Source organism: Oratosquilla oratoria, chromosome 6, assembly GCF_046742065.1.
Source record: "Oratosquilla oratoria isolate Oo_2021 chromosome 6, ASM4674206v1, whole genome shotgun sequence".
Lineage (NCBI taxonomy): Eukaryota > Metazoa > Arthropoda > Malacostraca > Stomatopoda > Squillidae > Oratosquilla > Oratosquilla oratoria.
The window spans coordinates 10,727,317-10,799,405 of record NC_134782.1 but is presented as its reverse complement, the minus strand read 5'-3'; the positions used below and the strand labels follow the sequence as shown (position 1 = coordinate 10,799,405).

Sequence of the window (72,089 nt, the reverse complement as noted above, 5' to 3'; positions counted from 1 at the left end):
AACACAAGAAGGAATACATGTAAAATTTTGCAAGGGCGCTACTTTGTGTCATCATTTATAGTGACCTCTGACCTCAGAGGGCAGGAGGCTTCATTTTTATAGTCCTTAGCCGTTGGCCTGCAAATCTCCTGCAACTAAATATTTCTGTAAGTTACCTATGTTATAATCATACATCTTACTACATTTAAGGTAACCCAACATTTTATTCAATTTACTTAGAAGGCGGGCACTGTGGCCCTAGCTATGATGTGGCTTGGCGCCATACCCACGTCCTTTGTATCAGTGATGCATCATGGAACATGACACTTGGTGTATGTATTATTATTACTATCAAAGGAGGGGTCACCAAATTAAATGAAGTAGCCTTTCTGTGGATGTGCTGTGTCTTGATACTTTGCTTCTGACCTAGGGCAGTGGGCAAGATGCAGGGAATGACCCATCATCCAGGAGGAGCCAAGAAAAGAGTGAGGGAGGGGTGGTGAATGGGAGTGAAGTATGTGGGGATGAAATAGGTGGGAGTGGATTTATACCTTTAGTCCTCTTGAGGTAGACTTAGGAGTTCTATTGAGTCCTGACCTTAAAACCAGGAAACGGTGCATTAGCACCAGGAATAAAGCTAACAGAGCATTAGGTTTCATTGCTAGGACGGTAACGAATAGAAGTGCAGAGGTAATTATTAAACTCTAGTGATAGACCCATCCTTGACTATGCGGTACAGTTTTGGTCTCCGTCCTACAGAATGGACATCAATTCACTAGAATCAGTACAGAGAAGAATGACCAAAATGATACATGGACTCAGAAATTTGCCTTACGAAGAAAGGTTTAGGCACCTTAACTTACACTCTCTGGAAATACGCAGAGTGCGGGGTGATCTAATAGAGGTGTTCAAGTGGATCAAAGGCTTTAACAAGGGTGATGCAAACAAGGTCATCATATTTAAACAACAGGGCAGGACTTGCAGTAATGGTTATAAACTGAACAAATTTAGATTTAAAAATGAAATAGGCAAGAATTGGTTTACTTATAGGGTGGTTGACAAATGGAATAAACTTAGTTACCATGTAGTAAGCGCTGAAACTATCAGTTGTTTTAAGAAACGATTAGACAAATTTATGGATGATGATGGATACAGAGCTGCCTAGTGCAGGCCTTATAGTCTCTTGCAGAATCCTTCATTCTTATGTTATTAGTAAATGTGCACTGTTGTGGTGGGTGATCAACTATGCACATATACAAATGTGCATATGGTGGGTTGGTATATAATTGGCAATATCGGGCATCTACCCTGATCATCTTTGTATCATGAAAGTTGCATGTGACAAATTTTTTCCCTGTGCATATGCACATAATGGTTTGACCATCTTTTGGGGGTGTATTAGGTGTGATAAGAACATAAGAATGAAGGAGACTGCAAGAGACTATAAGGCCTACACAAGGCAGCTCCATATCCATCACCATCGGTCATCCCCATCCATAAAGTTGTCTAACCATTTCTTAAAACAACTGATAGTTTCAGCACTCACTACATGGTTACTAAGTCTATTCCATTCGTTGACCACCCTATTATAGTCAGCACAACGAGAAATGACCGCTAAGGCGGGGCTACGAGATTTCCCGGTGTTGCCGCACGTGGGGATTCATGGCGAGAACGTGCGTGTGGAGTGTGGATGCAATGTTTTCTGAATGCAGGGTGAGGGGGGCGGGGCCAGAGATTAGATGTAGCGGCAACGTCACTCTCTCCTGCTCATATGCCATATCTAAAATCGAGGAAACGAAACCTTTGTATAGAAAACATTGCTTTGATTTTTACCTCAGTGGTGGTGTGTGACAAAAATTATAATATAATTATATGTGGCAACATTATGAAATTATAAAATAATTATATGTGGCACCACAGGGGGACTCCCAGTACTCCACCCTAATGGCCATTTCTCGATGCAACGAGTATAGTAAACCAATCCTTGCCTATTTCCTTCTTAAATCTAAATTTGTCCAGTTTATATCCATTACTGCAAGTCCTGCCCTGTTGTTTTAATATAATGACCTTGTTTGCATCACCCTTGTTAAAGCCTTTGATCCATTTGAACACCTCTATGAGATCACCCCACACTCTGCATCTTTTCAGAGAGTTTAAAGTGCCTAAGTCTCTCTTCGTAAGGCAAATTTCTGAGTCCATGTATCATTTTGGTCATTCTTCTCTGAACTGATTCTAGTGAATTTGTCCATTCTATAGGACGGAGACCAAAACTGTACCATATAGTCAAAGATGGGTCTAACTATCACTAGATAGAGTTTGATAATTACCTCTGCACTTCTATTCGTTACGTCCTAGCAATGAAACCTAATGCTCTGTTAGCTTTATTACTGGTGCTAATGCACTGTTTCCTGGTTTTAAGGTCAGGACTCACTAGAACTCCCAAGTCTCTCTCACACCCAGTTTTCTCTAAAAATGTATTATCTAAGCTGTATCTATTTTCGGGGTTGTGTAGCCCTATGTTTAACACGCTACACTTAGAGATATTAAAGGTCATTTGCCATTTCACCTACCATGTGAACAATTTGTTAAGATCATCCTGCAGAATCTCTGCCTTGTCTCCTGATGTAATTAGGCATCCTATTTTAGTGTCATCCACAGACTTACTAACATCACTATTTATCCCATTGTCTAAGTCGTATGTGTTCATAATGAATAACAAGGGACCCAAAACTGAGACCAGGGGAACCCCACTAATAACATTGCCCCACCTAGATTTTATTCCATTTATGGTGACCTGCTGTTTTCTGTTACTGGTCCAAGCTCTAATCCATTCTAACACTTTTCGTTCTATGCCATGAGCTTTGATTTTATTTAGTAGTCTCTGGTGTGGCACCTTGTCGAATGCTTTGCCAAAGTCAAGGTAAATCACATTTTAATTATCATTGTTGTCTGATGCCTTATATACTTTAGTGTAAAAGGATAGAAATTTAGTCACACACGACTTACCCTTGGAGAAACTATGCTGTGTATCACGAATTAAATTATATCTCTCAGTGTGTTCTCTGAGTCTATTTACTATTACTGATTCAAGAATTTAAACTATAACCAATGTCAAACTGATTGGCCTGTAGTTGCATGTAGACAATTTATCTCCTTAAAAACAGGAACAATGTTTGCCTGCCCCCAAGCACGAGGCACAAAACCAGTGTCTACCAATTTATTAAATATTTCAGTTAACATGTCACAGATTTCAAATATACACTCCTTAAGCACTCTCAGAAAATTTTTGTCTGGACCCGGGGATTTTGTCTTACAAGAGTCTCACTCAGAATGGAACTCACCCTTCCTGGTGCCTAAGAAGGATGGATCTTTTCGTCCTGTTATTGATTATAGGCAAATTAACAAGGTCACTATTCCTGACCATTACCCTTTGCCTGTACTAAGTGACCTTCTTCAGTCCATTGGCACTGGTAATACGGTGTTCACCACCTTAGACTTGAAAGCTGGTTTTTGGCAGACACCCCTGGAGGAGAAGTCTCGTAAAATCACAGCCTTCTCTACTCCCAATGGACATTATGAATGGCTTCGTTGCCCCATGGGGTTGCGGAATGCTCCTTTGACTTGCCAGCGCTTGATTAACTCCATTTTTCATGGTCTAATAGGCAACAGACTTTTTGTTTACCTGGATGATTTGATCTTAGTTTCCAAAGATGTGGAGAGCCACTTCACTAAGTTGTTCCTTTGTCTTGCAATGGTTTGCTGATGCTGGATTGAAACTCAATTTGCCCAATTGGTCTTTTCTTGAGTCTAGCATCCAATTCCTAGGTCATGTTGTTGACAAACATGGTATTCACATTACTGATGATAAGGTCAAAGCGGTTAGGGACTTCCCTATACCTAAGTCAGTTGAGAATGTACGTTCTTCCTTGGTCAGGCAGGGTACTATCATACGTTTATTAGGAATTTTGCTGCAATTGCTTCCCCACTAACTCATTTCCTCAAGAAGGATACTTCAACAACTGGCTTATCTCCCACTTTTCTCAATTTTTTTTTTAACCATATCCAACCCTTTACTTTTTCTAAGAGGAGACTGTATGAAGGAGTGATTGTACCAACAGCACTGTATGGGGCAGAAACATGGAACATAAGAGAGGAGTTTGAATGTGTTTGAGACGAGGTGTCTGAGAAGTATGATGGGGGTTACTAGGCTAGATAGAGTGAGAAATGAGGAGTTGAGGAGGAGAACAGGGGTGGAAAGGGAGTTGGGAGATAGGGTTGATGAAAGAGTATTAGGATGGTTTGGACACATGGAAAGTATGAGTTAAGAAAGACTAGTAAAAGAGGTATGGAAGGCAAATGTGGAAGGAGTGAACATGAGGGGACGTCCTAGGATGAGGTGGATGGATGGGGTGAAGGGGGCTTTGGGGAAGAGGGGAATGTCGGTTGAGGAAGGACGGGAGAGGACAGAAGACATGGGTGAATGGAGAATGGTTGTATATGGATGATGTTGTGATGCACGAGGTGGAATGTGCGGGGGGATGGGTGGTGAGGTAGTATGTGTGAGCAAAATTTGACGCAGCCCAAAGGGATTTCTCCCCGTCTTCTCCTTTTATGCAATGGGGGGACGGAGAGGTGGGGGTCACCGATTTAATGAAGCGGCCTTGCTGTGTGGATGTGCTGTGTCTTACGACACTGCTTCTGACCCAGGGCAGTGGACAAGGTGCAGGGATGACCCGTCATCCGGGAGGTGCTAAGATGGGAGGGAGGGTGGAGGGGTGTGGAGTGTATTCAGGGATGGAATGGGTGGGAATGATTTTATGCCTTTTCCTTTTTGGCTACCTCCCTTGTAAGGGGGAAAAAGCCTTGGTATATGTATGTATGTATATCCAACCCCTGACCCACTACCCTTGCATTCATCTCTTGCACCACCCCATCCATGTATAGATTGAACAGCCAGGGCAACATAACACATCCCTGATGAAGTCCCACCTTTACCTCAAACCATTCACTCTCTTCATTTCAAATCCTAACACAAGCTCTACTACTCTTGTAAAAACTCTTGACTACTCTTAACAGCTTTCCTCTTATCCCATATATCTGCAATACCTCCCACAGTTCCTTCCTGTCTACCATGTCATAAACCTTTTCCAAATCCATAAAAGCCCAAAAAACATCCTTACCTTTTCCTATAGCTGTCTCACATATCTGCCTTTCCACAAAACTCTGATCTACACAACCCCTATCTGTTCCTCACCAATTACTCCCTCTGTTCCTCTTCTAATCCTCTCAATCAAAATCCTCCCATAAGCCTTCCCAACTACACTCAACAAGCTGATCCCTCTGTAACTACTACACTCACACTTGTCCCCCTTTCCCTTGTAAAGCGGAACTATACAGGCACTCCTTCAGTCCTCCAGCACTCTACCCTCTCTTAAACAAATATTATACAACCTCACCAGCCAGTCCACCATAACTGTACCCCCTTTCTTCAGACATTCTTAAGAGAGAGAGTCAGAGTAAGGATTATTATATAGTTAAATCTAGTTTTCTACAGGCTTGTTCCTGAAGCCTACCAGCAACAATTCAGGAAATACAGGAAATCCAACCTGGATACCTATGTGGAGTACTTCCGCAAGAAACACCTATTGTTCACCCAGTGGGTGGAAAGCGAGGAGGCTCATGTTGACCTGGAAAAACTCAAAGAATTGATGTTGATGGAAGATATTAGAAATAATATCCCTCCAGATGTGCGAGCTAATTTGGATCAACGAGGTATCCGTACCTTGGCAGAGGGTGGCCCAGCGGCCGACTATTATCAATTGACTAATCCTAGAATACATTCCAGGTCTTACCGTGCCTTGTCCCAAAGCTTCCCCCATGCTAGGGACCCCAAGCCAGTCGGACTTCCACAACCCTCCTTGACCACCGGTCCACTCATCGTCTGCTTCATCTACCTCAGGTAAGCCCATTAATAATGAGACCAGAGGATCTACCCTTACTGGAGGGAAGATTATTGCAAGTATTGCAAAAAGCCAGGACATCATGTTGATGACTGTTTCAAACTACAACAGAAAAAGGCTTCTCTCCAAGGGTCCCCCCCCTCTCTCAATCAATCTGGCTGAGCAATCATAAAGTTTTTTTTAACCCTGTCTCACTGCTGTTAGCCCATCAGTTGTCCCAGATAACTCTTCCCCATCTATGTTATCCACATTTGAACTGTCCTGTTCTTCTGGTTCATTAGCCCTTGATCAAGATAGCCTGCCCACATCTATTAAGCTTCTGAGAGACACAGGCTCAGCCTTATCACTAATTACAAATGATGTGGCTGCTTTGATAGATACATATTATACTGGGAGTTGGGTCCTTGTGAACGGTTTGACAGACGGGTCACATATCCCTATATGTCAAGGAGTCAGATGTTAGGACAGGTTATGCCCAGCTAGAAGTAGTCAACAAGTTACCTATAGAAGGAGTCTCACTCCTGATAGGAAATTACCTCACTGGGGGTAAGATGTTACCTAATGCCATAGTCTCCTCGTGTCCCTCTGCCAAGAATAATGCCTCCCAATTAGAGTCAGACATTCCGGGCATATTCCCTTCTGTTAGCCGTAGTATGAGCCACAGAGAGGAGGCAGAGATTAGCGAGCATAAAGAGGATGCTCATATAGGTGTAGTTGCCCCCCCAGCCAAGTGAGAACACAGAGGATGTTCCTACTCAGCCTGACCTTGCTGATTTAAATCTAGGTGATTTTTTTTAAACGTCTCCTCCACCTGGTGACCTTCAGAATAGGTTTGTTAGCGAAAACGACTCTGAGGGAGACAATGGTACCACCCTGGATAGTTTTGGTTCCTCCCCAGTCACTAGGAGTAAGCTCATTCATCTCCAAAAAAAGAGGACACTGAACTAGCCAGTTGTTTCCATAGAGCTATTAGTGAAGAGGAAGCTAAGTCAGAATCCAACCGTTATTACCTTAGCTCAGGTATAATGATGCAGAAGTTCCGTCCTACTGATTCCCCTGCAAATCACCCTTGATCTGTTTGTCATCAAATTATGGTCCCAAGCCCATTACAGAAGGAGATCCTGGGTATTGCTCATGATGGTGTAGGAGGACATATGGGAGTTAGGAAGACTAGTGCAAAAATTCTGGCTCATTTTTATTGGCCTAAAATGAAGAGAGAGATTAGTTCCTATATTAGTATGTGTCACCATTGTCAGGTAGCAGGGAAACAGCACCCCAGTGTTGAACCGTTCCCTCTACAACCTATCTGTCATTGAAGAATCCTTTGGCATAATTGTCATTGATTGCATTGGTCCTTTGCCAAAGATCTCACGAGGTAATCAGTTTCTCTTTACCATGATAGACTGTGCCACCCATTATCCAGAAGCCATTCCCTTGCACCGCATCATGGCCAAGAATGTGGTGAGAGCCCTCATCCACTTCTTTAAATAAGTAGGCCTTCCCACAGTAGTGCAGTCAGACCAGGGGTCCAGTTTTACTTCCCGATCGTTTAATCAGGTAATGCAGAGTTTGGGTGTCCAGCAGTCTAGGTCTTCAGCCTATCATCCAAAATCCCAGGGGGGTGAAGGAGCGATTCCATCAGACATTCGCATGTTGCGCACTTATTGCTTGGAGTTTGGAAAGGATTGGGATGAGGGTGGTTGACCTGCTCCTATTCACGGTTAGGGACTCTGTTCAAGAATCCTTAGGATTCTCCCCATTTCAACTCATTTAAGGCCATGAGGTGTGAGGACCTTTCAAAATCCATAAAGAAAGTTGGCTGCTGGAAGATAATGTCACACCCTTGGTACCATATGTAGCTAAGTTTAGGGAAAACTTAAAAGCTGCTGTGAGGCTGGCTCATGCCCATTTAAAATCTACTCAGATCAAGATGAAGCAGCAGTTTGACAAAACACATCAGGTAGAGCCTAGGGAATTTAGGGTAGGTGATAAGGTGTTAGCTTTCTTGCCCCTGCAGACACACCCATTCCAGGCAAAGTATGAGGGACATTTCCAAATTGTAGACAGGGTAGGTGAGGTCAGTTATGTTATATACATTCCAGACAGGTGTAAGAAAAAATGTCTGGTTCATGTCAACCTGCTTAAACCCTACTGAGTGAGAAAAAATAAAGAAGGGGAGGCAAGTGTTGAATCTCCCTTGCCTGTTTGTGTTGTAGTGCCTGCATGTGATAATGATCAGGAACACAGCTTCTCTGAACTCCAGAGTGGCTTGTATACCAAGGTGGACAATTCCACCATACTTTCTGATCCTAATGCAAAGTTAGGCCATCTCTCTAATAACCAAGCGAGTGATATTTTTCCTCTTTTGACAGACTATAGTGATATATTTAGTGACCATCCTCACCCCTGTTCAGCTGTAGAGCATGACATCGAAACCAACGGAGCTCGGCCCATCCGTCAACGTCCTTACTGCCTGAAGGCATTCAAGAAGGAGTACGTCCGTGAGGGGGTACAACGGCTTCAGGAGGTTGGTATTGTGGAGCCCAGTAGCAGTCCTTGGGCCTCTCCTGTGGTCTTAGTGCCGAAGCCCGATAGCTCTATGTGGCTGTGTGTCGGTTGTAGAAAGGTTAACACAATCACCAAGCCAGGGCTACCCCTTGCCACGCATTGACGACGTTGGTCCAGCACAGTGGGTGACGAAACTGGACCTACTGCAGGGCTACTACCAAGTCCAACTGTCAGAGTGCTTGAGGGCCATCTTTATCTTAGCTAGAATATTATTCATATTATAATTGTACCTTGTTATGTTAATGATGTCTATATGTGTAGTATGCTATTCCACTTGCCCTTATTATACATACATATACCAAAGGCTTTTTCCCCCTTACGCGGGGTGTAGCCAAAAAGAAAAAGGCATAGAAACCACTCCCACCCATTCCATCTCCTATGTACTTCAACCCTCTTATCTTTACACCTCTTGGATGATGGCTCATTCCTGCATCTTGTCCACTACCCTGGGTCAGAAACAGTGTCGCAAGACACAGGATATCCACAGCAAGGCCGCTTCCTTAATTTGGCGATCCCCCCTCTCCATCCTCTCATGCAGAAAAGAAGATGGGGAGAAATCCCTTCAGGCTGCGTCAATTTATTTCTCATACATATTACCTCATCCCCCACCCACTCCCCCTCATGCATCACAGCATCTTCCATACACAACCATTCTCCATTCACCCCTATCTTGAATGGAGAATGAACAATAATGGACCCAAAACCAAGCCCTGGGAACTCCACTAGAAACACTCCCCTATTTGGATTTTACACCATTTGTGGTGACCCGCTGTTTTCTGTCATTGATCCAAGCTGTAATCCATTCAAATACTTTTCCTCCTATGCCATGGGCTTTGATATTATTTAGTAGTCTCTGGTGGGGCATGTTGTTAAATACTTTGCTAAAGCCAAGGCAACTAACATTGTAACTATCATTGTTATCTAATACCTTATATACTTTAGTGTAAAAAGAAGATTAGTCACAAATGACTTACCCTTGGAGAAACCATGCTGTGAGTCATGAATCAAATTATGTCTCTTGATGTGATCTCCAATTCTATTAACTATTATTGATTCAAACATTTTACCCATAACTGATGTCAAATTGATTTATCTATAGTTGCATATAGATGATTTATCTCCCTTTTAGAAAATGGGAACAACATTTGCCTGCCTCCAAGGGATAGGCATAAAACCAATGTCTACCAATATTTTAAATATTTCTGTTAAATGGTTGCAGATTTAGAATTTACATTTTAAGCACTCTCGGAATTTTTTTGTCTGGACCCAGAGATTTTGTAGCTCAAGTCTTTCAATCTGTTTGACTATTTCTGCCTCACTAATGCTGATATTAATCTACTTTCTTCATCCCCACTGAAAATTGGATCAGTCAGGTACCTTATCTAACCTCTCCTTGATAAATACCAAGAGAGAATAGTTGTTAAATGCCTCACTTATTTTTTCCTCTGATTCTATCATGACATCCTTGTCATTTTTAATTGGGCCTATCCTATCCTTATTTCTTGGGTGGGATCTAAAGTGTGTTTCCCTGTTTTTTTATTCCTGCCTAAAGTTCTCTTTTCATTCCAATCTCATATAGCCTGTCCGTTATCCATTAGGGAGTTTACTATTTTTCCATATTGACCTGAGGGAAATAAATTTATTTTGTGCATTTAGAATTAAAACTGTTAGGTTACTGTACATTTCATCCAAATCGCTGACCAGGCTGTTGACCTCATGCTTGTAAGTGACCTGACCCAAGGTACCTATATTACCCTCAGTGACCTGACACCTGACTGCACTAATGACATCTGGAATGACTGTGTATCCTACCCCATCACAGCCCCCCGGGTCAGTCTCGTGACCAAATGTCATAAATACTTTCTCATCTTATCAAAATTGGCTCCCCTGAAATTTGGTACTAGAACATTATTCATACTATTTAATTCTTCCCAAATGATATTAAATATTATTTCTTGATGATCGCTAGAGCCTAGACTATCTCCCACTTTTACATTTCTCATTATTAGTTAAAAGTAAGTCGAGTATTCTCTACCCTTGTAGGAGCAGTAATCATTTGTTTTAGGAAATTCTGCACCACATCTAAAAAAAATTGCATTTCTTGATCTCCTAAATTTTCTCAATGTCTCTATAATTAAAATCTATGATCACAACGTTTTTGTACTGGGATGCCCTGCTAATTTCACGAATCAGGGGATCAGTCTGCTCAATGCTGAGATTAGGCATATATAGGGTGCCAACAATAAGTTTCTTATTCTTGCCTATAATCTCCACCCAAATAGATTCTGTACTATCCTCTTCCTTAATCGAAATGTTGATAATACAATTTATTGTATTTTTAACAAAAAGTGCTACTCCTTCCCCACTCCTGCCAACCCTATCCTTGTGAAAAAACTTGTATCCTTCTATCTCAATTTCCAGGAGGAAATGTCTGTCAATCATATCGATCCAGGATTCAGTAATAGCTATAATATCAAACCTCTCTATGCATGCTTTATCTTGTAGCAAATAAGTTTTACTTAATACACTTCTGTTGTTTGTATAGTAAACTTTTAGTGCATCTTCCCTCCACCTGATAAGGAGATTCTTTTCATAGTCCCTCTTTGAGCAGTTTCTATTGCCTACACTATAATTCAGATACTCCCCCCCCCCCACCGCTGACTCCCATGTAATCTACCTGAAATCCTTTGGGTGACAAGTGCACCCTGTCCCTTGTATAGATGATTCTTACCGTAGGGGCAATCCCAGTTGTCGACAAATGCCCATTCATTGGCGTTTTCCCAGCTTGCATTTCATTGCAATAGCCCTGGAATGCCATATACCTCCAACTCTACACCTCAAAAGGATTCTACATACAACAGGAACCCCTCTCTTATTCCTAATCTTATCCAGTGCATCCCAGAACCATGCAAATAATTCCTCACTCCCTAACTTACCTATGTCATTCCCCTCTGTACTCAAGCAAACAATGGGTTTCTCACCTTCTCTGACTAACATCACCTATCCCTACCCCAGGGAAACACACCTGGGTTTATGCTTCCTATGTCACAGAAAGCCTAATCTAAATATCTTGCCTAGCTATCCCCTTCAACCAAAATCTTACCTGTGGGCAGTGATCCAGCAACTGCCCTGCCCCTCTTCTCTTGCATCTTCATTTCTTTTTCTTGTAGGCTCATGAGAGCTTGAAAAGAGTGTTTGCATTCAAGCGGGCCTGGCGAGGACTTTTTACTATCTTTCCGTGTTTTTTTGGTCACTGATTTCCACGTGACTTGTTGTCCATGTTTTGGGCCATGAACAATCTTCTCTAAGGCTACAATTCCACTACATAGAGATTGTACCTCTTCAGCGCTGATCACTGAGATACAACCATTCACCATCTCGCTGTTTGAAGCAGCTACCCCAATTTGACCTGACCTGAGTGATGCTTACTGTTCCTCTCCTAATCCTCACAATCAAAACCCTCCCATAAGCCTTCCCAACTACTCAACAAACTGATCCCTCTGAAACTACTATGCTCACACTTATCCCCTTTTCCCTTGTAAAGTGGAACTATATGGGCACTTAAGTGCCCTCCAGTCCTCCAGCACTCTACCCTCATTTCGACAAGCATTAAACCAACATCACCAGCCAGTTCACCATCACTGTACCTTCCTTTATTAGGCACTTCACTTGACATCTATCCAACCCAGGTGCCTTATCTGCTCTCATCATTTTAATAACAGGTTTCACCTCATCTTTCCTTAATTCTCCCATTTTCCTCATTCACTGTCATTTTCTCAGTACTTCCCACTGCAATCTTTCCCTCCATATCATCTTTCACATTTAGCAACTTCCTAAAATACTCTGCCCATCTTCCTCTTACTGTAATCTCTGCCAATATCATCTCTCCATCTGCACCTTTTACCTTTTCTTCTCTACTTTATTCGCCTGGTCTTCCTGTCAAAATACAGAGCAGTGTGACATGTCATCATTGCAGGACTTTTATTGGGTTAGTTGCAGAGACTAAATATACTGTCAGGTCACTTGACTCCTTGTATATATTGTTTTGAACAGGGGCACCATGGGCTAACAATTGGGAGCCAGAATTTATACAACTCTAAGCATTAGCATAGGTTTTCATGCTTCCGCTCCCTTTGCTCCTGTAAAGTAAGGATTTCTGGAAAACAATCATCCCCCACTTAAAGAAGCAAAAGATTTCATTCCCTCTCAGTGTGTTTGCCTACACTCAACATCCATAAGTTCTGGAGTTGATATGGTTACTCCAGTTGCAGTTACATGGCATAAGCTCTTTGTAGGTCCCATCCCAATTTTAACAATGGGAGTAATGGTAACCTGGAGTCAAGGCTAAGGGTATGTGGGAAAGGGTTATTTCTGCCCAGAGTTGTGCAGTTTTGACATCTTCCATACATCCGAGTCACCATAACTTCTTGGCACCTCAGAAGGTTTTCAGTATCCATTTACAAAATGTGGTAGTCCAATATTTCAAACTTTTATCCACCACACAAACCATTTCCCTTGCCACCCATGAAAATTTTGTGTAAAAACTACAGATGTGAATGAGAGTTAGTCTAATGTTATGAATAGTGGGAAATCTTTTATGTATGATTATAAAATAGCTCATACAATGAACTGTACCCATGAAAATATTTTATAGAATTTTTATCCTCTTCAGAAAGGTAATCACAAAAACATTCATGGACCATATATTTTATTAGAGAGAAATCTTCAGTGCATATATAATAATACTTATTGTTGATTTGCCCTTGGTATCATTCTTCTCTTTCCCTATGCCTCTTTTACCCCATCCATCCATGGTTACCCCATCATGTTCACTCCCTCCACCTCTACCTTCCACACCTCTTTCCTCTCATTCTTTTCATGTGTCCAAACCAACCCAATACACAATGTTAACAGAAACTGACCGATACCATATGGGATACCAAAGCAGAGGTATGCAGTACATAATATTTTTCTAAACCCCTTGGAGTGCAAATAGTTCCTGCACACAAAAATATCTGCATCTTGTCCAGGGCAGTGGACAAGATGCAGGGATGACCAGTCATTCAGGAGATGCCAAGATAAGAGGGTGGAGGAGTATGTAGGGGATGGTATGGGTAGGAATTTCTATGCCTTTGTTTTTTGGCTACCTCCCATGTGAGGGAGCCTTGGTATATGTATGGATAAGTATTTTATTCAGCTGCAGGGGCATCATTATATGGAGAAATTATGGGTTCCTCACCTAACACCTTCAGCAAGGTGGCATAAATTAGGGATTTTCTTCCATCACCAATTGACTTGCTTAGCAGAAAGGACATCATCACACAGAAAGGAATGTGCATCAATTTGATTATGCAACTTTCAAAATAATTCATCCTTGGTTTAAGCTTGAAAATTAAATGGGGTGAGGGTAGTATGTGTGAGCAAAATTTGACGCAGCCCAAAGGGATTTCTCCCCAGACTTTTATGCATAGGGGGACGGAGAGGGGGGGGTCACTGATTTAATGAAGCGGCCTTGCTGTGGATGTGCTGTGTCTTGAGACACTGCTTCTGACCCAGGGCAGTGGACAAGGTTCAGGGATGACCCGTCATCCAGGAGGTGCTAAGATAAGAGGGAGGGTGGAGGGGTGTGGAATGTATTCAGGGATGGAATGGGTGGGAATGATTTTATGCCTTTTCCTTTTTGGCTACCTCCCTTGTAAGGGGGAAAAGCCTTGGTATATGTATGTACATATACCAAAGGCTTCTTTCCCCCTTATTAGGGAAGTAGCCAAAAAACATACATATACCAAGGCTTTTTCCCCCTTCCAAGGGAGGTAGCCAAAAAGGGAAAGGCATAAAAACACTCCCACCCATTTCATCCCTAAATACACTCCACACCCCTCCCACCCTTCCTCTCATCTGAGCACCTCCTGGATGACGGGTCATCCCTGCACCCTGCCCACCGCCCTGGGTCAGAAGCAGTGTCGCAAGACACAGTACATCCACAGCAAGGCCGCTTCATTTAATCGGCGACCCCCCTCTCCGTCCCCCTTTGCATATAAGGAGAGGACGGGGAGAAATCCCTTCGGGCTGCGTCAAAATTTACTCACACATACTACCCCACCCCCCCGACCATTCCTCCTCATGCAGTCACAACATCATCCATATACAACCATTCTCCACTCACCTCTGTCTTCCGTCCTCTCCCTTCCTTCCTCAACAGACATTCCCCTCTTCCCCAAAGCCCCCTTCACCCCATCCATCCACCTCATCCTAGGACATCCCCTCATGTTCACTCCCTCCACATCTGCCTTCCATACCTCTTTTACTAGTCTTTCTTCACTCATTCTTTCCATGTGTCCAAACCATCCTAATATTCTTTCATCAACCCTATCTCCCAAATCCTTTTTCACCCCTGTTCTCCTCCTCATTTCTCACTCTATCTAGCCTAGTAACCCCCACCATACTTCTCAGACACCTCATCTCAAACACATTCAAACTCCTTCTCTCTTCTTCTCTTATGTTCCACGTTTCTGCCCCATACAGTGCTGTTGGCACAATCACTCCTTCATACAGTCTCCTCTTCGCATCCATTCCCAAATGTCTATTTCTCATTACACTCTTTAAACCACCAAGGCATTTACTCGCTTCTCTCAATCTACATTCTACCTCCACCTTCACTCCACCTTTTCCTGCTACACTTGCACCCAAGTATCTAAAACTATCCACTTCCTCCAGTCGCTCTCCCTTAATGTTCACTTCCAGTCTACTGCCACTTTCACCCCTTGTACATCTCATCACCTTACTTTTACCCACATTTATCTTTAGCTTTCTTCTATCACATACTCTCCCAAACTCTGCCACCAGCTTCCTCAATCCCTCCTCTGACCCTGCCACAAGCGCAGTGTCGTCTGCAAACAACAGCTGGCTCACCTCCCACTTTTCTCCATTTTCTTTAACCATCTCCAATCCCTGACTCACTACCCTAGCATTCACCTCTCGCACCACCCCATCCATGTATAAGTTGAACAGCCAGGGCGACATAACGCATCCTTGACCAAGTCCCACCTTTACTTCAAACCACTCACTCTCTCCATTTCCAATCCTAACACATGCTCTACTACTCACATAAAAACTCTTGACAGCTCCCAAAAGCTTTCCTCCTATCCCATAAATCTGCATAACCTCCCACAGTGCCTTTCTGTCTACCCTATCATAAGCCTTTTCCAGATCCATAAAAGCCCAAAAAACATCCTTCCCCTTTCCTATAGCTTTCTCACATATCTGTCTTACCACAAAGATCTGATCTACACAACCTCTACCCGTCCTAAATCCACACTGTTCCTCACCAATTACTCCTTCAGTTCCTCTCCTAATCCTCTCAATTAAGATTCTCCCATAAGCCTTCCCTACTACACTCAACAGGCTAATCCCTCTGAAATTACTACATTCACACTTGTCCCCTTTTCCCTTGTAAAGAGGAACTATACAGGCACTACTCCAGTCCTCCGGTACTCTACCCTCTCTCCAGCAAACATTAAATAATCTCACCAACCAGTCCACCATCACTGAACCTCCCTTTTTCAGACATTCTGCATGACATCCATCCAGACCAGGTGCCTTACCTGCTTTCATCATCTTTACAACTGCCTTCACCTCATCCTTCCTTATTTCTCCTCCATTCTCCTCACTCATCACTCTCATTTTCTTCGTATTTCCCACTGCAGCTATCTTTCCCTCCCTATCCTCCTTCACATTCAGCAACTCCCTAAAATATTCTGCCCATCTTCCCCTCACTGCCATCTCTTCCATTATCAACTCTCCATCTGTACCTTTTACCTTTTCTTCCCTACTTGATTCGCCTCCTCTTCCTCTCTTAATTTCTTTCCAAAACATCTTTTTATTACTTTCAAAATTTTCTGTCATACTCCTACCCCATTTCACATCTGCTCTCCTCTTTGCCTCCTTTACCTTTTGCTTTACTTCTCTTTTCTTTTCTTTGTACGTCTCATATGACTCCCCTGTCCTCTTTTGTAACCAATCTGTGAATGCTCGCTTCTTCTCTTCTACAACCTTCTTTGTTTCCTCATCCCACCATTCACTACCCTTTCTTCTATTTCCCCCTGTCCTTCTTGTTCCACACACCATCCTTGAACACTTTAAGACTCCCTCCTTGAACCATCCCCATTCCTCCTCCACACCCATCTCTGCTCTATCCTTAACTCCCTCCCACTCCTCCTTCAGCTTCTTTTCGTACTCCTTCTCCTTTTCCTTTTCATTCAAGGAGTTCACTCTAAGAACCTCCCTACCTTTTGTCCCTTTCCTCCTTCTCCATCTATCCTCCACTCTCAACTTACCTTCCACCAAAAAATGATCTGATATTCCCCCACCCTCTCCCCTTAGCACATGTACATCCTTAACTCTTCCTATCATAATCCTATTTACCACTACATAATCCATTAGCGCTCTATCTACCACCCTTCCCTCCACCACCCTCTCCCATGTGTACTTATGCTTGACTTTCTTCCGAAACACTGTATTTGCTATCATCAACTCTCTTTCTAGACACATTTCCACCATCAACTCTCCACTACGATTCTTTCCTGGAACTCCACACTTCCCAACCACTCCATCGATTGGACCATTTCCCACTCTAGCATTAAGGTCTCCCAGTACTATTACATTGACATTTCTTCCTAAACCCTCTATGCACTCATTTAAATCTATCCAACGGCATAAAAACCACTCCCACCCATTCCAACCCTATTACACTCCACTCCCCTACACCCTCTTCCCTCCCTCTTATCTTGGCACCTCCTGGATGATGGGTCATCCCTGCATCTTGTCCACTGCCCTGGGTCAGAAGCAATGTCGCAAGACACAGCACATCCACAGCAAGGCCGCTTCATTAAATCTGGAAAATTAAGTAATCCCATATATATATATATATATACCAAGGCTTTTTCCCCCTTCCAAGGGAGGTAGCCAAAAAGGGAAAGGCATAAAAACACTCCCACCCATTTCATCCCCAAATACACTCCACACCCCTCCCACCCTTCCTCTCATCTGAGCACCTCCTGGATGACGGGTCATCCCTGCACCCCTGGGTCAGAAGCAGTGTCGCAAGACACAGTACATCCACAGCAAGGCCGCTTCATTTAATCATTTAATTTAATGATTAAAGTAATCATATATATATATATATGAAAAGGTAAGGATGTTTTTTGGGCTTTTATGGATCTGGAAAAGGCTTACAACAGGGTAGAAAGGAAGGCACTGTGGGAGGTACTGCAGATATATGGGATAGGGGGGAAAGCTGTTAAGAGCAGTCAAGAGTTTTTATGAGAGTAGTAGAGCTTGTGTTCGGATTAGAAATGGAGAGTGAATGGTTTGAGGTAAAGATGGGACTTCGTCAGGGATGTGTTATGTTGCCCTGGCTGTTCAATCTTTACATGGATGGGGTGGTGCGAGAGGTGAATGCAAGGGTAGTGGGTCAGGGGTTGGAGATGTTTAAAGAAAATGGAGAAAAGTGGGAGGTGAGCCAGTTGTTTGCTGACGAGACTGCGCTCGTAGCAGGATCAGAGGAGGGACTGAGGAAGTTAGTGACAGAGTTTGAGGTGTGTGAAAGAAGGAAGCTGAAGATAAATGTGGGCAAAAGTAAGGTGATGAGATGTACAAGGGGAGAGAGTGACAGCAGTCGCCGAATTTATGAAGCAGCCTTGCTGTGGATGTGCTGTGTCTTGTGACACTGCTTCTGACCCAGGGCAGTGGACAGGATGCAGGGATGACCCATCATCCAGGAGGTGCCAAGATAGGAGGGAGGGTGGAGGGGAGGGGAGTGGAATATATGGGAAATGAAGTGGGTGGGAGTGATTTCTATGCCTTTTTCTTTTAGGCTACCCCCCGTGTAAGGGGGAAAAAGCCTTTGGAATATGTATGTATATATAAAAATCATATAAAATTATGTTTACAAACATGTCTGATCTTTTTAAGTATAGTATAAACAAAATAAAAATGTTCCAACCTACTACATGTGTATCATTCTGATGATTCTTCAACAACCCACAGTTTCCCTAAAGTTTGTTTTGTCATTTTTATTGTTTGTAAACACTCCTTTTTTATTTCCTCTTGCACAACATCCATGTTCTTGGATGCATCAATAATCTGCAAAATAAGAAAAGTATTAAAAATAATAAGTAACCATTATACAATTTTCTAACACTGATGTCAAATTTTGTATGATGGTATAGGTAGCATCATGGCAGACTTTCAAGTGGTCACTGACTGCAAGGATCCATGACTAGTAGCAGAACCTCACCTTTCCCAACTGAGATTTCACCAATAGAACAAACTGCTACACCTCCCCACTTAGTCTGAGATACTGGGTTGTTCTTGATTAAATATCTAATGATTGCAACACACTCTCATGCTAATGCCCAGTTCATATAGGCAATCTATCTTTATTAATATCTCAGGTTTATGACCTGAATGGATTTAAACAGTTCTTGACAATACTAACCTTCCATGAATCATCCTTGAGTTCCATGTAATATTCGTGCACCTTTTTCTGTATCTCCTCCTTCTCATAACGCTCTTGACCAAAGTCTCCCCTTTTCCGTGCTTCTTCAGGACTCAAATTTAGGAACAGCACCTTATCAGGCTTGGGAAGACCTACATCACTCTGCTTACACCACTCAAGAGCCATTCCCTTTAAAAACAATTACTTTAAAATTAGTTCAATGGTAAACTATAAAAATTTCCAAGAGGCCACAGATAGTTTATTTCACCAATATGAAGTTTAACATATCCTTGAAAAATAAAAAAATATATGTGTATCTTCACATTATGAAGCAAGGATAACTTCCAACAAAAAACCTTTCTCACCTGTTTGGCGGCAGAGAAGACTACACCTGAGAAGGCATATCTATCTATGATAACAGAGGTTCCTTCCTTCAGTGTTTCAAGCAATTCTGCCACTAATTCCCACCTATGGAAACAATACTCAAGGTTATTATTGTAAATTATTTCATGAAGCAGGAAATGGAGGAGTGGAAGTAGAACATAGGTTGAGAGAAGCAAGTAAGTGCCTTGGGGAATTGGAAAGTGTACATACATACATATACCAAGGCTTTTTCCCCCTTCCAAGGGAGGTAGCCAAAAAGGTAAAGGCATAAATTGGAAAGTGTAACAAGAAATAAACATTTGGGAATGAATACTATGAGGAGATTGTACGAAGGGGTGATTGTGCTGACAACACTGTATGGGGTAAAGACATGGAACTTAAGAGAGGAAGAGTTTTAAATGTGTTTGAGATGACTTGTCTGAGTAGTAGTATGGGTTACAACGTTAGATAGAGTGAGAAACAAGGAGATGAGGAGGAGGGTGGGGGTGGAATAGATGGGATAGGGTTGATGAAAGAGTACTGGGATTGTTTGAACACATGGAAAGAATGAGTGAAGAAACATTAGTAAAAGAAGTGTGGAAGGCAGAGGTGGGTGGAGTGAACGTGAGGGGGCAACTGTGGATGAAATGGATAGGGTGAAAGGGGCATTGAACAAGGTAGGAGGGGATGTCTGTTGAGAAAGGAAGGGAGAAGGCAGAATATAGGGGTGAACAGAGAATGGCTATGTATGGATGATACTTTGATGAATGAAAGGGAGTGGGTGGGGAACAGAGGGTTCAGAGAATGGTTATGTGTGAATGATTTTTTTAACGTAGCCCAAAGGGATTTCTCCCCATCTTCAATGTTTCTGCATGAGGGGATGAAGAGGTGGGTTGCCAATTAAATTAAATGGCCTTGCTGTGTCTTGCTACATTGCTTCTGACCCAGGCCAGTGGGCAAGATGCAGGGATGACCCATCATTCGGGAGGAAACAAGATGAGATGGAGGGAGGGGTGGTGGATGGAAGTGGAATGGGTGGGAGTGAATTATGCCTTTTGACTTTTACTACCACCCTGGTGAAAAGGAAGGTGCCTTTGGCATATGTATGTATTTCAGGTTTCCTACAGACTACAGAGGTTTTTCATTAACCCCATGACAACCAATCAATGTACTTATGCAAGTTGAAGTTAGTTAATGATAATACAAATGCACAAGTGTGTGCAAACACCATACAAGAATTTAAGAACAAATTAGATGTTGAGAGATACAAAGACGGGCACTACGAACATAGCTCCCTTTCCCATCTACTACAACTAGGTAAATACACACACACACACGAGCTTCTGAACTGTCAACATCTTCTCACTTGACCTCTGTTGCATTTACCTCTTGCACCACCCCATCCATGTATAAATTGAACACCCAAGGTGACATAACACATCCCTAAGTCCCACCTTTACTTCAAACCACTCTCTCTCCACAAGCTCTACTACTCTCATAAAAACTCAACTGTTCTTAAAAGATTTCCTCCTATCCCATATATCTGCAATACCTCCCACAGTGCCTTCCTGTCTACCCTGTCATAAACCTTTTCCAAATCCATAAAGGCCCAAAAAACATCCTCACCTTTCCCTAAAGCTTTCTCACATACCAGTCTTTCCACAAAAATCTGAGCCACGTAACCCCTACCTGTCCTAAACCCAAACTGTTCCTCACCAATTACTCCCTCTGTTCCTCTCCTAATCCTCTCAATCAAAACCCTCCCATAAGCCTTCTCAACTACACTTTAACAAATTGATCCCTTTGAAACTACTACACTCACACTTGTCCCCTTTTCCTTTGTTTCTGCCCTATACAGTGCTGTTGGTACAATCACTCCTTCATACAGTCTCCTCTTAGCATCCATTCCCAAATGTCTATTCCTCATTACACTCTTCAATCCACCAAGGCATTTACTCGCTTCTCTCAATCTACATTCTACCTCCACCTTCACTCCACCTTTTCCTGCCACATTTGCACCCAAGTATCTAAAAATATCCACTTCCTCACCCTTAATGATCACTACCACTCTACTGCCATTTTCACCCCTTGTACATCTCATCACCTTACTTTTACCCACATTTATCTTCAGCTTTCTTCTATCACATACCCTCCCAAACTCTGTCACCATCTTCCTCAATCCCTCCTCCTATCCTGTCACAAGCGCAGTGTAGTCTGCAAACAACAGCTGGCTCACCTTCCACTTTTCTCCATTTTCTTTAACCATCGCCAATCCCTGACCCACTACCCTTGCATTTACCCCACAATAATAAGGACTACTGAAAACAATGAGGCTGAGCAACAGTGAATACTTGGTTGAAGAAAATCATTCAACTTCAATTGAACCGGTTCTAGTACTTCTGGACCAAACACCAGTAAAAAAAAAAAAGAGTAATAAGATAATTATTTAGGTTTGATCTATAATGGAATATAATTATTCTTTATATAGCAAAATTTCAAATTCCTTCAGATTCTTAATCACTAGATATTCTTTATTTCAATGTCATTTTTATTAAATTAGTCATTTTTTGCATAGCAAAGTATGCATTTAATTGTTTAGCATTTCTAAAAATAAATGGATAACTCATAAGGAATATTTCCTCTCACTCTCTCTAGAAAGAGAGGAAACAATTACTCCTGATGAGTTATCCACTCATTTTTAGAAATGCTAAACAATTAAATCATATCCTGTATATTAATGAAAATACAGTGATACCTTGAGATACGAAATTCATTCATTCCATGACCAACATTGCATATCAAAAAAATCATCTCAAAACAATTATTCCCATTTAAATTAATGGAAATAAAATTAATCCATTCCAGCAATACGAAATTACCCCAAAACAAACTTAAATTACACATACCAAGCACAATTTATATAAAAATACAAAAATACTAAAGAAAGTAAGAACGGAGGATTGCAACTCATTATAACAAGACATGGACAAGATCTGGAAATGGACTCAAAAGTGGGACGTGAAATTCAATATCAAGAAATGTAGTATAATGGAATTTGGAAAAAGTAAAAACAGAATATCGAGAGATTATAAAATTGGTGAAGAGGTCAAAAAAGTAAACTCAAAAGACCTTGGAGTGATGATCAGCAAAGACATGACACCGGACAAGCCTATTAATAAAATAGTCGGAGAAACCTACAATTTATTGAGGTCAATAAAAGTGGCATTTGTCTATTTGGACGAGAAAATGATAGAAAAAAAATTAACTACACTAATAAGACCAAAACTCGAGTATGCAGCAACACTATGGACACCCAGTACCAAAAAGAATATAAAAAAAATTAGAAAGAATACAAAGAGCAACAACAAAACTGGCACCAACTCTTTCCAAAATGACATATGAACAAAGACTGTCCAAATTAGAATTACCAACTTTGGAACAAAGAAGGGAAAGAGGAGACCTACTATCTATATAATTATGAAAGGAATAGAAATCTTAGATAAGAATGATTTATTGAAATGGGACAATGGAAAAACAAGAAGACATGAAAAGAAACTCAAAAGATAATTACAGAAGAGATCTGGAAAAAAAAAAAAATAGCTTCCCACATAGAGTGATAGATACTTGGAACAAATTAGACAAAGAAACATTGTGGGCAAACACTATTCAAGATTTTAAGAAGAATCTTGATGCTGAAAGATACAAAGACAGGTCACCACAAGCATAGCTCCCTTCCCATATAATACTATGGTAAAGTGTCCGAATGGTTAGGCTCAATGACTAAAACACGTAGAAATGTGTTGGCTCTTTATTTGTAGCACAGAATATGATATGTGTGTCGGAGGCTGAATGGGGGAGAGAACTAATAGGCACTGTGAATATGCTATCACACTTACTCTTTCGTGTCCTGAACCAGCACTTGCTTGACCACGACCGCCTGGTAGCGTAGTCAGAGATAATCTGCGTATTGTCCGGAGCGGGCTAGTCGCCCTGCTGGTTCAGCGTAGCGAGTCCCCAATCAGATGCTAGGATCTGGGTCACGTGATGACGCGCATCTGGGTCACGTGATGACGCGCATCTGGGAACAATGGTCATGCTAGGTCGCGTCTCCCCGCCAGCTTAACGCGGGAACACGTGACCCAACGCGAGACGCTTACCATAGAAATAGTCATGCGTTCTACTCATACCACATCCCTCCCCCTGCCAACAAAAGGCAGCGACAGCCGCCGAAACACAAATACCAATTCAGCGTGAGGGAAAAACCGATGTGTACGACGTAAAGAGGTGGCCCACCAAAAATGGGTCGCCTAGTTACGTCAATTACTACGACAAAAAAAACCTCCGCGGCAAAATGCCAACGAAAAAAAAAAAAAAAAAAATAACAAACAAACAAAAATGGGAAATAAAGGTACAAGGGCTTCTGCCCCTCTGCAGGCCATGGTGTTGTCATGAGAAGGGGTTGGTGTCCTTCACTTGGCGGTGCTGAGCCCTCTCGTCATCTGAGAGGTGTTCGACTTCCCACGACCAGCAGAGACTGGTAACCTGTAAAAACAACAACAGCAGAATCTTGTCCCAGAGGGGGGGGGGGTTAGCTGTCATGCAACCGAGGCAGGGTGCGAAGGAAGTATATTGATGTTTTCACAAATGGGGAAATGTGTGCACAACTGAAAAGGGAAAAAAAGTATGGACATGACAGGTTTCAACTTGCGTGGATGTACACGGAGAGGTCACATGGCTGTATCTTCCCGTCAACCTGGTGCGTGTGCGTGAAAGATGCTGCTTCACCCTGTCGACGCGCTGTGGAGCTCCAACCGCTCCATGCCACAAGGCATTTAGCTGCCTGCTACAGACTTATGCTTTGCAGAGCTGTAAAAATGAGCAGCGGCAGAAACTTTGCACAGAAGAGGGGGGGGGGGGTTTACGAGTGGATCACACTCCTAAGAAATATGTATATACAACAACCATTATTTACATGAAATATTTCAGAACGAGGGGAAAAATATGCACCTGATCGCTGCCAAATGACGGTAGGTGTGAAGAGAAAGGCTCTACCATGATGGTAGGTTGGAATCCTTCTCACGAGTGATTACTCGGAGGGGTCAGACTCGCTACTCTGGAGTAGGTCTGTAACCTCTTGCTCATGTGTGGGGAAAGCTCTTCGTACGTTTTTATTCTCACACACAGAGAGATTGCCCTCGAGTTTGATCCGGTCCGTGTGGACACAGAACTCACGTCCCGACTTGATATGCTTGATGGCATAAATGACATCGCTCACCCTTCTGATTACTCTATAGGGGCCTTGGTATAATGGCTGCAGTTTCTTTGACACCCCCTGTCTAGGTTTTGCGGTTACGTACACTCTATCACCAAGGGCGAGCTGCTTTACTCTAGCCCTGGGCCGTTTCGTGTGCCTGTCAATAGTGGCAGCCTCTATGAACTTTTGGCACCTATCGAAGCATGCATTTGCTAACGCCATTGTTTCGGCTGCAAGGTTTTCGGCGTTGTACCAAGGGGCACTTGGCCTGGTAAACTCAGTTATAGGTAGGACGGGGTCTCTGTGAAAAAGGAGGAAATGAGGGGAATCTCTGAGGACTCTATGGTACGCGGAATTGTACGCCAACACCGCCAGAGGAAGCATCTGGTCCCAGCCGGTTTGATTATCCTGTACTAGGGACCGTAATATCTTTATAATTGTACCATTTACCCTTTCCACTATGCCATTACTCGAGGGATGCATAGGGGTGATTTTGTGGTGGCTGATGTTTGCCATCGCCATCACCTCTTTGAACGTCTCGTTCATGAATTCACCACCGCCATCTGAGATTACCTGCCTTGGAGCGCCATGTATGGCCAGGACGTGTTGTAGAAAGGCACGGGCTACTGTCCTCGCTTCCTTTGAATTAATAGGTACAGCGACCAGGAAGCGGGTTAGTACATCGACTACGGTCAGGATGTACTTCGCACCAGTTAGCGTGGTGGTTAGTGGACCAATGAGGTCAACGTGCACTCTCTCAAATGGAGCTTTCACGTCAGGAAACTGTCTAAGTGGAGCTGGGAGGTCATAGGAAGGTTTGCAAGTAATGCAGATTTTGCATTTTTTGATAAAATCCTTCACATCCTCCGACATCTTAGGCCAGAATGCAAACTTCTGTAGGCGTTCCAGAGTAACTTGGATTCCGCCATGGCCGGCCATCGGAAGGGAATGGGCGATGCGTAACGCTGCCGCCTTTGCTCCATCAGGGCATACCAGGCGAAGCTCTTCCAACTGGTATGCATTCCTACGCGCATGATATAGGAGTCCGTCGGGGAGGAGTCGGAACTCCCCGATTGGCACTCTTAGGCGCGGGATCTTTGGCACTTCTGACGTCACTCCTTTGAGGTACTGTTTTACTCGACCCCAATCAGGGTGTGTATCCTGATCCTTTCGGATCTCAACCTGGTTCCAGGTGATGGTATCCTCCTCAGTAGTTGTGCATGAGTTCCCTCGGCCACCCGTGGTTACGGCCGAAACTATGAAGTCATCTATAGGGTGGTCAGCCCCCCGTATCCGAGAGAGTGCGTCCGCAACAATGTTGAGTCTCCCAGGTATGTACTCGACCTGGACGTCGAAGTCGGCGATGGCCATCTGCCACCGGAGGATCCGAGTGTTTGTGCCCTTAACAGTGAAGAGCCAGACCAATGGCCTGTGATCACTCATCAACCGGACAGGATAGCCCATGATTAGTGGGCGGTTAACCGTGAGACCGTACACTGCCGCTAACGCTTCTCTCTCCACGGTGCTGTACCGTCTCTCATGCGTGTTCAGCGTGCGACTGAAGTACGAGAGTGGACGTCTCGCACCTCCTTCGCCCTCTTGCTGAAGCACGCCCCCGATAGCCGAGGCACTAGCATCGGTGGTGAGTAAGAACGGTTTGGAAAAGTTGGGATATGGAAGGACCACCGTTGATGACAAATGATGCTTGAGGGACTCAAACGCATGCAACTGAGGAGGTGTCCATGCACCAAGCACACGATTGTTGTGCTTCCCTGCGACGTCACCCTTTGTCATATCTATTAGGGGAAATGAAATGGCCGCGAAGTGCGGGATAAATTTGTGGTAATATCCCGCCAATCCCAAAAAGGAAAGCAACTCTTTCCGACGCGTTGGCCGGGGGAAAGCTTTGATGGCTTGGACTTTCTCTGGCTGGGGCTTTATCCCTTCCTGGGATATTACATGGCCTAGGTAAGCGACCTCCTTCTGGAAGAAATTACATTTCTCCAGCCTCAATGAGAGGTTTGCTTCTTGCAACCTCCTAAGGACATCCTCAAGATTCTTGAGGTGGTCGACCCAGGACGTACCCAGAACAATTATATCGTCCATGTACACCATCGCACTGACCCCTAACAGCCCCGTTAGTACCTGGTTCATCACCCTTTGAAAACAGGATGGAGCGTCCTTTAACCCGAAGGGCAGAGACGTGAACTCGTAATGCCCTTCGGGAGTCGAGAATGCCGTTTTCTCGCAGCTGCTCTCCATCAATGGGATCTGGAGATAACCCTGCTTTAAGTCAAGCAGAGAGAAAATGACGCTGGAGCCGAGACTGCGCAGCATCGAATCGATGTGGGGGAGAGGGAACCTATCATCAACCACGTGTCTATTTATAGCACGAAAATCAAGACAAAGACGAAGGGTTTTGTCCTTCTTCACAACCGGAACAATAGGAGCATTGTAAGGAGAACGAGATGGGCGAATGATCCCCTTACTGAGCATATCCCCAATGAGGTCTCTAATCTCACCTCTATACTTCTCAGGGAAGGGATAAGATTTGCGGTAGACTGGCGGTCCAAATGTCCGAATCTCGTGTAGGAAGTGAGGCGTCACGGTAAGTGGATCCCCCGGTAAGGCAAAAACATCAGTATATTTGACCACTAAAGAGGTCAGAGCCATACTTTCCCTGCCATGTCTATTAGGGAAAAATTTCCCTACTTCCACACGTAACTTGTGTACGCGAGAGCCATCCACTACGTTAGACGCCTGGACCATTCCCACCGAGACGTTAGTTCCACCGTCTATTAGCACAATCTCCCCTAAGAGAGAAATGTCTCCGACCACCTGGTCCTTACGAACCTCATGGGTGTCCGGGCCCAAATTCAGGAATGGAACTTTACACCATGCCTTGCCATCTTCCATCCTGATCAGCTCTACTACTCCCTGGCCGAGCAGGTTGGCGCCTTCGGCATATGGGCGTGCTGTAAACAGTGCCGAGAAAACCCGACCTGCGGGAGCGAGCTCGTTTGCCCTCTCGAGCATCAATCCTACGGTTCCCCCTGAGAACCCAGGCACCCACTGATGTTCAATTGACTTAACCGGGAAAGTGGGAGTTTCACTTTCCCGCTGGAAACTATGACGCTCCTCGCACACGGCGATGAATGGCGGTGAGTGCTGAGCCGTCCCCGCAAGGATTACGGGAATATCCTTGCCCTCAACTTGGAATGTTAAAGGACTGAACGTCAATGTCACTTTGTGAGCCGCGAGGAAATCAAACCCTAAGATAATTTTGGCCGGCAAACCGTCAGCAGGGATGATAAAGAAAGGATGGTGGAACGAAAAACCAGCTAGATCAAAAGGAACATCTACCTTGCCAAGATTTTGCATCTCCGAACCGTCGGCCACTATGATTCTAGTGGTACCGACCTGGGAGCCTTCCATGGCGGTAGGCAAAATGCTCTTATGGATAAGAGACACCGCCGCTCCCGTGTCCAAGAGGGCACAAATAGACTTACGCGCGAGTGGCTCTAACAAGGTAACTGCGACCATGGCTAAGCTTCCACTCGGCGTACGGGAGCTAGCTAAATCGACGTGAACAATTGTCACTGCCGACTGCTGTTCAACCGTCACCTTGGATTGTGGACACTCCTGCGCTGGCCGTTTTTTGACGAGCCACTTGCTGCACGACCCCTCTGAGCCTCATGACCGACACTAAACTCAGTCTCCCGAATTCGCCCTACACGCCCGCAAGACATGCAACACGTGGTAGGTCGACCGCGTGGTCTATAATAACACACATCAGTCGCGTGTCCTGCTTTCTTGCAATGGGTGCAGTATGGACGCCACCTATTGCAATTACCACGGCCCCGGGGACGCTTCCACGTGTTCCTTTGTCCCCCATGTCTGTGAGTCGAGTGCATGGCTTCCTCGTGAGGGCACGTTGCGATCTCTCGCTCATGGCGAGGGCGCACCTCCACCTCTTGCGAATAGCGAGAGGGTGTCTCTGACTCTCGCAGATTGCGAGGAGAGGAAGAGCCTGGGACTCTGTGTACAGTGGAAATGTTATGTGATTGTGAAGTTGAGTGGGAAAAGACGTCTGTGGCCGGATATTGGTGGGTCACGGCAGGGGCGGCTGGGTACAAAGCCATAGGGGAATCGGCACCGCCCGCGTACACCGTCTTAACCGAACCAGGATGCCGATGGGCATGGTCAATGGCCGCATGGAGAATGGCAACAATGGACGCTTGCTGGTCTGAGGTGAGGGTGGTGCCGAATTGAGAGGGCATAGCCCGTTTAATGCGGGTTACCGCAGTAAAATTAGCCCACTCATCACGCTCTGGGTGATACACCATGTAGTCCGAGAACATGTCTGCCAGACGAAGCGCGAATGAAGTGTGTGTTTCGGCTGGATGCATAGTTGCTTCCGCCAAACGATCAGCTAAAGCGCCAGCCGACGCGGGCGCGTAGAAAAAAGTGCGGAACGCTAGTTTGAACGCGTTCCAATCATCAGGATGCCCACTTTTGGCTAACCGAGCGGCAATCGCGGCATCACCGGCAGTTTTCTGCTGAGTGACGGCGATTTTGTCAGCCTCCGGGATCTCGGAGGACCACCTTTCATCTAACAGGGCGAGCCATGATTGCGCGTCCGTGCAAGCAGGCAGATTGGTAGTGGGATGATAATTGATCCCCGAAGATATGAATATTGGGACATCTGCAGCCGCCTGCAGTGCCCTCGCCTGGTTGCTGACGGGTACACTCGTACGCCGCGACATGGCAAAGAAATAACCGGCCTAGCTCTAGCTAGCACTCCTGTATGTGCACTGAGTATTTGGAGAGTGTGGACTTTGTAATTTGTATGTATGTTCACTGAGTAATAGGAATGGGTACGTATACACGAGTTAGTCAAACTCTAACCACCGCTTGCCACCACTATGGTAAAGTGTCCGAATGGTTAGGCTCAATGACTAAAACACGTAGAAATGTGTTGGCTCTTTATTTGTAGCACAGAATATGATATGTGTGTCGGAGGCTGAATGGGGGAGAGAACTAATAGGCACTGTGAATATGCTATCACACTTACTCTTTCGTGTCCTGAACCAGCACTTGCTTGACCACGACCGCCTGGTAGCGTAGTCAGAGATAATCTGCGTATTGTCCGGAGCGGGCTAGTCGCCCTGCTGGTTCAGCGTAGCGAGTCCCCAATCAGATGCTAGGATCTGGGTCACGTGATGACGCGCATCTGGGTCACGTGATGACGCGCATCTGGGAACAATGGTCATGCTAGGTCGCGTCTCCCCGCCAGCTTAACGCGGGAACACGTGACCCAACGCGAGACGCTTACCATAGAAATAGTCATGCGTTCTACTCATACCACAATACAACTAGGTAAATACACAATAATAAAATAATAACAATGATAAATGTTATTTATCATATACCACGGAGACAGGTGATAGCAGCGAATGGAGGCGAGTCACCAGCCAACTCCTCCTTAATCCATATTAAAAGTAGGCAGGCACTCGATCTCATTATGTAGGTCTGTTCTAAGCTTCGAAATAATGGTGATGCCTTAGGAAGGCTGCACCTTCTTTATTGCATCTTTCTGCTTAATGATCATGGATATTGTTGATGCATTGTACCCACATTCTTTGGCTAAGTCACTCACCCGCACAACACACTTATGTTTTGCAATTATTTCATATTTTACCTCCATCAATTTTTTTTCTTTTCTTTTCTTTTCATTATCCTTGTCCTTACCTTTTTGGGGCCCATGGTTGTGCACAAAAATAAAAATAATAATACACAAAATAGGCACAAACATGACAAACAAACAGCAAAGGTGTAAATGAGAAGAAAACACACGAACTGAAGCATCGGGAATCATCAGGAGCCAAGCATACAGTCTGCCACCTACTGCTGAAGTTTCCACATCGTATCTCAAAATTTTTGTCATATGTTAGGGTGTAAATTTTCAAAAATTTAACATCATATCTCAAGCTATCACTGTATATGAATTTTTTTTTTCAGAAGGGTTGTCATTGAGCCAGAAGAAGCACAAAGCTCGTGGTAAGCTATCATATGCCATAAAACACGAACGAGAGCCAAGAGGTCAACTATGGTGTTTATATTAATAGCAAGGCAGAAAGTGAGGCTTCAAAACCTGAAACATAATCTGAGAAACATCTTCAAACATTAATGAATGAATTGAAATAGTCATTCCTGGATAGCAAATGTCATAATCACAAACAACAAATATTGACACTCTCCCCATACACAACTAAAGAAACTACAATTTTTTTCAAACTATAACATATATGAAGTGGCTTTACTATGGATGTGCTGTGTCTTGCGACACTGCTCCTGACCCAGGGCAGTGGGTGAGGTGCAGAGTTGACCCATCATCCAGGAGGAGCCAAGATAAGAGGGAGGGAGGGGGGGTGGATGGGAGTGGAGTATGTGTGGATAGAATGGGTGGGAGTATTTTATGCCTTTGTTTTTTTGCCTACCTCCCATGTAAGGTGGAAAAAGTCTTTGGTATATGTATGTACAACATATATGTTGAGAAAAAGCCATTTACTTGATCAGAAATTCCAATCATGAGCAAAGGAAAAATGGTATCAGAGGAGCATAAAGATTTAGTTAGAAGATTCTATGAGTTTGATGAAGTTGGTCATATGTGTCCTGGCCAAAAGGATTGTGTGAAACTCAACAGTGCTGAAGGTGCAAAAGCAGCTGGTTTTTGGGAATTTAAGAGATAATTGAACTATATAAAAATGATAAAAAGAATCTTAAAATAGGATTCTCCACATTTGCTAAATTATGGCCATTATATTGTGTACTTGCTGGTAGTAGTGGTACTTGTTCTTTCTGTGTCTGTACATATCATTAAAACCCAACATTACAGTTGGCTGCATTGGGAGAAAAAGGTCTCTCATACAAATATCTTATGGATTATAGTGTCTGCAGTACAGAAATAGAAGCTTGCAGTGTTAAATCAGCTCCAAATGAAATATCTTACAAGCAATGGGTGACCACTGTACGATGGTAGACAAAGTGGAGCCACTTCATGAATACTTATCATCACTAAGCAAATAAGTATCTTGCATGGTTCATCATCATTTTGTTGCACAGCAGCAATCACAATACTAACAGTTGAAAGAAACACAACCACCTCAGAACAAGGCAGTTATATTAGGTGATTTCTCGTAAAATTATTTTCATTGTCCAAGATGCTGCTCAGGGATTTCACTGGAACAAATCACAATGTACAGTTCACCCTTTTGTCATCTATATATTACAGATCATCTGAAGACCACAAACTTAACCATTTCAGTGTGTTTCTTATCTCCATCACTAAAACACAACACTATAACGGTTTACTCATTTTTAAAACAGTTTATGGACTATATCGATTAAGATGCCCACAACTGAAGGTGCACTATTTTTTGGACAGATGTGCTGGCCAATATACGAACATATACAACTTCACAAATCTGTTACCATGAAAAGGATTTTGGTTTGTCTTGTGAATGGCATTTTTTGGTACATCTCATGGCAAAAATGCATATCACGGGATTGGTGGAACAGTGAGGAGAGCTACTGCTTGTTCCAGTTTGCCGAGGACTACAAAGAGGCAAATTCTTACACCAGAAAACATGTTTCAATTCTATGAAGAACACTTGAGCAAGACAATAAAAAAATTCTTTGTAACCACATTTGATTTGAAAGATGGAGAACAACAGTTGGAATATCAATTCCATGACAGTATGGCTATTTGGGGAACTCAGAAATATCATAGATCTGTTCCCATAAACAAGGAAGAACTGATGGTGTATCCCATTTCAAGTGGCATTGGAGAGAAGAAATAAATAAAGTTCATTACTAATGAGCCTGCAATGGTTGATAATGTAAAATGTGTCAAACCAGAAAAGTATATTAGCTGCATTTATGACAGTCAAGTCTGGATTGGAATGGTGAACAAATATTGTGAGGAATTTGATGATTAATCAGTGAATTTTTACATCCATCTGGATCTTCAGGAGCAAGTGTATATCATTATCCATTAAATAAAGATTTATGTTCAGTGCCAGGACATCATATATTATCTGTCATGAGTTGTCCTAGACTAAGAGGAGGCAGCCAAATTAACTATATTTTTCTTCAGAAAGAAATTCATGAAAGTATTGAATATGCCAAACTTGTATCCAATACAATTTTAAGCTAACTTAATTTATATTTGTTGTAATTATGCTTATACTTGTGCAATATATAATGCTTATGCTTGTATGCAATTTATAAGTATATATGGTGTTCACTTATAAGTTTTTTATTGAAATAAAGGTAATAGATTGGATTAGGTACTTAAGTGTGAAAAATATGTACAGTTGATGGGCAACATATAAATAGCACTCACTTATGTGTTATATGAAAAATACTAGTATAAACAAAATGAATGGACCATAAATTTTCAGAAACATGTTTAGAGCCCTAAAACTACCCATAAACCAAATTCCAGCAAAATTGGGGAGATGAAGGTGTTAGCCACTTGTTGATCTGACAGAGAATGCCCAGTTGTTTTGAAGTTGCTGTGCATTGGTGAAAGCTTCGGTGTTCTGTTCTGGATTTGGTGTGGGAAGATCACCTGTGCAGAAGTTAAATGGTGCAGGTGAAAATATTGCTCCATAAGAACTCCACTGCAAAATCTTCTGGTTGTTTAGGTATACAGAACTCTCATTATCGACAGGGATTATGTTCTTGAAATAGCCACTGATAATATAACCATCGATACTGATACGTTCACATAATAGTAACTATTTATAGCCTTGTGCATGCCTCCATAGTCAAAGTATGCTAAATAAATGTACAAATATATAAAAGTAAATAAAAAAAAAAGTAAACTTATGATTCCATTAGTGAAGTGTTGAGTCCATACAGTGTACAGTATTACAGTATCCTCAGTAGAGTATGTACAGTATAGTCTTCTAATAGTACAATAAACTGTATCATTATTGTCCTCAATCCTTGGTAGGCCAGCAAATGATGAATGATGATAAATGATGATGAATGATGGTAGATGATAATGAATTGTGATGAACAAGGTTCACTCATCATCTGAGAAGCCTGACCGGTCAGATGGGAGCCATGGCGATAAAATATCCCAGTAAAAAGGAGTTGAAAGAGTGAAACAGATGGACACAAGAGCAAGATTACCAACACTATTGTGATCTAACTTGACCTCTTTGGCATGGCCCAGGCAAACCCCCATTCTTGTTATATCTAGCAATGACCTGCGCATGGCAATCTGTCTCACCATTATTCTGGTTAGGGGAGGTGGGCAGTTCTATTTTGAATCAATCAGTCTCTCCATTAGTCTGGATATAGTGGATAGTTGGGAGACTGGTCTACAGGATGCCAGGCTTTTGGGTGATTTGTTTGGTTTTAATATAGGGATTATACATGCTCTTTTCCAGATTACTGGAATGTTATTGTGCTTCAAGAGTGGCTCTGGTCCATAGGGGCATCTCAAAGGTCCATAAAGTATTGGTTACACATTACCATACAGTCAAATACCCGAGTATTGAGACTGGAGGCAAATGGGTGTTCAATAGGTGGTAGGTCGGTGTCTTGGTTGGCTACCTCCCTTGAGTGGGAAGAAACCTTTTCGTATACAATAGATTTATTTATTTTATCTATTTATTAATTTTTTTCAACTATGAGGTGAAGTCTTACTTATCTATACAATTTTTTCCCCATGGGATTTTCAGTACAGTAGGATGTATTTCAAAGTGTATAGTACCATAACAGTGAAAAAACTAGTGGACTTTTACATAAGACACATGAAAAGTCACATTTCTTTTGCCACAAATAGGGTGTGTAATTTTTTACATGGGAATGACTATTATACAAGTGGATATTTTGTAACAAGATGTATCCATTCTAACTTGAACCAATTACAAACATTGTAAATGATCATCTTCATCAAAATACCAATATGTGATGACACACAAGTCTATTCCCAATGATGTAAGTTTCTTATTCCTGCACTTTCAAAACTTGTTCTATTTTCATCATCCTTTGGTCAATAGGATAGATATTTACTTAACAAGTAGTTATGGATGAACAATGGCCTGAAACAAAATCTAAAACTTATATTCAACCAGTCTGTTAACCCAACCCATAAGAATGCAAATCTCATCACAAATATATTTCCCAACCACAGAAAATTATTAATCTAAATACTAACCATAGACACATCTTAAAACATTGGCTTTACATGAACACAGACATCCCATGGACTAACATGCTTAATGTACCGTACACATTTTTGTATCAATATATTATTTTTCCTGTCAATTTCAATAATTTCTAATATGTACAACACAACAAAAAATAAATACCTGTTTGCTGAAAATAACAAATGGATGGCATGATCTTCTAGATTGTCTGCACAACTAAGATACTGGTTGATGATCCTTCCTATCTTGGTGCTTCTTTCTGGAATTAAATTAAGACAAACTCAAACTCGGGGTAAAAATGGATCAACCATACCAAGAACCTTTCCAATTTTGTTTTTCTTTTTAGAAAATAAATATGTTTGAGATGAAATGCCTGAAAAGTATGGCAGGGATTACTAGGCTGGATAGAGTGAGAAACGGGGTGAGGAGAGCAGGAGTGGAAAGAATTGGAAGATAGGGTTGAAAAGAAACTCAAAAAGAATAGCTATAGAAGAGATCTGAAAAAGAATAGTTTCCCACACAGAGTGGTGGATGTCTGGAACAAATTGGACAAGGCAACAGTGTATGCAAAAATCATACAAGAATTTAATAACAAACTAGATGCTGAAAAATACAAAGACGGGTCATTGCTCCCTTCTCTTATAATACTTAGTAAATGCAATTAGGTAAATGCATATACCAAAGGCTTTTTCTCCCTTACAACGGAGGTAACCATAAAACAAAGTAGAGTAGTAGAGCTTGTGTGAGTGAATGGTTTGTGGTAAAGGTGGGACTTCGTTAGGGAAGTTATGGGTCATGTTGCCTTGGCTGTTCAATTTTACATGGATGGGGTGATGTGAGAGGGTAGGGTAGTGGGTCAGGGATTGGAGATGGTTTAAGAAAACAGAGAAAAGTGGGAGATAAGCCAGCTGTTGTTTGCTGATGACATTGTGCTTGTAGCAGGATTAGATGAGGGATTGAGGAGGTTAGTGACAGTTTGGGAAGGTGTGCAAAAGAAGAAAATTGAAGATAAATGTGGGTAAAAGTAAGGTGATAAGATGTACAAGGGGAGAAAGTGGCAGCAGATTGGAATTGAGTATTAAGGGTGAGAGACTGGGGGAAGTGAATAGTTTTAAATACTTGGGTGTGAATGTAGCAGGAAAGAGAGGAGTGGAGGTACAGGTAGAATGTAGATTGAGAGAAGAGAGTAAATGCCTTGGGGGATTAAAAAGTGTAATGAGAAATAGACATTTGGGAATGGATACTAAAAGGACATTGTATTTACCTAGTTGTATCTTATGGGAAGGGGAGCTAAGCTCATGGTGTCCAGTCTTTGTATCTCTCCATATCCAGTTTGCTCTTATATTCTTGTTTTGTTTTTGCCGTTTTTGCACACACTTTTTTTTTCATCTAATTTGTTCCATACATCCACCACTCTGTGGGGAAAGCTGTTCTTTTTCAGGTCTCTTCTATAATTGTCCTTTTTAAGCTTCTTTCTATGTCCTCTTGTGTTTCTCTCATCCCAAATTAATAAATCTTCTCTATCAAGGACTTCCATGCCTTTCACAATTCTGTAGATGGTCAGCAAGTCACCTCTTTCTCTTCTCTATTCCAGAGTCAGCAACTCCAATTTTAACAATCTTTCTTCATATTATAGTTTTGTATGAAGGAGTGATTGTGCCAACAGCACTGTACGGGGCAGAAACATGGAACATAAGAGAGGAGGACTTTGAATGTTTGAGATGAGGTGCCTCAGAAGTATGATTGGAGTTACTAGGCTGGATAGAGTGAGAAATGAGGAGGTGAGGAGAACTGGGGTTGGAAGTGAGTTGGGAGATAAGGCTGATGAAAGAGTATCGGGATGGTTTGGACACATGGAAAGAATGAAGAAAGACTAGTAAAAGAGGTGTGGAAGGAGTGAACATGAGGGGGTGACCTAGGATGAGATGGATGGATGGGATAAAAGGGGCATTAGGAAAGAGGGGAATGTCTGTTGAGGAAGGGCAGCAGAGGACAGAAGATAGGGGTGAATGGAGAATGGTTGTGTATGAATGATGCTGTGATGCATGAGGGGGAATACATGGGTGATGGGGGTGAGGGAGTACGTGTGAGAAATAAATTGACACATCCCACACTGATGCAATGGTTCATTTTTAGAAGTGCTCACTGATGCCATGTAGTAATAGGAAATTAAATATTAATTTTGTAAATTATCACACATCAATGCAATATACATTTTTCTTGGTGAAAATATATAACAGAAAAAATGGCAACTGCTTGAGTTACCATTTTTGTTTTGATAGATGTGGAGGTCGAAGAGATTAAAGTAATAAATTTGTCTAACTTAACCAGCATTAAGTAATGCAGTACCTGTAATTCTCGAGGTCATCAGGAGGTCATCCAGTTAGACTGCAGGATCTAGAGGAGTTTCATAGTTTGAAGAAAAGCATGAAGCTCAGCTCTGTAGCATTGTTTTAGAAAATATGTAGCATGGTGACATCACTTGGAGTGGAAGAATACCCAGTAAACAACATCAATGCCATTTAAGAGACAGGACTGAACAGACAACCACATGGCATCTTGAACCTATCGTCACATCTCTGTTCAGTAGTGCATTTGTTTTTAACAAGATTTCTTGTTTTTTATTTCTACCAAGAAAAATGTATATTACATTGATGTATTATAATTAACAAAATTAATATTTAAGTTTCTATTGCTATATTGCATTTGGAAGTTCCAAGGACACGTGTCAGCCACTGTGGGGCTGTGGGTTTTCCATTCATTGAAACTCAGATAATTTTTTGGTGGAAGGTAAGTTGAGAATTGAGAACATATGGAGAAAGAAGAAAAGGACAGAAGGTAGGGAGGTGCTTAGAGTAAACTGCTTAAATGAGAAAGAAAAGAAGGAGTATAAGAAGCAGCAGTGAGAAGGGTGGAAGAGAGTAAAGGATAGAGTAGAACTAGGAGTGATACTCCCCCAGGTAGGCGTAGCTCCTCCTTGGGGATCGGTGCCATCTGCGTAGAGCTGATGGCCAGGGGTGGTTGCTGCTGATTGGCCCCCAACTCTTGGGGTTGGGGGGTGGTCCCACGACGTAGACGTTGCAGCTCCAGGACCTTGCAGCTCCAGGACCTCCTAATCTCAGTGAGACACACCACAACACCCTTCAAATCATACAAAACAAAGCCCTAAAAACAATTACAGGCTGCACAAATACATCACCTACAGACCATTTACACCATGAAACAAAAGTCCTCAAAGTCAAGGACCACCTCGACATGAGAGGCACACAAACACTTGCTGCAGCCACCACAAACACATCACACCCGCTACACTACATAGCAGAACACCCACACACACCAAGAAACATTAAAACTACACCCAAAGACCTTTATTACGCACAGATACTCTCTTCTCTTCCTCCACAACCACCAAATACCAGCCTCCGGAAACATATTCATAATCATATCACTCACCGCTCCATTAACACACTGAAAGACAACACACTGCTGCATGCCAGACCCCCTGATATCCACCCTTCTGAATCCTCTCTCCCACGAAAGGACAGAGTACACTTGGCCAGACTGCGATGCGGTCACCACCCAGCACTTCTAAGCTACCAGAAGAGGCTGGACGACCGTGTTGTGAACAGCTGCCCAGGATGTAACACTTCACCCCATACCATACAACACATAATGGAAGACTGCATTATACACAATCATGCACGCAAACAACACAACATACACTCTATAAAGGATTTGTGGGAAAACCCAGTTTCAGCTGTGGCCTTCCTTGGGGAGACGGGACTGCTCGGACAGACAGTCTAGGGAACGACAACAACAACAACAACAACTAGGAGTGAAGGGGGAATGGGGATGTTTTAAAAAGGAAATCACAAGGTGTGGAAAGTGTGTGTGGAACAAGGAGAACAGGAGGAATTAGAAGGAAGGGTAGCACGTGGTGGGATGATGAAGCACAGAAGGTTGTCAAAGAAAAGAAATGAGCATTCACAGATTGGTTGCAAAATAGGATGTGAGAATCATATGAGAGGTACAAAGAAAAGAGAAGTAAAACATAAGATAAAGGAAGCAAAAAAGAAAGATGTGAAATGAGGGAAGAGTATGACAAAAAATTTTGAAAGTAGTAAAAAGATGTTTTAGAAGGAGAGGCGAATCAAATAGAGAAGAAAAGGTAAAAGGTGCAGATGGAGAGATAATGGAAGAGGCAGTGGTAAAAGAGGATGGGCAGAGTATTTTAAGGAGCTGTTAAATATGAAGGAGGATTGGGAGGGAAATGTAGTGGGAGACACTAAGAAAATGACTGTGAAGGAGGAGGAAAATGTTGGAGAAATAAGAAAAGATGAGGCTAAAGCAGTTATTAAAATGATGAGAGCAGGTAATGCACCCAGGTTATATTGGTGTCATGTGGAATGTCTATAAAAAGGGAGATAGTGGACTGGCTGGTAATGTTGATTAATATTTGTCTAAAAGAGGGTAGTGTGTTGGAGGACTGGAGGAATGCCTGTATGGTTCTGCTTTACAAGGAAAAAGGGGACAAGTGTGAGTGTAATAGTTTCAGAGGGATCAATTTGTTGAGTGTAGTTGGGAAGGCTTATGGGAGGATTTTGAGAGGACTGGGTGGGGATCAGAGGGAGTAATTGGTGAGGAACAGTGTGGGTTTAGGAAAGGTAGGGGTTGTGTGGATGAGATATGAGAAAGTTTAAGGAAAAGGTAAGGGCATTTTTTTGGGCCTTTATGGATTTGGAAAAGACTTAGACAGGGTAGACAGGAGGGCACTGTGGGAGGTATTGCAGATATATGGGATAGGAAGAAAGTTGTTAAGAGCAGTTGAGAATTTTTATAGGAGTAGTAGAACCTGTGTTAGAATTAGAAATGGAGAGAGTGAGTGGCTCGAGGTAAAGGTAGGACTTTGCCAGGGACGTGTCGTGTTGCCATGGCTGTTCAATTTATACAGAAATGGGGTGGTGTGAGAGGTAAATGCAAGGGTAATGGGGCAGGGATTAGAGATGGTTAAAGAAAATGGAGAAAAATAGGAGATAAGCCAGTTGTTGTTTGCTAATAATACTGCACTTGTAGTAGGATCAGAGGAGGGATTAAGAAAGTGATGGATTTTGGGAGGGTGTGCAAAAGAAGGAAGTTGAAGACAAATGTGGATAAAAGTAAGGTGATAACATGTACAAGGGGAGAGGATGGCAGCACACTGGAGATGAGTATTAACCCCTTCAATACGATGACGCCTACATAGGCGTCATGAGGAGCAAGTGGGTACGCGAGGATGCCGATGTTGGCATCTTGATTATATATATTGTAGTTGTACCTGCGTGACCCCCATACTCTGTAAACTGGCTTCATCATATTTTCTATGGTTATCAAAATTCACGGGTGAAAGACAATGAGCAATATACAGCGGTAACTTTATTTTTTATAATGCGAGTATTATGACACAACATCGCACCTCTGGCAGCTAATGCTGCCCGCGAGATTTTGGCCCGGAGTGAAGGGGTTAAGTGTGAAAGGCTGGAAGTGGATAACTTTATATACTTGGGGGCTAATGTGGCAGGAAAGGGAGGAGTAGAGGTGGAGGTAGAATGTAGATTGAGAGAAGCACGTAAATGTCTTGGGGGATTAAAAAGTGTAATGAGAAATAGACATTTGGGAATAGATGCTAAGAGGAGATTGTATGAAGGGGTGATTATGCTGACAGCACTGTATGAGCCAGAAATATGGAACACAGGAGAGGAAGAATTTACATGTGTTTGAAATTAAATGCCCGAGAAGTATGGTAGGGGTTAATTGCTGGATATAGTGAGGAACAAGGAGGTGAGGAGAAGAGCAGGGTATGAAAAGGAGATGGAAGATAGGGTTAATGAAAGACTATTGGGATGGTTTGGACACATGGAAAGAATGAATGAAAAAAATTAGTAAAAGAAAAGTGGAGGGCAGAGATGGATGGAGTGAACATGAGGGGGTGACCAAGGATAAGATGGATGGGGTGAAAGGGGCTTTGGGAAAGAGGGGGATGTCTGTTGAGGAAGGACGGGAGAAGAGAGAAGATAGGGGCGAGTGGAAAATGGTTGTGTATGGATAATGCTGTGATGCATAGGTAATGGGTGAAAGAATGGGGGGGGTTAGGGAGTAGGTATGAATGATATTTTGACACAGCCCAATAGGGATTTCTCCCCATCTTCTCTTTTTCTGCATGAGGAGATGGAGTGGGGGTCATCGAGTAGATGAAATGGCCTTGCTGTGAATGTGCTGTGTCTTGCTGCTTTGCTTCTGACCCAGGGCAGTGGGCTAGACACACAGATGATCTGTCATCATGGAGCCAAGAAAAGAGGGAGGGGTGGTGAATTGGTAAATGCGAGTGAAGTATGTGGGGATGAAATGGGCGAGAGTAGATTTATGCCCTTGATTTTACCTACCTCCCTTGCAAAGGGTAAAAAGCCCTTGGTATATCTATGAAACTTGAGGCAACAGCTGACTGATTAATACACTCATACTTACCACTGTCAAAATATCAGCTCTTAATATAGGAGATCATGTCAGGTCAGGTCAAGTTAAGAATGACAAAAAATATACAACCTTTGAATACTCATTAGAAAATTAAATTATGCTATCATTGTTTTTGATGATTTTCTAATAAAAGTAATTTGGTAAATTATAACCTACAATAAAAAAAATCTCTAACAAGCAATATACCAGTTCTATCATTATGAAACTTAATGTGCTCTGTTTATTTTCTAATGAATATAATTTCCATGATAAAATGCAACTGCAAAATACAAAACAAAAACAAACAGATTATCATGAAAACATGCTTATTGGTTTGGGTAAGCTGGGTTTGTATGAGCAAAATATGGCTAGACACAATACACAATGATCTGGATAATAACTGATATGGTGTGGAGACCTAGTCAAAGAATCAAGGTCCAAATAGCTATGGACCTGCTCCTCTCTTTAATAAAAGGAACTAATCATTTGTTTCATACATAAAAATAGAAGGTAAATTTTTAGAATTGCACACCTGCATGATATAGCATTAGAAAATTGAATATTAATTTTAGAAATTATGTTACACCAATGTAATATACATTTTTCTAGGCAGAAATCAATAACAGGAAAAGTTGCTAAAAGTGATACACTAACAAATGGAGCTGCAGTGACTGCTTGAGATGCTATTTTTGTTTTGATAGATGCAGGTCCAAGAAATTAAGGTATGATAAATTCATCTATTCTAACCTAACCTACCTTACCTACATTTAGTAATGTGGTACCTGTAATTCTAGAGGTTATCAGGGTTGTCATTGTCACGTGCACTTCTTTGACCTCCACATCCATCAAAACAAAGATGGTATCTGGGTAAATCCATATGAAACCTACCAATTTTTTTGCAAATTTGAACCTCACCGTCACCGATTTTTATGAAATTCGGTATGCATGTAGAACTCGGTAAGGCAAATTGATTGAGACTAGTCTCACGTTTCTATCTTTTATAGAACCAGAATTATGGTTTCCGACCATTTTGAGAAAAATCTAAATTTTGAAGGTACGGCCTAATTTCAAACATGCATAACTTTGTTAGTTTTTGTCGTAGAACATTCGTTCATATGTCATTGTAAAGCTAATGAGTAGCTCTGCAACTTTTATTCTATTCATATTTTACCTATGAGGTCAAATAAAAAAGTTCCATTTGACCTTGACCTTTGACCTTGAATAACAAAAAACACGCCATCTTCGATTTTTTTCATTTTTTGTACAAATATTCACCATCATCTTAATAACCTTCATGCCAAATTTGATAGTGGGACATTCATGGGATCAGAAGTTACAGGCACTTAAATAACTATAGGTATAAGAAAATTTTGGTATTTTTTGATCTGTATTATTTCAAAAAATTCATATCTCGGTTATTTTTCATCACAAAACGTTCACTAATATACCATTTTAAAGCTGATGATTAGCTCTACATCTTTCATTCTATGCATTTTCTACCTAAAAGGTCAAATAAAAAAGTTGTCTAACCTTACAAAAACTTTTTTTTGTGGGGTACAAAACTTCACTACTTACCTTATTGTATTCAATATCCAGGTATACAAACTGCTTGTGTATAGGATTTGTATATCTAAATTTTTTATCTAATATTAAATAAATAAAATATAATATTTATAAATAAAATATCTAATATTTTGTATATCTAAATTTTTTTTATATCCTTTTTACAGATAAAATATTTACCCACCAACAGAAATAAGTTTAAAAATGCTTGGAAGAAGTTTTAAATTCAAGAAAGTGTGTTGTAATCCTATCAACCTTCATGATGATGATCCTAATAAGAAAGGAAATCGGCAAATGTCAGAAGACTTTGTGGCAAAGAACATTGCATTTAACCTTACAGAAGGTTATTATATTTGTGACAAATGCAGGAAAGAAATTACGAAAAGAAGTCGAGAATTACAAACTACTGAAATAGAAAATGAACCAGCAACAGTCCCTGAAACAACAGATAATGAATCATCATCTTCTTCAGATAAAAGGTCGGAAGATGATGTTTTTGTTGACAAAGATACTGACCTGAAAGCACTTAATGAGTCTCTATCAATCATTGGAGAGTCACCAGTAAAAAAACAAAGACTTGAAAAAGGAATTTACTATAAGGAAGAAAAAGCCAAGAAAATCCAAGATAATATTTGCAGTAAATTACAAATTGGTTCAGCACCATCAACATCAAAAGACCATACAACAGCATCTGCCTCTCACGTTACAAATGCAGATGAAGAAATTGTTATTCAGCTAAAAGAAAAATTTAATACAACAGAAAAACGTTCAGAAAAACTCTTCAGATTTTGACTGTTCTTCCAAAAAGCTGGAGCAGATCAAAAATCCAGGAAGAGTTCAAGGTGACCCAATATATGGCTAGACAAGCAAAAAACTTAGTAAAAGAAAAAGGTTTCATGGCTCTCCCAAACAAAAGATTACCAACTTTCTCAAAAGAAACTGAAAACATTATCTTACATTTCTACAAATCTGAGGAAATAAGTAGGATTATGCCAGGAAAGAAAGATTATAAATCTGTCAGGAAAGGAGGATTTAAGGTACAAGAACAGAAACATCTAATTCTTTGTAACCTCAGGGAAGCATACAAATTATTGAAAACAAAACATCCTTCCTTAAAGGTAGGGTTTTCAAAATTTGCAGAACTTAGGCCAAAGGAATGCATATTGGCAGGCAGAGCTGGAACACATAGTGTATGTGTATGCACCATCCACCAGAATATTAAGCTGATGATAGTAGGATCCGGGCTTTCTTGTTGTACAGAAGGTGAAGAGATTCATTTGAGTGATTACACAAGTTGCTTAGCTGCTACTACTTGCAATGAAAAGTCAATTGACTGTTTTTTTCATCAGTGTTCTGATTGCAACTCTCTCTCGAATAATTTTGCTGAATATTTAGAGACAATTTTTGAAAAACACATGATTGATGACATTTCATATAAAAGGTGGATTTCTACAGATCGAACAACATTAGAAACCATCAGTAAATCTGTAAATGAGTTTATTGAAGAATTTTGTTCTAATCTTAAATTATTGAAACGGCATGATTATATTGCAAAGCATCAATCGCAATTTTGCGCTGAGAAAAAGAGAACATTAGGTGATGGAGAAATGTTGATTTTGGCAGATTTTGCTGAAAATTACTCATTCATTTTACAAGATGCAGCTCAGGGGTTTCATTGGAATAATGCACAAGCTACATTACACCCCTTTGTATGCTATTATAAAGATGAGGAAGAGCTTAAACATCTAAATGCTGTAATTATTTCTGATTGTTTACACCACGACACCATTGCAGTACATTTATTTCAAAAAAAAGTTATAGAAATTTTGAAAACAAAAATTCCTGGAGAAATAAATAAATTGATTTATTTTTCAGATGGTGCTGCCTCCCAGTATAAAAATTTTAAAAATGTCATAAACTTGTGTCATCATGAAAAGGACTTTGATATGAAAGCAGAATGGCATTTTTTTGCCACTTCACATGGCAAAGGACCATGTGATGGGTTGGGTGGAACTATTAAAAGATTAGCAGCAAAAGCTAGTCTGCAGAGAGCCTACAACAACCAAATCATGACACCAAGACAACTCTATGAATTTGGAAAAGAAAACATTCCAGGCATACATTTTTTATATGCCTCTCAAGAAGAATGGTCTAAAGAAAAAACATTACTGGAAGAAAGATTTAACATCGCTTGCACAATACCAGGCACTCAGAAACTGCATAGCTTTGTTCCAACATCTCTGTCAGAACTCAAAGTAAAATTTGTATCAAATAGCACTGATGATAAAACCGTAAGAATACGTAAACAGACCAATTTCATATTTGAAGAAATCAAAGGATTTGTGACAGCAATGTATGACCAAAAATGGTATTTGGCATGTGTCCTAGAAACATATTCAGATTTAATGGAAGTAAAACTAACATTTTTGGAACCTAATGGACCTTCTCCTTCTTTCAAATATCCACGAATACCAGATATTTTAATTGTACCAGAGAAGGACATTTTAAGCATTGTAGATCCACAAACTGCAACAGGAAGAACATACAATCTCTCTGATAAAGAAATTAAAAAAGCATCTGAATTATTAAATGAAAAATTATCTTAATAATCATTAAAATCCAGGGTGGGTGGAGGGACCTGTGGCTTTTTCTGCTGAGCTATCAGGGGTGGCCCCTTAGGCGATGGGGATACCAAATTGTGTACAATTTGGTAGTGGCTTTGCCACCATAGCAGACATGCTCAGTCATGAGTATGATACTTTAATAGTATGATAAGTTTTAAATAGTCAGGTATTTAGTGTAAAATTAATTAGGTAGAATTACAATTTACAAACAATAAAACACAAAATGACGGCATTTTAAATTTTTCAAGGTCAGTGGTCGTTCACAACTTTTTTATTTGACCTTGAAGGTAAAAAGTGCATAGAATAAACGTTGTAGAGCTAATCATTAGCTTTAAAATGGTATGTTAGTGAACATTTTATGATTAAAAATAACCGAGATTTGAATTTCTAAAAATAATACATATAAAAAAATACCAAAATTTTCTTATACCTATAGTTATTTAAGTGCCTGTAACTTCTGATCCCCTGTATGTCCCACTATCAAATTTGGCATGAAGGTTATTAAGATGATGGTGAATATTTGTACAAAAAATGAAAAAAATCGAAGATGGCGTGTTTTTTGTTATTCAAGGTCAAAGGTCAAGGTCAAATGGTACTTTTTTATTTGACCTCATAGGTAAAAAATGAATAGAATAAAAGTTGCAGAGCTACTCATTAGCTTTACAATGACATATGAACGAATGTTCTACGAAAAAATCTTACAAATTTTTTCATGTCTGATATTAGGCAGTACATTCAAAATTTAGATTTTTCTCAAAATTGTCGGAAACCATAATTCTGGTTCTATAAAAGATAGAAACGTGAGACTAGTCTCAATCAATTTGTCTCACCGAGTTCTACTTGCACACCAAATTTCATCAAAATCTGTGACAATGAGTTATAAGTCATTGGTAGGTTTCATATGGAATGACCCATCTCACTTTTAGCAACTACTTCCATTAATGATTGAAAAAAAAAAAAAAAAAAAAAATCTAAAGCTACATCATGCAAGTGTGCACTTCTATAAAAAAAAAAAAAATTGAAATATAATTCATGCATTAGCATACATTCTAAAAACAAAAATTAACTATTACATGTCACAACTTATGAAATAGTATTTGCAGTGGCTATTTTTATGACAAGTCGTAAGAATAGTCCTCAGGCTATTCTTATGACACTGAACTGCACACAGAAAGAGGTATGAAAATCACACCCAAAGCCCATGTAAAAAGCCTGGGCATTCACTTAAAAGATGATGCCACTTTCCAGCACCACATCATGCAGTCAATGAAAAGAGCAAGAGGGATGGCCAGCTGGGTCCTAAGGACTTTCTCCTCAAGAGAGGTTCAAGTGATGCTTACCCTCTGGAAGTCGCTTATTCAACCGATCCTGGACTATTGTAGCCAACTCTGGTCGCCACACAAATGCGGAGACATCCAGATGCTTGAAGCTGTCCAAAAGAACTACACCAGGCACATCAAAGGGATGCAAGATCTCAACTATTGGGATCGCCTGGGAGCACTAGGTCGGTACTCTCAACAAAGGAGAAGAGAAAGATACAGGGCCATTTACACATGGAAAATCCTAGAGGGACTTGTTCCAGACCCCACACCCTCAACAATCAAGCCATACCACAGTGTAAGGCATGGGCATAAGTGTGAGAGACAAACTCTCCCATCAAGAGCCCCGGAAAGGATTAAGACCCTACTGGCAACCAGCCTAGGCCATGAGGGTCCAAAAATCTTCAACGCCCTCCCAAAAGAGGTGAGAGAGAAAACTAAATACTCAGTGGACAGCTTCAAACATGCACTGGACAGGTTCCTGCGGAAGGTGCCAGACAAGCCTCCAGTGCCAGGCTACACTACCATCAGTAAGTTCTCTCCAAACTCACTACCAGACCAACTGACCCTCGCGAGGAAGGACAACAGGACTGGCAGCAGCGGTAGTCCACTACGGCTGTGAGGATTGACCTTAGAACTTCACTAAGTAAGTATAGCACCCTCCATCGTGAACTTTTGAACTAAATTCAAAATGGCTGCCACTAATTTCAAATTACTTGCAGCAGGTGCAGAATTTGATTCATTTGCAGCTCTAAAAGAATAGATTTCCAGCTGGGAAAAGTCTAATAATGTAAATCTTTTTACCAGGAACTTTAGAATAATAATTTTAGCTACTAAACGTGCCCCTAACAGAAGTTTCAAACCAGAGCTGCTGTATTTTTCAATAGATTATTGCTGTCAGCTTGGAGGTAGAAAATACCTGCGGAAATCTACTACTGGGACACAACCAAATCAAATGTCAGTAAGAACTAAACTTCTGTCTACTCCAAGACATCTTCATATTATTTCATACGTCATTAGCAACTTAAGATAAATTTGCAAATTTAAAAAAAATTAAAACAACATTACTGGGAGGATTATTAGATTAGGTTAGGTTAGGTTATTGTTGTAAATATTTAGTTCAAAAGTTCACGACTACTGTGTGGAACCAACTCCCTGCCTAGGTTGTTGAAGCGATAAAACTACATTTAAAAACCACCTTGATAGCCACTGGGAAAACCAAGATTTCAAATTTGACCCGACCAAACCGCCACCACAGTCTGGTCAATGCACTGAACATCATGTGAGCGCAGCATAGGGTCGTCACCGACTGGTCTGCGGCGTCTGCCATATGTACTTAAGTGTTATCATAAAAATAGCCTGAGGACTATTCTTATGACTTGTCATAAAAAGTAAAAAACACCCACTGCCAATAGATAGACTAGTATTTTGAAATAAAAGCATATCTATTGCTGGTCAATGGATTATCACAGTATGAAAAATGGAATATAACTCATATCTTACCAGGAAATCTCATAAACTTGATTTTGATACCGTCGTCTGTCAATGATTTGATTAGTTTCTGTGCCTGAGTTGTTTTACCTGCCCTGTCACATCCTTCCAGCACTATCAGCGCTCCCCTTTGTTTTTCATTTGTTTCATTACTCCCCGTCATATTTACACACGAAGTGGTATGAATATTTGTTGTGTTACCAGCCCTCTTGAAAAACACTGTATACTCATGTACCGCACTCACACGGTCTGTGCTACTGCTGCCATTGAGCTTATTGCGTTGCTGAATGTCAGTAAAAAACATTGTTTGTAGACATCTCCTTTTTGTTATTCGTGAAAACTTTACCAAATTATACATATTGCCTTGTCATTTACGTGGGTCAGATAATTTCCCATTACCTTACCATTTAAAACAAATATTGTTCAATTTAAAACCGTCTTTGTATAACGATCGTGTTAACTTTGTAAGCAACTCTGACATATCCACTTTTTTCATATTTTACTTTAGTTCAAAAGTTAACATAATTCTAAATTAGAGAAATGATAACAACTTGTTATCATTTCTCTAACTTAGAGTTATGTAACAAGTCTGAATACGTTTGAATTGGAGCCAACCTGCAATCACTTAAATTTTGGCGGCTATTTCTATTGTAGGGGTACTTTTTATGTTTTTCCTTCAACATGAATTTCTATTAGAACATCCTGTATGAATATACAATGAATTAAGTTTTATAATATAATATAATACAATATATATAATATTAATATAATGTAATATAACAATATATGATACATACATATTATATATTTATTATATGAATAATTATTAGTTAACACAAGTTTATTGTAAATATTTGTCTTATTAAATTATCAAGGCATTATCATAATGATTATAAATGTATTCATATTCTTCCTGGTGCTTTCGGAGGACTAATGAACTGGGGAGGAGCTAAGCCATCAGATAGCCCCTCGTGTATACGGGCTTTATTAGATTAAAAGTATCAGACGGTATTGGCCAAGTATGTGGAGAACACATACAGAGAACCTGCAAACCTATTTGTCACCAGCAGGGCGGAGAAGAAAGAATCAAAAGTGGAGATCATCAAATCAGCGGAAGGCACCACTCAGGGAGACCCGGTGGCCATGGCAATGTATGCGCTCGGTCTTATGCACCTGCAGCAGAAGATACAATATGAGGACACCGGGGTCAAACAGGTAGCATACGCAGATGATCTCACGGGCGCAGGAAAAGTAGCTGACCTAAAAAAGTGGTGGGATCTGGTGTTGGCACACGGCCCGGGCTTAGGTTACATTCCGAATGCAAAGAAATCTGTCCTCATAGTGAAGCCAGAGTACTTTAACAATGCCAGAATCCTCTTTGAGAACAGTGAAGTGAAGGTAACAAAGGAGGGGGAAAGACATCTCGGTGCAGTGATCGGCTCAGAATCCTTTAAAAAGCAATATGTTGAAAAGAAAGTTAACGAATGGGTGGCGGAAGTTAGGATTCTAGCCAACTTTGCAAAGACCGAACCGCAGGCGGCATATGCCGCATTCATATATGGTGTGAAACATAAGTGGAACTACATATTAAGGACGGTACCGAACATCACCGACCTACTAAGACCCCTTGAAGAAACCATCAGAAACGAGCTAATACCGGCCATCACCAACGGACGGACAATAAACGAAGAGGAAAGAAAACTGATGGAACTTCCACCTAGATTGGGAGGGCTAGGTATCTCCAACCCGCTAAACCTTGCCGACACAGAACACCGAAACTCCATGAAACTCACGTCCTCATTGACAAACAACATCGTGTCACAAGATCAACGGAAGGAGACTATCATGGAGGAGGTTAGGGAAATTAGAAGAAACATTTCAAAGGGAAGGGAGGAGAGGCAGAAGGAGGAACTTCAAGCACTTCTAGCTCGGCTATCGAATTATATAAAAAGAAAGATAACAATGGCGCAGGAAGTTGGGGCGTCTAATTGGCTGACAGCACTACCAATCAGGGCAAAGGGATTCACCTTAAACAAAAGAGAATTCACGGATGCCATTGCCCTGAGGTATGGATGGCCATTAGGAGGGCTGCCTAACAGATGCTCCTGTGGTGTACAATTTACTACAGACCATGCAATGATATGCAAGCAAGGTGGATTTATTTGCATGCGACACGATGAGGTAAGAGATCTCACTGCCCAAATGCTTCAGGAGGTGTGCAAGGATGTGACTATCGAACCAACATTACTCCCACTAGGAGGGGAGAACTTCAGATACCGCACGTCCAACACATCAGATGAAGCAAGAGTGGATGTCAGCGCAAGGGGTTTCTGGACACGGGGACAATTGGCTTTCTTTGACATGCGAATATTTGATCCGATGGCCCCCTGTTACAGCAACCTAACTATTGAGGCATCCCACTCTCGGAACGAGCATGAGAAGATCAGGATGTACGAGGAGCGCATACAGAATGTAGACCAGGGCTCATTCACTCCTATAACCTTTACGACTTCAGGTGGGATGGGTCCTAGAGCAAAGGCATTCTACGCTCGGCTGGCTGAGGTAATGGCTGAAAAGAAACAACAACCAAAAAGCAGCATTGTTTCATGGATGAGATGTAGACTATCATTCTCACTCCTAAGATCAGCCCTCTTGTGCCTGAGAGGTACCAGGTCCCCACCGCCCAAATCAACACATATACAAAACCTGGATTTTGAGCAAACGGTGGTTGACAGTAGGATAAATGAACTCTTGTACTAGGCATTATTAGAAATAAATAAATAAATAAACAAATGAAAGGGTCGTCGACCACAGTCATTGGCGGGAGAGGGGCCAATGAACTGTGTCTGTGGAAGACAGACCCTGCTGCTTCCACCACACAGTTCCAATAGGATGGAGGTCGTATTTTATTTAAGTAGTAGTAGTAGTAGTGGAAGTAGTAGTAGTAGTGGCTTTGGCTTCGGCATTCCTAGTCCGTTCTGGGTTTCGCTTCGTTTAATTTCGGACTTTGGTTGCTCTGTATTTCCAGAGGTTATATATTGTTTGTCGGTTCGCTTCCAGGTTATGTTGGAATGGGTGTGGTTGGGAACAAAGTCTGAAACCAGTACCATCAGCTCGATCATACCGCTACGATAACATGCGACACTTCTACTACACCTCTGATGTCCGCCGTTGTGGAGAGTTAGTAAACCATGAAATTACTTTTGCACTTACCGGGCATCTCACAACAAAATGCTGCGGGGAAACGGGACTCCAGTAACTTTAACTTGCCTGTGGTTTAGCAAAAATATAAAGAAGCAATCACTGGATGCTTGACTTCCAATGTCTTTACCAAGCGAAGGAAAAGGTTATAGGTGAAGGGCCTTCTTCCGGGGCCGTAAGAAAGGGGTGCTTAATAGTTTGCATATAAAGGAGAGGCCGAAACCTAAAAGAAAATGGGAAAACACTTGGTAACGCCGAAGTCGTGACAAGGGGTACGGGCACTCAAAAAGTTTAAGAACCATTGAGTTAGAATGATCGCCACACGTGAGCTGCTGAGCAGTCCAGTTGTGTACAAGTCGGGGGGGGGGGGAGCGTCACTGTGCCCAATCTGTTCCTCAAATGAATATAATTCAAGCCTAAATATCGGGGGAAATTGTAGTGATTCGGGCAAAATTGGTTGAATATTTGTACAATAGGAACAACTGGTAATGATGCCTTTCTATCTCTTGTCACTTGGAAGTGAGGGGGAAAGTCGTGCATATCGTGGGAGCTTGGACACCTCCCTTCTCGGTCATGTTGTCGCCACATCTATCCACTCCTAAATACCTGCTTCTATATTCCTATCCGTGCTGAAAAATGACACTATTTGGTTTGTTTAGCACTGTCAGACTATGTTATAGTAACATGGTATTTAAACTACAGAATTAGTGCACTTCATGACTAGGAGAAATATAACTGGAGATTATGAAAATATATAACAAAAAGAAGACTTTAATGCCTGACAATTCGCGTAAAAATAATTTGTACTGATTAGCCTTTGTTTTAATGAGTTTATATTCAATGTTTTCTGTTTAAATGGGTGTATCCACTTTCTTTTAGATAAACGACGTTGATAATTTAATCGCGAGTATTCTCTTTGCAGTGCACATTTTCCGTATTGCTCGTTGATTTTACTTAGGAAAAGTCTAATGGCTGTCGACGTTTTGCAGCTCTCTAGTTCCATCTCCAGGGTGGAAATGCTGTGCTTCAGACGCAGAATGGTTAATCTACACGGGCAGTGGAGATCACAGCGAGTGTTGGTCAATTGGTGAGATGTGGGTGAGGTACTTTGTCTAGACCTCTCTGTGCTGAGCTCGCTGGCCTTCTCTTTGCCAGGCGCTTCACACACAGAAAGGTTTGAAGATTGCCCACGTGGATATTCATGGTAGGTTGCTTGGCCTGGGTATAGACGAACCCGGACAAAACACCCCCGGACGAAAAGCCTCTGGAAGAAGCTGGGTTTTGAAGGATTTATGTACACCTAGCAGAAACCCCAGTTATTACTGTTATTGCTTACTGTTCCTGGTTTTCATTTACAATTATAAATGGAAATTATAACAACAAAGCTCGGCTTAGAAGGATTCATGTACACCAAATTTTCTCTACATCAATACATTCCTCCCAAAAACTACACGTCTCCTGGGTACAGCTAGCCTTTTCTATACGATGCCTACGTGGGCGTTATGAAGCGTTAGTGGATATACGAAAATGCCGGTGTCGGTGTCTAGATCGTACTCATTTTGCAATTGTAGCTGAGTGACCCTCGAATTCTATGAATTGGCTTGACCACATTTTCTGTGTTTATTATTACTCAGAGTGAAAGGGAACGAGTAATACAGCAGTGATTTATACTCTATAACGCGAGTACTGTGATGCATCAAATTATCGCACATTTGGCATCCGATGCTGCGCGCGAAAATTTGACTCGTATTGATGAGGCTAAATAAATGTATTTTGAGGAAAATAATGTACCTGGAGAGGGATTATACATGTGTATTGTAAGAAACATGTCACAAAAATGTATGATAGGAAAAGTAATGTTCGCACATGTGTTGAGCTGCCTTTTAATCTCTCTTTTTTGCATAACGAAATTGCATAGTTGTTTAAATTTAGTTCTCTTTGGAGGAGTGACTATGATGCATTTTTTATGTCATGAATACAGATATTCCTAATTTGCATTTTACATTTCTTACCCCTTCACTCCGGGCCTAAATCTCGCGTGCAGCATTAGCTGCCAGACGTGCGATGTTGCGTCATAATACTCGCATTATAAAAAATAAAGTCACCGCTGTATTGCTCGTTCTCTCTTTCACCCGTGAATTTTGATAACCATAGACAATATGATAAAGCCAGTTTACAAAGTATGGGGGTTACGCAGGTACGACTACAATAAAAATAATCAAGACGCCGACATCGGCATCCATGCGTACCCACTTGCGCCTCATGACGCCTACGTAGCCGTTACCGTATGGAAGGGGTCCGTCCGAGACGAGGTTGGTGACTGGGAACGTTATCGATTCAGTTATCACTCAATGGTATGAGCTCACATCTTATTTCAGCTGGATTATATATACTAAAAACCACAGTTGCAAGTCAATGCTGGAAATGCTAAACGGGAATCAAACTACTTAGACCTAGTATTTGCCTCTCCACTCATAAACAAATTTGAGCAAATTAATGCTTCTTTCCAACACACAATTGCTGACCAATGTTGTTCATTCAAAGACTTGGATGTTTTCTACATTTCATTGAGGAGTAGAATATGTTGAGATGAATATGGAGCAAAATTTTATCAGGAACTGTTAAAAAAAATTCTAATGAGCAGGTACTCAATATACAGTAGTGATACCTATTTTAGGTATCGATGAAGCTGCCAGAGAAATTCAATTTTTTTATACTTGACAAGTTTTTCACTCTGATGTTCTCTCCCAGAGTGGATGTGTTTAGTTTCACAAGAGGTGAAAATTTGGATGACTTGGAAAAACAGTAGCCCACATAGATATCAGGCTGTGTGACTGGACAAATGGAGGGATTGACCTTAATGGTCAGATGAATTCTTGGTGCAATATCTATAACTTTAAAATTGCAACAGGCATGTGTTGCTTCAGAACTTTGGCAAAATTAGTCTTAAATAAACAATATCTGCCCATATCAAATATATTTGTTGAGTGTTTAGTCAGGCTGCTTTAACTAGGACAAATGTAAAAAATAAGATGGGTGACAAGCTCTTAAAGAGCATTTTGATGATTAGGTCACACATGATGTTAAATAATTCCTGCTGGAAAGATTTTGTAGTATCAGAAGGGATCCTAAAGAAATTCAGTTCAAATATGTATAAGCATGATAAAACTAAGGAGATACTGATAATACAGAACAAGAAACAATGGTCTCAAACTGTCCGGAAATAGATTCAATTTGGAAGTAGGTAGAAACAACTTTGCCAACCGTGTAGTTAATGAATGGAATAAACTTCCTGCACAGGTAGTGCAATGTAGTTCAGTTCGAATTTTTAAGAATCATTTAGATAAACACCTAAGCAAGATGCTGTAATGATTATAATTTATTTTATATTATTTGTTTTTGTTTTGTTATCATTTGTCTGTCTGATTTTCAGTTATATGTCAATTTATAATTATTTACTATTTAACTGTTTGTTTATTATTTAACTGTACCTATGCATTTACTTATGTATCTTATTTGTTATTTACATTATTATATATATTTTTTTTTCGCATCCGCCCTAGATATGGACCAAAAGGTCTCCTGTCGGCATGCTCCGCCTTTGTAATCCTTTGTAACCCAATGATGAGGAATTGACAGGTGAAATCTTACAGGAAGGTGGTGGTAGTGGTAATGGTGGCGGTGGTAGTAGTGGTGATGATAGTAATGCTGGTGGTGGTAGTGGTGGTAATGCTAGTGGTAGCGGTGGTAATAGCGGTGGTGTTAGTAGTAGTGGTGGTGTTAATGGTAGTAAGAACATAGGAATGAAAGAGACTGCATGAGACCATAAGGCCTACACTAGGCAGTTCTATGTCTATTACCTCCTGTCATCCCCATCCATAAAGTTGTCTAACCGTTTCTTAAAACAACCGATAGTTTCAGCGCTCACTACATCACGGTTACGAAGTCTATTCCATTCGTTGACCACCGTATTAGTAAACCAATTCTTGCCTATTTCCTCCTTAAATCTAAATTTGTCCAGTTTAAATCCATTACTGTGAGTCTTGCCCTGTTTTAATATGATGACGTTGTTTGCATCACCCTTGTTAAAGCCTTTGATCCACTTGAACACCTATTAGATCACCCTGCACTCTGCGTCTTCCCAGAGAGTGTAAGTTAAGGTGCCTAAACCTCTCTTCGTAAGGTAAATTTCTGAGTCCATGTATCATTTTGGTCATTCTTCTCTAACACTAGTAGTACTGGTGGTGTTGGTACTGGTGGTGGTAATGGTAGTGGTGGTGGTAGGTGTGGTGTTAGTGGTGGTGGTGGTGGTAATAGTGGTGGCTGTGGTAGTGGTAATGGTGATGGTAGGGGTGGTGGTAATGATAATGGTGACTGTGGTGGTTGTCGTAGCGGTGGTGTTAGTATTGGTGGTGATGGTAGTGGTGATGTTAATAGCGGTGGTTGTAATAGCAGTGGTTGTAATAGCAGAGGTGGTAGTGGTAGTAGTGGTATTGGTAGAGTTGGTAATGGTTGTGATGGTGGTGGTGATAATGGTGGTCGAGAGTGGTGGCAATTAAATCAAGTAGAGTTAAAAATGGATAGAAGAAAATGAAAATAATAATTTACGGATACCCCATGTGCCACAGTGAAACAAGATTATTTCCTCCCCGAGTTTATTTCAACAGAAACTTAAAAGGATCTATCACGACTGGGTATATGCCAAGAGAATGGAAATAGTAAAATGTACTCTTTTATTCATGAAGAACGTAAAAGCCTTTTGCAATATATGAGAGAAGAATCAGCTTCCTTGTTTTCGTTTGCATTAACGATCGTAGGGACCACTGGTAATTGACATGTCCATGATGGTAAACAGATAAAGTCTTCGTAATTGTATGTGGTACCGTCATAATGGCATTGTTGACTTCTAAACACCCAGTATATGGGGGTCTACTGAATATATTACAGAAGGTGGCACTAAAAATGAATCTCACGAAAAACCTTGTGGCAAGGAGGCGAGGCTAGATTGCCACAAGCTCTCCAACAATGAATGGTGTCCCCAAAGGATGTTACGGCCATTCTTCTTGGATTATCCTCATCTAAAGGTCCAACCGCATTGCCTCGTGTGATTACAAGTGTTTCACCAAATAAAAGCACTGTCCAAGCTGGTTTGATCATTAAATATTGTGAAGATTTTTTCTATAGACTCTGAGGATATGTTTCTTATATGAGTTTAGTAATATAAAACTCTGTGCACGTCACTGCCGAATACACAACTATACCGTATAATTGTGTGGTTATCTGTTCGCTAGTGTCGTCGCCAAACATTTTCATTTAGAAGGAATCCTTCAACTTTCAGAGTTAATTCAAAGTTAACCCGATGAACCTGGGGCCGTATACACAAAACTTGTTAGCGCTAACAAATAGCTGTTAAGGGTAACAAATTCCTGTTAAGGCTAACATTTAGCTGTTAAGCACTAATAGTGATACAGAAAACTTGTTAGGGCCTTAAAAGTACTGTTAAGATAAAAGTGCTGAGGAGGACTATTAAGCTCTTAACAAGTTCCTGTTAGTAGAGAAGATGGCGGAGCAACAACAACTAAAAAGATGACTGCGAGTTTGTCGACAGCGACGGGACATATTTAACGAGTACAATGACGACGAACTCATCAAACGCTTCAGAATGAACCGTGCTGGTATAATAAAAATGGCTGATTTAGTGAGGGACAAACTTCAATCCCGAACAGAACGGAATCGACCACTGAGTCCTGAGACGAAGGTGGCAATTACCCTATGATATTTAGCCACAGGTAAAATGCAGCAGTGACGAATTTGGGACCTCGCAAGCATCAATCAGCCGTGTCATTACTCAAACAATTGATGCACTATCAGAACCAGATATTGTAACTCAGTTTGTAAAATTCCTATTGACTCGCCAAGAAGTGCAAGTAAAACAAGCAGAGTTCATGGAAAACTAGGTTTCCCGGTGTTGTGGGTACCATAGATGGCACAAACATTAGAATTGGGGCTCCAAGTGTCGATGAACATTTATATGTAAACAGAAAACAATACCATAGCATCAACGTGCTTTGTCATGCCTCCCTCTTATCCTTGTGTTTTAAACTTGGCTTGAATCGCCCATTTATTATTATTTTTTCTCCATAATCACGTTGATCAAGAGGAGTGTTTCCTCTTGTGACCAGTTTGGCTTCCTTTTCTTTTTCTGTGTTTCTTCTGCCATGTCTATGTCCTCTGAAATTATTGTTGAGTCTTCTGTCGGAAGATTTGTCTGTGGCACGGCCGCCTGTACAATGCGCCTTCGTCCAAAAATATCTGTCGTTGGTTAATAAGTACTTCTAAAAACCCATACATACGATATCTATGTGCTATCATGATACTTTATTAATAAATTCTGAACAACTGCATTAATAACACTGTTTTATGTGTGCAATTTTTGATAATACGTCCATTTACATGTTCATAAGCTGCTAACTTCAGCGCTGTTTAGCGGTACTTGACAAACAACTGTTTGCTAGCTAACAGTTGTTAGTTAAGCATTGGTGTATAACTTTTAGTGGTTTTCTGTTAGCTAGCAGAGATTGTTAAGGCTAACAAAAAAGTTTTGTGTATACGGCCCCTGTTCCCCAGTGTCATCGTGTTACATAATTGTTCAGGTAAACGCCAGACTGTTTTATTCAGCTGTATAAGCGGTGATTACTTTCATATTCAATAAATACATGTGGATCACAAGAAACACAACCACCCATGCCGTAGAGCAGTGTTATCAACCTTTCAAGTCGTGTGGTCCCCATACATCGACTTATATATTCAGGGGACTCCTTGATACGGGGTTAAAGAGAATATATTATCTTTTTTAAGCATTTAGTGATAGAAGTATTAATGATATCTTACACAGATTATCGACACACTCTGGGAGACGCAACTAGCCAGGGATAAAAATAGAAAGAAAAAAAAATAGACTGGACATCTCGATTAAGGCACATTGTGTATTCATGAATTATAAAAAAAAAATGCTATGACAAGATTAATTAAAACATGTTGATTTTCCCGTCCTGTGGACTACTGGTTGAGAAATACTGCCGTAGATCGACTTATGAAATGTTCTGCGAAAGTTTGAATTTCCCTCTCAAAGATGAGAAAAGAAAGAAAACGAACCAGACTTTGATCGACAATAGAAAACATAAATGAAGAAGACTATAATAGTTTAATTGTTGAGCTCTAAATAAATATGAACGTATTCTTTAACTATTGTTATTTTACTAACGTGAACTTCAAGTGATCGACATATGTCCAGTGTATTATTGATCGCAATGTGTGTGCGGAGGAGGGTGACAGGGCCAGGCAGCGAGACGATGACGGGTCGGGAACGACAACTAAAATGCGTCTTTGGCGACTTTGCCTGGCGCCGATCCGATCAACTGATCAGAGATGTGTCCTCAGGAATGTTCTCCTTAATCCATCGACCTCCACACAATCCAATACAAGTCATGTGGTACAAGTAGCCTTTGAGACTGAATTGTATGATGTCCTTCGTCACAAATCACAATGGTTGCATCACGGTGGTGCAATGAACAACCTGTTGGCAGCCAGAATTAGATGGAATGGGTTAATCCGGCTAAATCAAGTCGTCGGGGTTCAGTCAGAATAAGATATTTATTGTCGATGACATTCCCCGGTGGACTAATCGAGGTAGTCTATCATTGAACAGTGATACGGAATAAATTAATTCGTTCATAGCAAGTTCTGTCCTCAACGAAGTAAAATCTTCCTCGAGCGACGGGGTTGAACACAGGCCTTGCCCTCAACTGAACAGAATCGTCTGAAATCGGTTAGGATAAAATTTGTAACGTGCGTCATTAGGGTAAAGGGATCTAATTTCCACAAGAACCAACGTGACGCAGCAGAGGAATTCCACCCGTGTTTTTTTTTTTTTTTTTTTTTTTTTTTTTTTTTTTTTTTTTTTTTTTTTTTTTTTTTTTTTTTTTTTTTTTTTTTTTTTTTTAAGAATCTGCCTCGACAGCAAGGACGCGGCAGCATCCTTCACTCCTTCAACACGGCGCGGCGGCGCAAGCCTCCGTTCCAGCCAAGACCAGTCAGTCGGTTTTGTTCAGCTGAAGGGGTAAGTGTTCAACTCAAATTGAAATCTCAGACAACCGGGACCCCAATCTATCTCAAGCTAAGCTTCTCAGTAGGATAAAATTGTCGGCTAAATCAAAGATATGCCGATATTGGTTACCGTACTAATGGGGTTGACGAGGTCGCGGGCTTATTTTTTCCGCGGGAAGCGCTCACGCTCCAAGTCGTCGTTGGAGTTCAATCAGCCGCTTGCGGAGGATCTAAAACAGGAGTTCTCAATCTGGGACACGCGAAACCCCAGGTTTTTGCAGGAACTTTTCAAGGGGTAGTTTGATAACCGAAAATCAGTGCTGGTCGGCAGTAACATCTACATTTTTTCCTGCATGTGTAGTATTGTATATAAACTGATGTTGATGTGGCCTCTGCTTAATAAAGTCACTGTAATGTTAACAATGAGGAGTATGTGGGGTGAAATGGGTGGGAGTGGATTTATGACTGTGACTTTGGCTACCTTCCTTGTAAGGGGGAAAAAGCCGTTGGTATATGTATGTAATATTAACAATTTTATAATATTTATTGTAGAACAAACGCATACCGAATTAGTCCTTATATATTATCATTCTTTTTTCGGTATCAGATTAATGGGGAAGATGGCTTTAGTCTGGGGATGTGGAACGGGGAAACAGGTTGAGAACTTCTGAATTCTAGGCTATCCAGCAACACAATTTTAATCCCTTCGCTACAGTGATATAATCTAAAAAACAATTGTCTGATAGTAGACGACTTTATTCAGCCCAAGGGTATCTGGGATAAATGGCTCTTGCTGCATCAAGAGAGCGTCATTCTGCATCAAAGAGCGTCATCGTAGCAAAGGATCGATCTGTTATGCCAAGGATGAAAATGAATTGCTGTCCTTCCTTTCTACTGCCTCTCGAATTTCATTATTCATCACTCGTAAATATCCACCTCCATTTTGTTAAATTCCCTATGGCGAGGGAAAAGAATGTTTACACCGTGTCTCATAGAGTGCGACAAAGACACGAAGTATTTTCTCTCCTGCGGAAAGCCAAGTCAAAAGAGAATCTGCGAGGAGAACGACTCAAGGGAGGATCATAGTAAGTAATGAGGTCATTGAATGTGCATCGAAATGGAACAAATACGAGCTAAAGTAAAGAGATTGGCAGTAACTTGTTTCAGCATCAAGTGAAACGAAATGAAAGTGAACGGTGAATTAGAGTGTGGGAATGTAATAGGTAGGGTGGGAGAAAGAGTTGGACTGTTGGTGACGAAACATGTGTTCGTGGTTGAGTGGGAGTAGGTGTCATCGAGGATGTCGATGAAAATAAATTTAAGATGGGAAATATGGACATTTGTGAGTGTGACCCTTGCAGTAAAAAAAAGTGAGGAGAAAGGGGTGTTTCTCAATTATTCAAAATGGCGTCCGCGAGAGTTTGGGCAGGAATGAGAATGTAGTGCTGCTGGAAAACCATACCGCTAGAGTAGATGAACCAGTGTATGGAGATGTTGGGAGATATAATGTAGCAAGCGAGAACGACAGCGAAGGAATGTTCGAGATTTCCTTTTAAAGGGAAATGGTGATGGTAAACACAGTGTTACAAAAAGATGAATATAACTCTCCATGGGCTAAGGAGGCTGACGAGAAGTTAATCGAGAGGTCATTAGTGGTGCCCAAAAGGAGCACTGCAGGGTTTCTGGACATGAATGTGCGTAAAGATGGCGTGTGGAAAGAAAAGACAATGAATGGTGGAATGAGTAGGTGAGAACAATTGTGAAAAAAGAGAATATATATAAATGGGTGGAGGCTCTTGGTTATGGGTGTAGAAAAATAGTAAATGGATCAGAGAAGCAGTCATTTATAATATCGTTCATTAGAAATGGAAACTGTCATATGGAATATACGGTGGGCTATATATGATCCATAAAATGAAATTACGACTATCATTATAAATATACATATATATATTTTTCTATTGACTGCCACCAGGTCAGCTCTATCGTATGAGTTTGTTACTTTCCTATACTTTCCTTGCACATGTATTTCTTTAGATAATCGTATTCAAACTTGCATTATGAACTTTTATTGTGCAAAGTAAAATAGTATAAATTATAATATACTGTGAGCGTTTTTATTAGAGCATTATCATTATTATTATATTCACGATTTGTTTGTGGATTGTTGCAAGGCAATACCTATATGTTTTCATGCTTACCCTTGAGTTTCTCAAGGTGAAAATTGGTACATAGTGGTAGACTTCAACGAATTCCTATTGTGTGATCTGACCCTCGGTCAGGAAGGCTGACCTTACGGTCACCTGCGCCAAGCTCCGAGAGACGATAGTATAATGTTTCTTCTTGTATATATTTATATGTAAATTATACTGAGTGCTCACGCTCAGTTCTATATTGTACATAGATTTAGTCATAGGGAATATGATTATATGATTGTGAAGATGTGTTGGTAACCGTCACATTTTCTTAGTCGCCCTAAAGAAGCCTTTCTCTTCACGCCTCCAATTAATGTAGTCCAACAAACTACCCTACATGATTATTGAGTTTTTTTAAGCGCTTTACTTCCTAATTTTTTTCCTCTTACGTATACGAGTATATCTTCTAGAAAGTCATATATGATCACATGATAAAATATTATTCAAAGTATGATAGTATGAGCGATATTTATCATTATTCTTTATTGAATTTTTGTTTTATCTTTCATTAAGGCATTGTTATCATTATTATTATTTCCATGCTCTTCTCGAAGGTCGAGGGCTATTGATTTTTTTTTTTTTTTTTTTTCTGCGGGATAATCTCCCCACTCTCACCAGACTGCGGCCTTTAGTTCGGACTTTAGCCAGACTATTTCATTCATCCCCGTGGTTGCCCCATTCTCCCAACAAAGTCCAGGATATAAAGAAGACTATGAGAATATATAGAACAAAGACCAAATGGTTTCGCCTTGCAGATACAATATAAGATTTGAAAAGCACTGCATCATTGAAAGAAAGAGGTGACTTGATAAATTTGACAAATCATTATGGGAAATGAAAATTACGAGCTCATGGGAACAAATTGTAAAAGACTATCAAGATGGGTTCCTATATAGATGCATCAACGCCTAGAAAAAGTTAGATGATACAGTCTGAGCTAAAAATGAAAGGGAGTTGAAAACTAGGTATCGTATACGAAGAGAAAGAGACAGAAGAACATGACTTTCATGTGGTGAACCTTTTTATTTATATACTTCCTGTTTGAATCCATTTTCTTCAATTTCTTAAAGAAATTTGATCAGACTGTTTTCACACTAAACACCAACCCGATGTCAGCAAGTAGTTTTAACTTAGAATTAAGTCGACACTACTTCAACCGCGCAGTCGGCGAAAGAAATTAACTTTCTGAAGTGATGGAATGCAGAAACGTTTGAAGTTTAAAAATTCATCTGGCTAAACATTAAACGTCGTCGTGAGTGCTAATTTTCTTGTTCATTTATTTGCCTTTTGTGGGTTTGTTTACTTCCTTACATTCGACTTCTTTATGGACCGAAAGGTCTCTTGGTAGTGTTTTACCATTACAACTGTTTGGCACCAATTGTCAGTCGTGTTGTAGAAAAAATTAATTGTTACGATGAAATTACTTCATAATACCGCGCGTCTGTGTTGCAACTCGACCATGACTATTGAATCACCAATACGACTCTCTGATATGTGGATTGTACAGAGCAATCTAATTATGGACTGTCTTTTGCCTAAAATATTTCTTCACTGCCCAGGCTAATTAGAAAGTAACAAATTCTCTCTTCATTTCTTGCTCCTCATCTCCATAAGAGGAAAGCAAAACCTTTCTTCCTTTAAAGAACTGGTCGATGATATCTATTTCCTATCGCCAGATACAGTTTCTGAAATTCCTGAGCAGGGTACACATAACACACTGCTTTCATAAAAAGCAAGATGGGTTGAGTTTCAGGAAAGCCCCAACAACCAGGCCATATTTACTTGAGAGTATAAATATCTGAGCTGCATGCTTGGCAAGCAGAATTGACATAAGCCTCACACGGGAGGTACGGGTGCACACCCATACGGTAAACCACACGTAGGCTTGTGTACGCGCGCGCGCACACACATAGACACACACACACACACACACACACACACACACACACACACACACACACACACACACACACACACACACACACACACACACACACACACACACACACACACACACACACACACACACACAATCCTTCAGGACTAGAGCAGCGACCGAGTTGGCTCCAAAAGCCTTTGCAGATAAAACGTACTAAGAGAGATTGAATGCATTGGAAGAGAAAAAAGGGTTAGGGGTTATTTGGCAGTGGTGTTTGAGGACATTAAAGGGAATAGATAAAAGCGACATCAGAGGAGATCTCATGGTCTGAGACGGGAATCGTAAGGTCCTGAAAACGAGATGGAAAAAAGTGTCTAAAGTATGTCATGAGATACTGGTCAGCTTTCTGTACCGATGCAGCACTTCAACTTCTGGAATAGTTTAGAAGCTCATGTTGCTTAAGAATCCATGAGCAGTTTCAAAGCTGTAGATGGTAGTTAACGAAAAAAGACGGAATCTCCCGAGTACAAGTAAATACAATTAGGCGCGCGCGCACACACACACACACAGACACACACACAATATATTGGAGCTCTGGATCCCTGAACAAAATCGTCTGGCATTTGCCTAAGCATGAATTGGTGGTATCCGTCGATCCTTTGGAGAAGATTAGGTTAGGTTAGGTTCAAAAATACAAAAACTTCTTCGTGCGTGACGACCGTCCTGCCCACCCTTCATCGTCGTCCGGTACACCAGTGCGCTTGGCCGCCGATCAGGCGAGTAGTGGCTCTCGTTTGTTTGCTTTCGTGTGTGTGTGTGTGTGTGTGTGTGTGTGTGTGTGTGTGTGTGTGTGTGTGTGTGTGTGTGTGTATTCACCTCGGATCTGCTGCAGCCTCTGTTCGAGACAGCCAGACACCACCCTACGGCAGTGAGCTCAGAGCTCATTATTTGCCGATCTCTGGGTAGGTCTGAGACCACTCACACACCACACACCGGGACAGCAAGGTCACAACTCCTTGACTAACATCCCGTACCTACTCACTGCTAGGTGAACAGGGGCTACACGTGATAGGAGACAAACCCAACTTATCTCCGCCCGGCCGGGGAATCGAATCGTGTGTGTGTGTGTGTGTGTGTATGTGTGTGTGTGTGTGTGTGTGTGTGTGTGTGTGTGTGTGTGTGTGTGTGTCTGTGTGTGTGTGTGTGTGTGTGTGTGTGTATTTACCTAGTTGTATTTACCTAGTTGTATTTTACGGGAAGGGGAGCTATGCTCGTGGGGTCCCGTCTTCATATCTCATTTTATCTAAACTATTTTTAAATTCATGTATTGTTTTTGCACACACCACTTTCTCATCTAACTTGTTCCAACTGTCTATTGCTCTGTGAGGAAAGCTGTTCTTTTTAAAATCTCTTCTATAGCTGTCTTTTTTTATTTTCTTTCCGTGTCCTCTTGTATTTCTGTCATCCCATTTTATCAGATTCTCTCTATCAGTAATTTCTATGCCTTTCATGATTCTGTAAATAGCTATCAAATCTCCTCTCTCTCTTCTTTGCTCTAGTGTCTGTAGTTTAAGTTTTTGTAGTCTCTCTTCATATGATAGTTTTGAGAGTGTTGGTGCCAGTTTTGTAATTGCTCTTTGTATTCTTTCAAGTTTTTTTATACATTTTTTTGTACTTGGTGACCATATCGTTGCTGCATATTCCAATCTTGGTCTTATCAGGGTGATTAGGATTTTCCTCACCATTTCTTCATCCAGGTATGTAAATGCCACTTTGATTGTTCTTATTAAATTATAAGTTTCTCCAAAAATCTTATTTATATGTTTCTCAGGTGACATATTATTCATAACAATGACTCCCAGGTCCTTCTCATTTTCTACTTTTTTTATTCCTTCTTTTCCCAAATTATATGATCCTGTTATTCTGTTTTTGCTTTTTCCAAATTCCATTATACTACACTTTTTTGTATTGAACTCCATCTCCCACTTCCTACTCCATTCTTGTACTTTATTTAGATCTCTCTGTAATGATTCACAATCTTCTTCAGTTTTCACTCTTTTCAGTAATTTTGCATCATCTGCAAAGAAGCTCATATAGCTTTCAATTCCTTCATCCATATCATTAATATATATAGCAAACATTATTGGGGCCAGAACTGTTCCCTGCGGGACACCGCTTATTACTTCATTCCATTTTGAGTGCTGATCTCTTATCACTACTCTCATTTTTCTTTCTTGCAAAAAGTCTTCCATCCAATTTAGCAATTTACCTTGTATTCCTCCTTCATATTCTAATTTCTTAAGCAACTTCTTATGTGGTACTTTGTCAAAAGCTTTTTTTAGGTCTAGAAATGCACAATCAGCCCATCCATCTCTTTCTTGTATTATATCTATTAGCCTTGAATAGAAACATATTAAATTGGTGACGCATGATCGTCCTTGTCTGAATACAAATTGCCTTGGATTTAGTACGTTGTTTTTTTCCAAGTATTTTACCCATCTACTTTTGATAATTCTTTCACATATTTTTGCTATTGTACTTGTTAGAGAGACTGGTCTATAGTTGGTAGGTTCTTCTTTATTTCCTCCTTTATATATAGGTACTATATTTGCTTTTTTCCAATCTTCTGGAACTTTTCCTTCTTTTAAGGAACTGCTTATTATGCTATGTATTTTGTCTGCCAGTTCATTCCTGCATTCTTTCAGAATCCAGTTTGCTATTTCATCTGGCCCATGCGATTTTCTGACATCAAAATTACCCAAGTGTGTCAATATTTCATTCTTTGTTACTTCTATTTCTTCCATAGGGGGGACTTTTTCCTTCCACTCAATCTCTTCAGGTTGTATATTTTCCCTTGTAAACACTGATTTAAAATGTTTGTTCATAATTTCTGCCATTTCCATTTCCTCAGTGTATTCAACTCCTCCTTGTCTTAATTTCTCTAAGTCTTGTTTGTTTTTCAGTTTATTGTTTACAAATCTGTAGAATAGTTTTGGTTGATCTTTACACTTTTCTATAACATCTTTTTCATATTTTCTTTTTTCCTCTCTGCACTTTTGTACATATTCATTTCTATAACCAGTATATATTTTCCATTTTTCAGGTCTTCTGTCTTTTTTCCATCTGTTCCAGGCTTTGTCTCTTTTGTCCTTTAACTCCCTACAACTTTTGTTGTACCAGCATTTTACATATTCTTTTTCTTGTTTTTGTCTTGGGACATACTTTTCCACTCCTTTTTTGTAAATTTTTGTCAAAATATTCCATTTCTCTTCCACTGTTGTTTCTTCTTTGTATATTTCTTCCCAGTTTTCTTGTTGGAAGAATTCTCTTATTTTATCAAAGTTTGTTTTTTTCATACATCATTCTTCCTTTTCTATATTGTTCATTTCTTTTCATATATTTTTCTTCATTAAGTTCCAGTTCAATCAATATGTGGTCACTTTTACCTATTGGTGTTTTATATTCAATCTTGTCCACTATTCTAGGTTCAGATGTAATTATTAAGTCTAGCCTCGATGGTTCTTCTTCATTTCTATACCTAGTGTTCTCTTGTATCCATTGTGTCATTGAATGGTCAGTAATCATCTCAAGTAGAGCATTTCCCCATGAGTCATCACCACTCTTTACTGTCATTTCTTCCCAGCAGATTTCTTTGCAATTAAAGTCGCCCATCATAACTATTCTTCCTCCGTCTTCCATTATTTTAGTTAATGCTATCTTTGTGTCCTCTAACATACTTTTATGTTCACTCTCCTCCCATGAGGCTGTTTTCGGAGGCACATAATTGATCACAAATTTTCTGCTCTTCTTATCTCGGTCTTCCACTTCTATCATAATCATCTCTACTGTATTCTTTCCATATATGACACCTTTCACGTTTATATCCTTCTTAGTCAGGAACATAACTCCACCCCCTTGTTTTTTCTCTCTGTTTCTAATCCAATAATTGTATGTATCATGTCCTACACTGTTGGGTGGTAGTGGGCCTTTTAATTTTGTTTCTACAATTCCCATTATGTCCGGTTCTTTTTCTTTCAAATAATCATTCAGTTCATTCAATCCTGTTATCAATCCATCTATATTTGTGTAAGACACTCTTAGTTTTCTGCCACTTCCATTGTATTCTCTGTTTCCCTTATGTTTTTCTTTAGTATGTCGAACTGCTTTATTTTCATGTTCACTACTCTCCAATAGAATCTCTCTTTCTCTGACTCCGTTCTTTCCTCGTTTTTTGCCTTAGCTTCAATTCTTTTCTGCTTTTCTGCCTCTCTTTCCTCCTTATTCATTTCTCTTTTTATCCATACCTTTTTATATTGATCATTTGTTGCTAGTTTCCCTGTCTTGGATAGAATTTTCTCTGCTGTTGTTTGTGACCTGAATTTAATCTTAATTGGTCTGGTCTTATCTGTACTATATTTTCCGAGTCTGAATTTTTCCTCAATTTCCTTTATAATTTCTGGTTCATCTTCCTGGACTAATTTTAATAAACTGCTTACTCTTTCATTTTCCTCCTTGATTCTTGCAGTTCTATCTGGGTTATGTTTCTCTTCCATTCCTAATATAATTATACATTTCTTTTTGTCAGCTAATTCTCTTACTATATTCTCCTTCTGTCTCATCACTTTAATAACTGAGTCTTCATTATGTTCTTTCAATTGCTGTTTGACTATGTCAGTGAATGAAACCTTATTCCCTTCTTGAGTTATTCTCCAATTTTTAGCTTCTGTAGCTAGTTTCTCTCTGTTTTCATTACTATTCTTCTTCAATTTCTCATTCTCCTCCTTTACATTTCCTAACTGTCTTTTTAGGTCCTCTATTTCTTCAGTTAAGTTTCTGTTAGCCTTCTCTAGTTGTTCCAACCTTTCAATTCTTTGAAAAATGGAGTCTACGTTACCTAACTTACGCTCCAAGTCCTCGATCACCTTATCAACTCTCTCCTCTAGTCTTATCAGTCGGGGGGGGGGTTGTGTCCCCCCCACCCTCTTTAAATCCCTGGAACATATTCTCGTCACTTTCTTCTGTATTGCTCCTCTCTATACTTCTAATCTTTACATTTTTATTAGACATTTGATCCTCGCTAAGTCTTTTGTTTACCTTCCGCTTGTCTGGCTGGTCAAAGTCTACTCCCTCCTCATTTCCTTCCATTTCCCTCAGTAATCCCTCCCCTTTTCCTCTTTCCCTACGTTCCCACTACTCCACGAGCAATTTCCCCCCCACCCTGCAAAAACACTAGGCACTTCTCTTTGCGTTGGGATCCACAGACTTCACTTTTCTTCAGAACGTCTTCTAAGCCGTCCATTCGTTGAAGTGTGTGTGTGTGTGTGTGTGTGCGCGCGCGCGTGTTTACCTAATTGTAGTGCACGGAGTTGGTGATCTGCTCATAGTCTCGCCTCTTAACAAAATTTGCCTAAATTCATCTGTGTTATTGGCCTGGATTAGTTCCCTCATTTGTTCTATAAAATGGTGCATCGAAGCCAAAAAAAAGTGCTTCCTAACACTTTAAGCAATTTGTTGTCTTAAGTTTTCTGCTATGACGTCTTCTTTCATCCCATAGAAACAGATTTTTTTTTATATTCATTATCCTGTTCTGAATATTATCATTATAACCTCTCTTCACTTCTTTCGAGCCTCTCCTCTTACGGCATATCAGCCAGAATTGGGATTATTCTGACTGCAGCTGCTGCTCTCTATTTTTCTTACTTGTTTTTCTATTAATTCATCTTTTGTAGGGAACACCCCACTTCTACGTATTCCAGTTTAGAGCGGATCAGACCAGCAATTATTGTCATTACTATTATTGTTGTTATTATTATTATTATTATTATTAATAATCATTATAATTTTCATTATATCCTAATCCATATAATGAAATACCACCTCTAACATTCATTAACAGTTTGTACGTCTCTTCCGTTCTTCTTTTCGTATGCTTTTCCGGTGACAAATCATCTTTGATTAAATTACCTACATCTTTTCCTCCTTCACCTTTACTATATTCTCATCTCCAGTCTTGTAACTCTCTGATCGTCTCTTCTCCAAGATTGTGCCTTTGCTGGTGATTTTACTGTGGGTGCCGCCAGCCCATTTCATTCATATTGAGGATCCTGTGTACCTTGGCGGGAGGAACGAGACGACTGCGCAAATAAGAAGCACGTGATCAGGTAGACGACGCCTCTCACGTGACGTCACAGCGTTTGAGAGGCGAAGGCGCGAGCGGATGCTCATGTCGCCTAACTCACCGAACCAAAGTTAGCGAGTGAGTCAGGATCTAACTGTGGTGAAAGTTGCTAAGTTGTATGTGGTGATGGTCGAAGTTACTGTATGATGAGAAATGTTGTTTGTTTCTGTTTGTATCGTGTAGATATTTAATTATTTGAAATACAAATCTAGGCACTAGCAATTTTTTTGTGTGTGAATACAACAGTAACTTCCACTCGTCTGCTACTCCTGCCGATTTTATTAAGATGTAGCGGTATTTCTACGTCACACTGGGTTAAACAACCAACTCGTTTAAGATCACGTCTTTGATACCCTTACTACATCTTGAGCACAATTTGTCAAAGGGAAGGGTTTGACTCTGATGGAATAGACGATTTTATTCAGAAGAATGACTTAGCAAAATAAAACCGCACTGCGTTAGAGCAGGATCTGTTGACCATACCTACGGGACCCTGCTGCTGACTGCCATTGGCAATGTAAACATGTATTCGGTCAAGGGAAACCCTCTGCCTAACAAAACAATTAGACCCACCTCGGTTGAACACCATTTCACTGTTGTCGATGACTTGTACATTTATTTGGACGCCAGGCGATCTTGTTCAGTCGGAAGAACCTTTCTCCCGAAAGGGCTCAAGACTATGGTCTCACAGTGTCATTATACCATCTATTTTGTTATCTATTTGTTTACTCATTTATGTGTTTATCTATTTATCCACCCGTTTGTTTGTACTCGAATGTAAATTTCCACACACCAAAACAATTCGCCAGTCTCTGACACTTGTGTCCTGGCTGGCGCTGTCCGAGTCATCTCCGTGGTCGTCGTTCATTCTTCGCAACGGTCACATTCCCCTAAACAGAATAGACTCGCCCAACGTTTGCCAACGTGATATTTGCCGCGTGTATCACCAAAGCGAAGGCGTTCAGTTCTAGGTCAAAAATCCGCTGCCAAGTCTCTGCAACTGTATATAAATAAATACGAAAAACAGGATGTCCCTGAGCTGAAGGCAGTTAGCATTAGCCAAACGGCTTATGTAATGGTTTGCATTAATTCACTCGGATGGGTGACCTATTTGAGAGTTTTTTGTTTTGTCTGGCGTTGACGGACGGAGGCCGCAACGAAGCGTTCGGTATGTTACCGGAGCATTAGTACCTCGTTGGTGAAAACCGGCGCTTGTGTCCTTCAGGGGCAAGATCAAACCGAAAAGGTCGAGTCACAAGAGGCGGTAAAGGAGAGTATGCCATTGGCAGCTGCCGACAAGTCTATCGAAATAAACGCCATGTCAGGACGGAGCCTTTATTAATACATTGCAGTTTTTCCAAGTATACGATGAACATCTATCAAGCGAAGCATCGTCCTCATAAAGGCTCCGTCCTCACATTTGAAGTTTCTTTTGATAGGCAAAGTAGATATGGGAGGGCAGCAGGAAATGGAGTAACAAAAGTTAAAAGTTAACCTTTTTTCTTTAAGAGGAGATAAGTCTTCGGTCAAAGGAACGTGAATACCAAATGACTATTCAACTCAGTGTTGGTCTCGGAGACGTTAAAGCTGCCTCGATTTTGAAAGTTAAAAGATAATACAATACATAAAACGAACCACTATGTCATATGGCTTCAACAATCTTTCTCTACGAAATACACAATCTAGTTAAAAAACAACAACAACAGAAGAGAACATTGACCTCTACATCGGTTGACGTTAAAACTCCATATGATGTACTGACATTAGTTTTATCTAATCAACACTTTCGTGATATCTCTACGGACCAGAGTCACGTAGCATTCATTTATGACTTGAGAATAGCTCCCATTCAAAAAAGAATCCTGATCAAGTTCCACAACCCCTCCGCTCCACCACCACTAATCCTTTTCCACTTTTTTATCATCCTGTCGAGTGGTCCACAGTATCCCTTTTGTATTATTCGTACGGCATTTTTATAAAAGTAATTTGCATACAGTTTCAGTGATTCTAGTAAAACTTACAACAAAATACACGCATACAATATAATGTCAAATCAAAACACGTTTGAGATCAGTGACGTCTCAGCTTCCCGGAACTTAACGTCCTCCGCCTGAGGTGCCCATTACAAATCGCACTTGGTATCATAACAATATGCATGTACAAGCGTAGTAACACCACCACCCCACCATGCGA

General features: G+C 40.8%; 2 protein-coding genes across 2 annotated transcripts in view; one reads left to right on the top strand and one right to left on the bottom strand.

Annotated features, from left to right (window-relative positions):
* Nucleotides 1-18,462: 18,462 nt before the first annotated feature.
* Nucleotides 18,463-48,798, bottom strand: LOC143026287 (thymidylate kinase). The gene is made up of 5 exons (XM_076186414.1): nucleotides 48,350-48,798; nucleotides 35,014-35,110; nucleotides 19,371-19,473; nucleotides 19,006-19,194; nucleotides 18,463-18,650 (listed from the first exon to the last, which is right to left on the bottom strand). The coding sequence occupies exons 1-5, from the start codon at nucleotides 48,693-48,695 to the stop codon at nucleotides 18,525-18,527; spliced, it is 861 nt and encodes a 286-aa protein (XP_076042529.1). The 5' UTR covers nucleotides 48,696-48,798; the 3' UTR covers nucleotides 18,463-18,524.
* A 14,875-nt stretch (nucleotides 48,799-63,673) lies between these two features.
* Nucleotides 63,674-72,089, top strand: part of LOC143026285 (uncharacterized) — a 51,846-nt gene continuing 43,430 nt past the window's right edge. Inside the window, exon 1 of the mRNA XM_076186409.1 lies at nucleotides 63,674-64,494. The gene's annotated coding sequence lies outside the window, so the exon portion shown is untranslated. The remainder of the gene's footprint in view (nucleotides 64,495-72,089) is intronic.

Coding starts and splice junctions, on each gene's coding strand:
- LOC143026287 (XM_076186414.1), bottom strand. CDS start 48,695: ATGTATAATTTGGTAAAGTTTTCACGAATAACAAAAAGGAGATGTCTA. Junction 35,111..48,349: donor CAAGTTTATGAGATTTCCTG/GTAAGATATGAG, acceptor ATTTAATTCCAG/AAAGAAGCACCAAGATAGGA. Junction 19,474..35,013: donor TTGTTATTTTCAGCAAACAG/GTATTTATTTTT, acceptor TTGTTTCCATAG/GTGGGAATTAGTGGCAGAAT.